At 33.5% G+C, this 72,089-nt stretch overlaps 1 long non-coding RNA gene across 3 annotated transcripts; it reads right to left on the bottom strand.

Moving 5' to 3' along the window:
- Positions 1 to 22,912: 22,912 nt before the first annotated feature.
- On the bottom strand, positions 22,913 to 50,442 carry LOC112650531 (uncharacterized). 3 transcript variants are annotated; one of them, XR_007401037.1, is made up of 5 exons: positions 50,324 to 50,442; positions 45,372 to 45,486; positions 38,224 to 38,279; positions 36,069 to 36,170; positions 22,913 to 23,032 (listed from the first exon to the last, which is right to left on the bottom strand). It is a non-coding gene; the product is annotated as an uncharacterized LOC112650531 (long non-coding RNA). The 3 variants fall into 3 exon arrangements; XR_007401036.1 differs by lacking the exon at positions 22,913 to 23,032 and having other exon boundaries at positions 35,713 to 36,170; XR_003130259.3 differs by lacking the exons at positions 22,913 to 23,032; positions 50,324 to 50,442 and adding an exon at positions 45,963 to 46,095 and having other exon boundaries at positions 35,713 to 36,170.
- Positions 50,443 to 72,089: the final 21,647 nt, after the last annotated feature.

Raw genomic sequence — 72,089 nt, forward strand, 5'->3', positions numbered from 1 at the left:
TCACTTGGCTTTTATCTATTTATAATTTACATTATCTCTTAATTTGACATTTACAAATTCTGCTTGCCCTGAATTTACATAACACTACTCTATAAACTTACAATGTTTTGTAATTCTTCATATTTGTTCATTACTAATCAATCTGAAATGCTCTTCCCTCATTCTTTACCCTTACTTTAAAGTGCTAGCTCAGAGTCACTGTGTCTGACTCCTCCAGTTAGAATTTCTCTGGCATTGATGTCCCAGCAATAGTTCTCTTCTAACTCTAACAATTGATTTATGGTAAATTACTCCTGTGCTTTTCCCTATTTTAATGTCATTGATATTTTAGACCTCTCTTGTAAGTCTTATTCTTACCACAGCACTAAGCACGCTTTCATGACTTACTGAAGTTAGGGACTGAGTTCAGTTTCCCCTAACATCTTGCCTGACACTAAATAAACATTTCCTAAATATTTATTGAATGAATGAATTTGTCATAATCACTAGAAACTAGCTCAGAACTTTGTGCAAAAGTTCTGTGTCTGTCAGCTTGAAATACAGAGCATTACGTAATATTATACCAAACCTAACATGTTTTGTATTTATATGGTGTGGGGCATGACTGGGACTGGAGCGATATTGAATTTTGCAGCAGATTTAAAAACATTTTGAAATAACTAAGATACCATCATAATTATTGTGAATGTTATTTTAAATTGTTACAATTTAGGGGTGTCTGGGTAGCTCAGCGGTTGAGCGTTTGCCTTTGGCCCAGGGCATGATCCTGGAGACCCAGAATCAAGTCTTACATTGGGCTCCCTGAATGGAGCCTGCTTCTCCCTCTGCCTATGTCTCTGCTTCTCTGTCTCTCTCTCTCTCTCTCTCTCTCTGTCTCTCATGAACAAATAAAATCTTAAAAAAATAAAATAAAATAAATAAATTGTTACAATTTATTGGGTGCTTATTAGATGTCAGGTACTATGTTAAATATGAAATACACACAATCTTATTTCACTATCATGGGAATTATAGAATATTAGTAGACATAATGCTTTGCTCATATTTTACTGATGAAATATATTTTACTGATGAAATATCTAAGTCACATAGTTAGCAAATGCTGTGGTACAGATTCAAATATTTCTGCTTCAAAATCTCAGGCTCTTAACCAGTGCATGCTCTGTCTTCCACTTTGCATATTGCACTCCAAATGTGTTTTTATTTTTCCTTACACAAAATAAATTGAAATGTTCTTTGTGAGTCATTCATTCAAGTACCATCAGTTGCCCTTTTCCTGATAATAACATGATTCAGAACTTTTAATAATGATTATAATTAAGCAGTGATATCATTGCCTCTCTGTTTTATGAGACAATAATCCAATTCCTAAATGGCTAAACTAGAAGGCCAAAGGCAGAGCAGTTTATCACAGCTAGAGAATCAGATTACTGCTGAGCAAAACAGAGCCTTGATATTATTATTATATAAAGCATGTTTGAGGGTTAATAGCCCTCTCTCAAACATGTTTTTTAAATGTTATATTGTTAAGTTTAAAAACAGAAAGAAAGGATGCTGGTTTTATTGGATATGTCTGCTAAAGACTCTCTGAATAATGAAGAAAATTAATTCTCTCAAATAGAGCACTTGATTTGGAGTCAAGATAACTTAAATCTTTTTTTACCTGATATATTTAAGTCATTTAACTTCACTGAAATTCAGTTTCTATGTTTTAAAGCACCAGACTTCTTGTTCTAATATCCAATGACTGGATATGTCAGGGAAAAAATCTTTGAAATCATATATAATGAGAAAAAGAAAATGCATATATTTATGGATCAGCCTTAATTTTCCCATACATATATGAACAGGTAACATAGTGTACTATATTAATATATCATACTTGTTAGGAAGAAATGATTTTCTACCTTAAAAAGGTAAAACATAAGGCTTCCCACTTTCTTACCTCCTACACAGTCATTTAAAAAGGGCTTCTCTACATAGGTTTCCTTCAAAGTATCTGTCACACCGAAGCTGATTGGCATGTCATAGCTTCCAAAAGATTAAAGATTCTCACATATTTTAATCACTGCTTTATGGATTTACGTTAAAAACATCCCCACTTCCACAGACATCTAAAACTTCCAGAGTTTACTATAGATATTTGAAACCTGTTATTAGCAAGAATATAAACATAAATGCACATATTTGAAAGCTGTTCTTAAAACAGAGTCCGATTTTGGATATGTATGCTCTAAATCAACAAGTAAAATATTTTGCTTAAAACACGTGTTAGCAATTATTTGCATTTAACTAATACATCATTTTAGAGGAAAGAACACTCATTTTTTTCAATATACAATGATTCTGGCTTTTTGAAGAGCTGACACAAGCCACAAAGAAGTCACTGTTATAAAATAAACTCTCCCTTTCTAGAAAGTACTACAAAATATTTAAGGATTGTTCTGATATTCCATTTCAGTTTGAAAATTCAATGAAGTCGTGTTAGATGATTTCTATAGAAATAAAAACCAATTGGTTTTGGATTAATAGCTAGTGTAACAGGTGTCACATTATTTTGATTGATTCTATCATTTAAGTGACTATATTGCAACTATATAGATAAAACTTAACAATTTAAACTTTATAACTAATATTTTTAAAATTAAGTATTCACTTATTAAAGAACAATAAGGCAGACTTTTTTCTAGGCAAGAAGGGCAATGATGTTTTGCAGTGGGGAAAGCGATTGGGTTCAATTCTGAATACAAGGAAAAGTAAGAATTTGTAGCCAAAGGGCAGGATGGGAATCAGTAACTAGAACATCTTTATGAGGAAATATCTAGTTAACAGTGGATTTTGGCTAAATTCACCTCACTGGATTCTTTCTGAAGACAGGCCAAGGTAATTAAACATTACCAGGAGTGGTAGAGAATAAAGAACCCATTAGATATAGAGAATGATAGATATTGAAGATGAGGAATTCTCGCTAAAGTGACTTTGTAGGATTCTTGCTAAAACTGCACAGTGCAAGATGAACACAGAAGTCCAACAAGCAAGGTCTACTTGAAGAAGTGCTTAGAAGAGTCCTATTAGAGTTGGTCAAGGAGAGAATCTTTGTCTCATGGGTTATGAAAGAAAATGCTTCCTTTCTTCTCTTACACTTAGTCAAGTGTGCCATCCAACACCCTTACCCAGACTTTGTGGATATCTTCTTGTATATACATCAAACATTTTATAATGGCATGTAAGTCCCTTTTATGAACTAGCCAGAGGTCATCAAACTATGCCAAATGGGCAAGATTTAGCCATTGCCTGCTTTTATGCCTTAAATTTTATTGGAATGCATCTATGCCCAGTTGGTTATATTTTAATCTATGGCTTCTTTTTTGCTAAAATGGTAATGTTCGGGAGTTGTGATAGAGATTGTATGACCTTTAAAATATAAAATATTTACTCTCTGGACATTAAAAAAAAAACAACTTGGCTAATTTCTATATTAGGTCAAAAATTCCATTTAAATTTAACTTTCCTTTTGTCTCCTTCATGTCTTAAAATCCTATCAAAATGGATAACTTTCTGGAATCTAAAAGTATGCCATTTCCTTTTTCTTTCCTGCAATTTTGCATATGCAAATAACCTTTACCTCGATGAACCTCTTATCTTTGTCAACATCAGAAACCACCATAATTTTAAGGCCTAACTTGAATTCCAGCCAAAGTCTTATATCCCTCCATTGAAATTGAGCTCTACTTTTCTAAACACCCATGACATTTACTTTTGCAAATTATAACACTTGCTACATTCTGCTATGTGTTAGAATTATTTGTGCATATGTTTCACATCCCTCATAAATCCATTAGCTCTATGAGAGTCATTGCTAGGAATTACTAATCTAGTTATCCTCATCAGACCCTAACACACAGCTCATATAAACTTTTAGTGATGATAATCAGAGGGATTTAAGATGCAAATAGATTACATGATGGATAAAACAATAGAAGGAAAAAAAAACAGAGAGTGATATGTGAGATACGGAAAACATCTGCCTATTTAATGTGTAATTTGAGTGTAATCAAAAGCACTGTCTGCTTCCATGTTACTAACATTGGGTTGTGACTTTCTGGGTAGCCAAAACATCTACCAAGCGAAATGTTCTTTTTAAATGTGTCAGATTATCTTATTATTAATTTAGACTGTTTTTACTGTCAGACTGAATGTAAAATGCTTTCCTCTGGGAGAAAAATCATTTAAGAATAAGATTATGTAATGCAGAAATAGTGTTTAATTCTACCCCAAAGCTTAGTTTTGACTAAAAAAAAAAAGTATAGCGGACATGAAACATGTTTTATTCTTTGTCAAGAACACATAACTGTACTGCTTAAGAAATGTACAATTCATTTAACAATAATCCTAGTTTTCTCTAAGATAAAATTAAAGGGTCAGTAAAACTGTATCCCTTTTTGGATCTAGGTGACTATTGACTTCCTTGAGGCCCTGTTTTCTCAATGATTAGCAGTGGATGGCCATTATCAGTTTCTAGAGGCCGTCTTCACTTCTTGGCTCATGAGATCTTCCCTTCATTTTCAAAGCCAGTACTGGTGGGTTGAGTCCTTCTTAAGGCTCATATGTCTGATCTATTCTTCTGTCTCCTTCCTCTTTAGCCACTAATTTTGTTAAATTAAGTGCACCCAGATATTCTGGAATAATTTCCCTATTTCCTATTCCAAGTCCCTTGATCTAAATCACTAAAGTACCTTTTCCCATTTAATGTAATATATTCATAGATTTTAAGGATCAGGGCATGAACATCTTTGGGGGTCCATTATTTTGTCCTCCACAATAAGTAATGAAGAGGACATAAGAATTAAATAGACTATTTAACTGAAGGTCAAGAGAAATAACCCACACAAAAATTTTGCAAATTAAAAAAGTAAATATTTTGGCTGGCACTACAGAGAATTATGCTAAACAAAATAAGTCAGTTGGAGAAAGACAAATACCATATGATTTCACTAATATGTAGAACTTAAGAAACAAAACAAATGAGCAAAAGAAAAAAGAGAGAGAGAGAGAGAGACAAAGAAAAAATATATTATTAACTATAAAGAACAAACTGATGGTTACAGAGGGACAGTGTGTGGTGGGGATAGGTTAACTAGGTGATGAGGATTAAGGAGTGCAATTTTGAGATGAGCACTGGGTGATGTATAGAAGTGTTGACTCTCTGGACCGTACACTCAAAATGAATATTACATTGTATGCTAACTAATTGGAATTAAACAAAAACAAAATAGTATGGTACTGGCACAAAGATAAACACATAGATCAATGGAAATAAAAAAACCCAGAAATAAACCCACCACTATATGGTCAACTAATGTTCAACAAAGCAGCAAAAAATATCCAGTGGGAAAAGGACAGTCTCTTCAGCAAATGATGTTGAGAAATCTAGACAGAAAAAAAAAAGAAAAAGAAAAAAGAAATCTAGACAGAAAAATCCAAAAGAAAGAAAATGGACCACTTTCTTATACACAAAAATAAATTCAAAATGGCTCAAAAATTAAAATATGAGACTAAAACCATAAAAATCTCGGAAGATAACACAGGTAAGAATCTTTTTGATATCAACTTTTTTCTAGATATGTTTCCTGAGGCAAGAGAAACAAGAGCAAAAATAAACTGTTGGGACTACAGCAAAATAAAAAGCTTTTGCACAGTGAAGAAAATAATCAATAAAACTAAATGGCAATCTATAGAATGGAAGAAGATATTTGAAAATGACATATCTGATAAAGGGTTAGTGCCTACACATCTCAACTCCCAAAAACAAATAATCCAATTAAAAGTGGGCAGAAGACATGAACAGACATTTCTCCAAAGAAGACATCCAGATTACCAACAGACACATGAACTTACTAGCAGGGAAATGCTAATCAAAACTCCAATGAGATATCTCCTCACCCCTGTCAAAATGGCTAAAATCAACAACACAAGAAACAACAGGTGTTGGTGAGGATGTGAAGAAAAAGGAACCCTCTTGCATTGGTGAGAATGAACAATGGTGCAGCCATAGTGGAAAACTGTATGGAGTTTCCTCAGAAAGTTAGAAATAGAGGTTCCCTATGAACCAGTAATCACAGTACTGAGTAGTTGTCCAAAGTATACAAAAATACTGATTTGAAGGGACACATGCACCCAGATGTTTATAGCAGCATTATTACAATATTCAAGCTATAGAAGCAGTCCTAGTGTCCAATAATTGATGAAGATGTGGCATAGAAAGGAATGAAATCTTGCCATTTCTGATGACATGGATTGAACTAGAGATTATAATACTAAGTGAAGTAAGTCAGTCAGACTTATTTCAGACTTTGTTTAAGAAACAAAACAAACGAGCAAAGGGAAAAAAGAGAAAGACAGAGACAAACTAAGAAATAGACTCTTAATTGTAGGTAGGAAACAAACTGATGGTTACCAGAGGGGAGAGAAGTGGAGGAATGGGTCAAATAAGTGATGGGGATTAGGGAGTGCCCTTGTTGTAATGAGTACCAGGTGATGTATGGAATTGTTGAATCACTATATTGTACACCTGAAACTTAATATAAGACTGCATATTAACTAAAATTAAAAGTTTAAAAAAAGATACAGAATTATTTAAAATATTTTATCACATTTTCATTCATTTTAAAATTCTATTCTTGTGTGTGTTTTGAAATATTTTTACATATTTGTGATTTACAAATAAATTATAAACATGGAAGAAAGTAAATAATGGGGCTTAATTGTGAACATTTAATACATGGTTTTCAAATTCAAAAGACATGATTTTCTCAATATAGTCACTCTTTCCAGTTTTTTAAAAAAATATTCATATATGATGCAACCATTCTTTTAAACATTTTGTGGAATATAAAATACAGTGCATATTTTAGGGCTTAAAAATTCTTTTTCTCCAAAGTTTTGAAAAATTGTTGCTTCATTGAAGTATTGGGAGAACCTATATCACGTGATTTTCTTTTCATATAAACACGTAGCACTATGGTGAATATTATTTAAAAAGCAAAAGATAAAAGGGGATAGGCACAATTTCTAGGATATTCAGGTTTCAGCAGATAAAGTGTTAAAATTTACTTTCATTCCTTTTTTAAAAAAAGCTATTTATTTATATATTTGAGAGATATAGCAAGAGAGAGCACAAGTGGGAGGGAGGAGCAGGCTCCCCACTAAGCCCAATGTGGGGCTAAATCCCAGGACCCTGGGATCATGACCTGAGCTGTAGAGAGACGCTTAACCAACTGAGCCACTCAGGTGCCCCTTTTATTCCTATAATACTTTGTTCTTATCATTGATTCAAGATTATATATGACATTTAAATGATTAGTGGCCTGATTCTTCTCCTAAACTATTATGTGCTGCAGGAAGACAAGTTTGTTTTCTTTCCTTATTTTTTTTCAATGACTTGTGTAGTGTTTGCCATATAGTAAGCACTCATTTTGCTTTTTTTTTTAGTTGAACTTAAGAGTTGCAGTAAAGCCAATATTTTTCTTTGCTTAGGTTTTAATTAGTTTCTACAGAAACTATTATATTAGCCCAGCTAAATACCTATTACTGTTTTATATAAAATGGAATAACCTCAAGGAGCCAGTTTCACTTTCATTTAACCAGCTGTATTATTTTGAGTATGGGATGGTAATGCTTTTAAGATACAAAAGAGCCTATTTAAGTGCGAGTTTTTGGATTGCCAAATATTTTAACAAACTAAAAGGATGTCTATAAACATGTGCAAAAGTATATATAATAAAATCGTCCTACACATTTAAGGTGGTAGTTAGCGAACTCTTACTTTTAATCTACTAATTCAGACATTGTTATTTCTGATAGAAACAGAAATGTGATAGCAAACATAAATGAACGTACAGTATCAAAATTTTACTTATATAGTCCTTTGATCAATTTCAATAAAAATCCCAATAGCAGAAAAATAGGGGAGAGAAGTGGAGGAATGATAAACAGTTTTATCAGTCTGACATAAATTACAATAAAGAGAAGTTGCAGTCCACTGCTTTCTTATTCCATTATGTTCCATTCTTAGAGGGGCCTGTTTTCAACAGCACTACTGAGTGTGCCTTTGGGTCTTCTTGAAAATTTTCTTGATGTTTTTTGACAGTGAGAATATGGAATATGCCTCCATAATGGGCTAAAGGTCTATTGCTAGATGTGCTGCTCCCACATTGGGACATCAGGTAAGCTGTCATCCCTGAACTGATTGGGAATTATTCAGTTGCATATAAAGCAAGATCTGACTAATTCATAAAACGAGAAACTTACTATGAGGGTAATGGCATGTCTTACAGAACAAAAAAGATAAAACAAAAGCTGGCCATCAGTAATAAATGGAACTACGGACCTCAGATCCAGATTCTAATGTCTTTGTTTGTGTCTGCTCCTTAATATGCTTAGTTACCTCTCCTTTTATTCCCCTTTCCTCCTCTTCCTTCCTTTTACCTTCCCTCCAATTTCTCCCCTCTTCTCACCTCCACTCCTTTCCTCCCTCCCTCTCAATCTCTTTCTCACCAGGCATACATTTTGCTCTTCTGTGGTGAACATAATACTTTATAGTTAGGATTAGTACCTCCAAACACCATCACCAACTAGAACACTGATCTCCTTTTTTCAAAGTACAGGAAACAAGTTGGTATTTAAAAAATATTTTTGCACATTGATAGATTAGGCCCTGGTCAACAAACATTTTCTATATAAAGCCAGATAGTAGGTGTTTTAATCATTTCAGGCTATTGTCACTATTGTGACTTCAATCCGATCATTATAGTAAAATAAATGAAAGAAAGAAAGAAAGAAAGAAAGAAAGAAAGAAAGAAGAAAAGAAAGAAAGAAAAGAAAGAAAGAAAAGAAAGAAAAGAAAAGAAAGAAAAGAAAGAAAAGAAAAGAAAAGAAAAGAAAAGAAAAGAAAAGAAAAGAAAGAAAAGAAAAGAAAGGAAAAGAAAGGAAAAAAGAAGAAAAGAAAAGAAAGAAAAGAAAAGAAAAGAAAGAAAAGAAAAAAAAAAGAAAAGGAAAGGAAATGAAGGAAGGAAGGAAGGGAGGAAGGAAGGAAGGAAGAAAGAAAAAAACAAAGAAATCATAGGTAATACATAAATGAATAAATGTGTCTGTGTTTAATAAAATCTATTAAAAAAAAGAAAGAAAAAGAAGGCCTAGGCTTAACCTATAAGCCATAGTTTGCCATTTTCTAAGTTTGGCTAAACCATCTACATTATCTTTCCTAGTGTTCTTTTTGCAGCAAGGACTCAGGTATTTGGGTTGTTTTTCAAGGTTACTCATGATGATTATTGTTAAGGATTAGTTTGAACTGCTCAGATACCCTTGTCCAACAAATTTACCTGATCATATACTACTATAAAAGTCACATAACAGAGAGTGACCTCAAAAGTGTCTCTCAACAGATAAACAACAAACTGAAGTCTTATTTAAAGTGGTATGGGTCTTTTAAAAAAAAAAGGCGGGGGGGGGCGGGGGGGGGAACCCTGGGCGGCTCAGCGGTTTAGCACCTGCCTTTGGCCCAGGGCGGGATCCTGGAGTCCCGGGATCGAGTCCCACATCGGGCTCCCGGCATGGAGCCTGCTTCTCCCTCCTCCTGTGTCTCTGCCTCTCTCTCTCTCTCTCTCTCTCCTCTCTCTCTCTCTATATCTATCATAAATAAATAAATAAATAAATCTTAAAATAAATAAATAAAATAAAATAAAATAAAATAAAATAAAATAAAATAAAATAAAAAGTGGTATGGGAGGTCCCTGGGTGGCGCAGCGGTTTAGCGCCTGCCTTTGGCCCAGGGCACGATCCTGGAGACCCGGAATCGAATCCCACATGGGGCTCTCTGCATGGAGCCTGCTTCTTCCTCTGCCTGTGTCTCTGCCTCTCTCTCTCTCTCTCTCTCTCTGTGACTATCATAAATAAATAAAATTAAAAAAAATAAAAATAAAGAGGTATGGATTTTTTTTATTGTGTGATAGTGCCAAAACCCTGTGATAGCTTAATTATTGCCTTAGCTGTTACAAGAATCTCATTTCCTCTTGACTTACCTAGAAAACAGTAAAGCAGCATTTGATCTGAATTAAATGCTTGACCTAGTATAAAAATTCATTTTTTCTGTTCAGATATTTTTACCTGCTTCTTGCAAATAAACTCTCTGTTTGCCCTCAGAAATTCCTAATCTTGGGATGCCTGGGTGGCTCAGTGGTTGAGCATCTGCCTTCAGCTCAGGGCATGATCCTGGAGTCCCAGGATCGAGTCTCACATCAGGCTCCCTGTGAAGAGCCTGCTTCTCCCGCTGCCTCTGCCTTCCCTCTGTGTCTCTCATAAGTAAATAAACTCTTTAAGAAAAAGAATTCCTAATATCCCCCTTTTCCCCAACATGGGGAAAAGTCCATAATTCCTTGTAGTTTTCTAGACTGCCACCTAAAAGCTGTATGTAACCTTTAGTTTACCAGATTGGTTGCTTTGTTGATTTGTTCACTGTTCTCATCTAAAACCTTCTATTTCTAGGCCATTTTTAATAGCTAATTTTGTGTGTTAATTTGACTGAATCATGGGATATGCAAAAATTGGGTTAAAATTTTGGGTGTATCTGTGAGAACATTTCAATAAGTATTGAGTTGTTAGACTGAACAAAGAGGATTGCCCTCTCCAGTGTGGATGGGCATCATCCAGTAGGTTGAGGGCCTGAATAGAAGGTGGAGGAATGGAAGGTTTATTCACTGTCTGCCTGACTATTTGAAGTGGAACATCAGTCTTCTGTCCTCAGCTCTCCTGGTTCTGAGGCCTATGAACTTGGACTGGAATCTTTGAATTACACAACTGGCTTTCTTATGACTCCATTTTGTTAAGGGCAGATATTGTGGGATTTCTTAGCCCCCATGATTGTATGGCCAATATCATATATAGCTATAACTATATCTATCATAGGGTCATTGTATTCCAAATATTATGTAGCTCTGATGTAATGTTATTTTTTTCAATATCTTTGTTCAATATCTTCCTACTTCCTTTGTTCAGTATCTTTGTTCAATATCTTCCTACTAATGTTTCTCTTTCTCCTCTCTCTCTCTCTCTCTCTCTCTATATATATATATATATGTAGCTGCAAGCATGATTATACTTATATATATATGTATATGTATGCATATATATATATATATATATGATTTTATGTACATGTATTGAAAGCAATCTTAGGCAGAAATTACTAACAACCAAGTAAGATCACAACATTTTTAGGGCTAGGTTAGCACAGGAGCTAATCAAGCCAAAATTTAAGTTTACCATGACAATCATCTTTAAATGAAAGCTCTTCCTAAAGAGGAAAAAGAGAGTAGCCAAGAGATCCTAAGAGTAGTAGCAGATCCTCCCTTGTGATTTGAATTAGTGATATGTCTAAAAGATCATTCACTTATCAGTAGAGACAGAGTAGAAGGATATTCAAAGAAAAATAGACACAGAAAGAGTTGTTAAATCACACAATGTAGTGCACTAAAGTGAAGACTTAAGAATTCCTGCTGTGATTAGGGGGTCTTCATAGAGCAATCATCCAAACTGCCTTTGATCCTGACCTCTCCTCTCTTCAAAGCCATTAACTATGCTCCCATTTGGGTGAAGCCTAGATCTCTGGCCATCTTTAGGTCGTTGACATTCTAAATTTTTTCTTATTGACATATACTGCCTAATAATAACCCCATCATTAGAGATGGTCTAAATTGAATCTCTGACTCATATATCCTAAAAAAGAATAACTAATTCATATCCACTAAACAGAAAGAAACAAACATAACAAAACTGGAGAAAACCATTTTGATTCATGTGTAAGCAAACAGAATGCAAAGAAAAAAAATCAGAATGAAAGAGAATTTAATACTGTTAAAACAAAAGGCTTGGTAATTCTTATTTTATTTTCTCCTTTGTACTGATGTTTGTACCATAAACAGGGAGATATTGAACATAATTAATAACATCACATTAGAGCTACATAATGTTTGGAACACACTGCCCTTATGAGACTAATCAAAAAGTGTTATTAGGTATGAACAGAACAGTGAGAGTAATTACTTGAGGATTACCTTTAATATATATTAATTTCATTTAGATCTGTTAAGTGTGGGTAATTGGGTGGGTCTGTGGATGATAACAACAGAAAACATGGATAAATTGCATATAAACAAAACATTTATTTTTCATGAAAAAAAAGAATGAATTTTAATGAAAATTAAGAGTCACTAATTCTGCAGAAGGCTGATGCAATCTTTTTAGCATATCTTGGCATTCTATATGTAAAATTCATAAATATATGTAAAAGCTTTGAATTAATGTTAATTGACACATGAGGGTTTTATATTTTTAAAAGGTGATATCTTTGTTGTATCGACATAAAAATAAATTTTTTTCTTGAGATATCAATATAAAGAATTGTTTTACCATTAGTTTATGTTTTGTTTTGAGATTTTATGCATAATAAATTTAATAATGTTGTACAGAAATTTTTGTTAACTTCCAAATAGTTATTTAAGAGTAGTCTGGATTTTTATAGTGATATGGGAGAGTATCCTCTGTAGCTACATTGACTTGATTTTTTCTAACAATATAGTCAATATTTCCCATCTGTTAGTCATTAACATTTTATTTGTTAATTTGATTTCAGCAATACAATTACATCACAATGGTGTTCTCAAATTTATTGGGTGCTCATATAGTCCTAGGCATGTTTCCTATTTTGCCAATAGCAATGGTAGCAAAAATAATAATAAATTATTCATATGTGTCAGGCAGTGTGTTGAGCACTCATATACATTATCCTTTTTTTAAAGATTTTAAAAAATATATTCATATAAGAGACACACAAAGAGAGAGAGAGACAGAGACATAGGCAGAGGGAGAAGCAGGCTCTGTGTGGTGAGCCTGATGCAGGACTCCATCCCAGGAACCTAGGTTCATGACCTGAGCCAAAGGCAGATGCTCAACCACTGAGCCACTAAGGCGTCCCTCACATACATTATCTAATATAATACCTATGACACTATTATTTACCAAGAAGTTACCAGTGTTTAAAAGAACTATTAAAGAAGACAATTGAGGTGATATAGAAAAACCTTATTTAAACTTCATGAAATGGACAGTGTCCTTGTGGAGAACTACAAAATAGTGTGGAAGGAAGAAGCTTTTATTGGATAGTATAAAAAAACAAAGAAGAGACAAATAGAAAATATATAATTGTCTGGGGCCATAGAGTCAACCTTGTTTGGGCTAAGAAGACCCAAAGTTGGCTTGACTTTTGGGAACTAGCTGACTGAATATACTGCTTTTCTAGTCAAAGAGAACATTTATAGGAACATAAAAGTTGTTGAAGTTTCAGTTTATTGGTGTGCACCCTGGCAAGAGTGGCTCCACCTTGGAGAAAGTTATTTGAACAGCTCCCTCATTTTGGTCATTATCTTTACAATTTAATAGTTTTGATATAAAAAATATCTGGCTTAGCATGACCCAGTTACCATTGCCTCTTTGGGTATCAGTGCAGTATTCATAAGAGATGATGTCATACTACTATCCTGGAAGTGGTTACATTCTTCTGTTCTCTTTTGTCATTCCAGTCAGAGAGAGACCATATGCTGGCTAATCAATGGCTGCCCACATGTATTTAAAATTTTGAGAGAGTGAAGCATGCTATTAGGGAGATGGTAATAACTATTAGCACCAAAGAATACCCTTGATTTGGAGAATATTCCTGACCCCAAGCAGCTAGCATCAAATAGGTTAAAAAAAAAAAAAAATTATCCCAATGTTGGAGAATGTTCTCTAAGTCAGTCAGCCTGTTTATGTAATTCATATACTGTGTCTCCATTTCCCCAGAAGTGTTTATCCAGTGAGCTTGTTCCAGAGAAACTGAAGTAGTAGAAATCTGGGTAAAGTTTACAACAGGCAGAAAGCATCCCAGTATACCCAATAGTAACTTCGGATTATTCTTTTTTGCATTGGTTATTTCTCTGATATACAACATTTTAAATAATGACTGGAATTATGGATGATAACTTTATATCAGGACATATCAAATTTCCAAATATTATAAAGAATTTCTACAACACATATTAATAACATTCATCCATACAACTATAACCTCAGAAATCATGGCATCATTTCTCATGTGATAATGCTTCCCATGTAATTTAAGATATCAAATAAACCTCATAAGTTCAACATCTTAATGGATAAGAGTAAAATCCTTTGAAACCTTCTGGGAAATCTCAACATTAGTCTGAAGTTAAAAGGCCTTACTTAAAATATGATTTTTGTAAAAAAAAAAATCCTTTAACCAAAATGATAATTAAAGACTCTTGAGGCAAATACAGAAAGTCACACAGTTGTAAAAACCTTATCATTTTAATACTGAGAAAATTGGGTTTTCTTAGTGTTAGTATTCAAAGACCTAATGAAGACAATATGAAAGATAGTAAATTATTTTGGTGAGACATAAAGTCTTTGCTTTCTACCTATTTTTAAGTAATAAGGAAGATTATTTAAAAGGTAAAGGAAAAACTTTGTTTGCAATTTCTTATTAAGACCAATAATCTAGGACGCCTTGGTGGCTCAGTGATTGAGCGTCTGCTTTTGGCTCAGGACGTGATCCTGGAATTCTGGGATCGAATCCCACATCGGGCTCCTGCATGGATCCTGCTTTTCCTCCCTCTGCCTCTCTGTGTCTCTCATGAGTAAATAAATAAAATCTTTAAAAAAGATCAATAATCTAAGAAAATGTCCTTTTAACAAAGAGAAAACTTAATTCTAACTTTGCGCCAATGTACTTTTGATATTAAAATTCACTTAACTTAGTCAATTCCAATCTTTGCCAACATTGCCATACGTAAAATTCCTTTCCCAAGATTTCTTTTCCACAAACCTTCCACAATGTTTATACCCATTCAGATATTATCCTAAGCACATTCATTCTCTATGCACACACGTCTTTCTCATTCTGGATTAGCTGTTTTACTTCAGAACAAAATTAATCTATTTTCCTGGACCAATAACACATCTCCATTCATTCCGTATGCCTTTTCTTACCAAAAACACATCCTACTTTTCTTGCATAGAGCTGTTTCCCTTATTATTTTTAGTGGTTTTGTGTGTGTGTGTGTGTGTGTGTGTGTGTGTATATACATATGTGTGTATATATATATATATATATATATGTGTGTGTGTATATATATATTAGATTCTTTCTATATATATATTGTGTGTATATATATACACACATATACATATATCTATGTATCTATATATCTATATAAGATTCTTTAAGATTTATTTATTATAGAGAGATAGAGCATGTGTGTGACGGGGGAGAGGGAGTGGGAGAGAGAAAGAGAGTCTCAAGTAGACTCGAGGCAGAGCATGGAGTCCAATGCTGGGCTTGAGCCTGAGATCACTAACCTAAGCCAAAACCAAGACTCAGAGGCTTAACTGACTGTGCCACCCAGGGGTCCCTAATTAGAATTCTTAAACCTTAATTCCTTATATACACGTATGTGTTGTATGTGTTCATTTGTATCATTCCCAGAAAAATTCTGAGGTCTCAGAAACTCTCTGTCTCTCTTTATATGTATAAAGAAGAGCTTGAATTTGTTTGAAATGAAGAGCTGCATGTAAGGAAGCAGAGCTCAAATCTAAGAGTGACTTATCCACAGTCATCAAGAAGAACAAGAGGAATAATGGACTCATAAGATTCAGTGGGGGCCTTGCCTGTGCATCTTGTTGTCTCATAGGCCATTAGTACCCATCTTTGGATTCCATCCTCATCACCAAAAAGTATTTCAAAAAATGATTACAGAAGACAGTTTAGGTTATATAAGAGGGTTTTATTTAATACTTTATGAGTGGACAGTCTCCTTTCAGAGACCTTAAAATTAAAGGAAAGCAAAAAGCTTTTATAAAATAAAGAGTCAAGAACAGGGAAGATATAAATAGAAAACATCTGATTGGCTGGGGTTTAGAAGGCTAAGAGTTGGTTTGGCCTTTGGGGGTTGGCTGACTATATAGACTGCGTTTCTGGTAGAGTAAAACATTTACAGAGGCATGAAAACTATTTAAGTTTTGGTTTGTTGATGTGGCACACCAGGCAAAAGTGCCTCATCTTGGGCCTAGAACATTGTTTCAACACTAGGCATTCAAATGGTAAAAGAATTGTGCAAGAAGCCCTTAAGGTGGAAAGTGTTAAAGCAGGAATTCAAACCGATGTCTACCTATAAACACTCCAAACATTTTGCAGTTTCATAAAGTCAACATTCAGAAACATGCTGGTCTTAACAAGCTTTAAGTTTTGAACAATTTTCATGTGAGTAAATGCATGGTTTTATAATTATGAGAGATTTGACTTTGGCAGTTCTACTTATACAACTCAGATGCATATACATTTGCAACAAAAGCCATAACAAATTATCAGTGCAATTGCTCTAGCAAGGTAAAGGGGAGATACAAAAACTAGAGGTTATTATTTGTCTGAGAAGCTTACACATGCCCAAAGAATTCAAGCCTTAGTTTTTTTGCTGTTAAAAAAGAAGAGAGCACATATCACCACATTTAGATGTACCACTTGCTGACATCATTTTGCATAATTAATTGCCACTACTCTTCTGTTCTGAGGCAATTGAAGACAAAAACTATTTCTTTAATTCTGGCATATGGACTACTTGTTAAATTAACATTTTCTCTATGCCTTGATCCTAAACGAAAAATTTAATTATCTTTGTTTTTTCCCTAAATTTATGTGTTCTTCTGCAGTAGGTGGTCTGTTGGAGTTAAGTTTGAATTGGAAAATGATAAATTGCTTTGGAAAGTCTTTCTAATTACAAGTTGTATTATGTAACTCAAGAGGGAAAAGAATGCATTTTCAAGATTGTGAAAATACTGTAGGACTCATATTTTAACATATAATTTCTTAATTTGCTAACTAAATAATTAGACATTCAGTAGCAGAACTAATTGATGAATCATTATTTCAAAACTGCTACTGAAGAAGACATCCCTTCGGTCAAACTATTAGTTTTGCTTTTCCCTTCAGAGGAAAATATCCCTGAAGAAAACATCTGGTAAATATTTTAGGAGGACAAATCAGGGGTCAACCAGTGAAATGATCAAAGGGCAGTTTAGATCTTTAGATTAAAGATCTAAAGTCTATAGATCTTTAATATTCTAGGAAGAAAAACATAATAAAATAGCAACAATCTTCTCCATAAAGTCATTTACTACCCTATGAAATTCTTAAATTTTAATCGACATTCTTCTACTTACTTGTTTTTATAAAGTAAAACACTATTTATTCAACATTTATTTACTAATATTGTATGATAATGGTGGCCTAGAGAGATTGAGCCCCCTGGGCTGCCCATCTTTTTTTTTTTTTTTTTTTTAAGATTGTATTTATTTATTCATGAGAGACAGAGAGAGGGAGAGAGGCAGAGACACAGGCAGAGGGAGAAGAAGGCTCCATGCAGGGAGTCCAATGTGGGATTCGATCCTGGGATCACCCTGAGCCAAAGGCAGACACTGAACCACTGAGCCACCCAGGCATTCCAGTCTTTTACGCTTCTGATATGTTTTATGATAAAATATCATTGTGTGAAAAAGCTGAAGAAGGGAAAGTATTCCAACAAAGGTAAAGCAGATAGGTCAAACATAAAATAGTTGTGTTGAAATGGCAGCTTATAGTAAATTAATATGTACTATTATCATCACTTACTTTAGTATTTCAAGGTATGATTTTCTTTTTCATTGTGTTGTTTTTAACACCTACTTACATTTAAATCTAGCTGTATGTTTCCTAAAAATTTCATAATAGCTAGATTATTTGTATTTGTAAAATTGGGAAAGAACAATTGAAAGAGTTCTTAAATAAATTAAGGATGTCTTTTTAGAGGCAATCTCTTGGATGGTTAAATTTACCTCTCTCTCTCTCTCTCTCTCACACACACACACACACACACATTTTCTCCAATTCTGGCTAGATTGGAACTGGAGGTTCTAGCAACAGCATTTTGAAAGTGATACATATACACAGTTTAGTGATTTTGATAGTCTACTTTTCAAAATTTTTTTTAATTTTTATTTATTTATGATAGTCACAGAGAGAGAGAGAGAGAGAGGCAGAGACACAGGCAGAGGGAGAAGCAGGCTCCATGCACCGGGAGCCTGACGTGGGATTCGATCCCGGGTCTCCAGGATTGCGCCCTGGGCCAAAGGCAGGCGCTAAACCACTGCGCCACCCAGGGATCCCTTATAGTCTACTTTTCAAAAATGAGATTTTTTTGGGGGGGTGTTATGTTCTTTTGACTGTAAAGTAAGTGCACTGACAAAGAGGGAGGCTAGAGAGTCTGAGGCTGCTGTTCTTGCATAGAAGTGTACTCTTGGTAGTCTCAAGTGCTGAAATCAGTTGCTCATTTTCCAAAGGGTATTAGCTATGTGGATCAGATAACATCTGGGCTCTGACATTTGCTCAGGTTGAAAATTGGTTCTAAGTGTTGATGTAAGTGTTGACTTTAATCTTCAAATATCACTATTCTTTCAGTCTTGGCTATATTAAATCACCCTCTTACATATAAACATTTTCTACATGCTGGTAGAAACATCATTGAAGAAATTATAGTGGGTGGAATACAATGTATAATGATCAAATGCTCATAGTCGAGGATTTATAATTTTAGTATTCTTCTCCAAAGTAGTGGTTCTGAAGCCCTTTGAAGATGTGATTATTTTGAGAATATTAAAGTTAAAAAACAGGAGTGTCTAATAGAAATATAATTTCTGTCACATAGTAATAGCATCCATATTAAAAATTTTAAAAAGAAACATAAAATTAAATTTAATACTATAATATATAAACTTTACACTTATCTAGGCATATATCAATACAGTATATATATATGTATTATATGTATTATATATATACATGTGTATTTTTATATATGTATATACATATATACAGTACTAACTCAAAATATAATCTAGCAATAATTTACAAGATATTTTAATGTCATCATACTTATTCTTCAAAATCTGGGCAGCCTGGGTGCTCAGCAGTTTAGCGCCACCTTCAGCCCAGCCTGGAGACCCCAGATCCAGTCCCACATCCTGCTGTCTGTGGGGAGCCTGGTTCTCCCTCTGCCTGTGTCTCTGCCTCTCTCTATCTCTCATGAATAAATAAATAAAATCTTTAAAAAATAATCTGATAAGTGTTTTACGGTAAAAGTACATCACAATTCAGACATTGCATGTTCATTGAATATATTTGATTTGTATTCACATTTCATAAAATTTACAGTTGAAAAAATATATTCACACACACAAGTTGTTGCAAAAGTACTTTGGTGTTTTCCTATAAATTAACTGAGCATAGAAATCATTTTCCTTTAATACTTACACCCACATTGACAAAAGATATTAACATTTTTTGGAAAAATTGATTTAACTTTGAAGCAATGCAACATCTGTCTAAATTAAGTAAATTCACTAACTCTTGCTTTATCACAGAATTCAAAGGATCACTGCATACATGAAAAGCATGTCTAAATTTTTATTTTATTTATTTATTTTTTTAAGATTTTATTTATTCATGAGAAACACAGAGAGAGAGGCAGAGACACAGGCAGATGGAGAAGTAGACCCCACACAGAGAGCCCGACATGGGACTCGATCCCGGGTCTCCAGGATCAGGCCCTGAGCTGAAGGTGGTGCTAAACCACTGAGCCACCTGGGCTGCCCGCAAGTTTAAATTTTTAAATATCAATATAGTTCATCAAATTTTTCTTGTATGTTTTGTAGCCAGCTTGTATATACAATCAGTTACAATTAAAGTTTCTGTAATGTTGATACAGGTAAAAAATATATATAAAATCAATATTATTTATTTATATGGTGAAGAGTTTCCATTCAACATGTTATTTTGCCTGCCTAACTAAGGCAAAAATAAACTTTCCTTTTTTTTAGAGATTCAATTTTATCTCACTCATAGCAGTGTGATATTGGTGAAAAAATATAAATTACAGGGGCTTTTTCTTTTCTTTTCTTTTTCTGCCTTGGATTATTGAATATTCTGCCTCACATCACTTTTGTTTCAAGAAAATCTAGAACTGGAGTTAATCTGACAGTAAATATTAGAAAAAACGTTTTTTGTAACTCAAAATAGTGATTACAAGAAAAGAACCATTCAAGGTCATTAAATTCATAGTCTTCTGTCTTGTTTAGCAGCTCCAGAAACTGACAATGTTTCATGCATCTGCATGCACATAGATAATGATGTCCATAACACTTAGCATAGAATGTGCTTAACAAAACTGTGAAAATTTTTCAGTATGTGCTCTACAGTAGAAAAAAGCAAAGGGGATTATCAGCCTTTTGTTTTAAAATTCCAATACAGCATTAATTGGAGCAGCATCTATCATGATAGAAATGAATTTTTCATAGTTAGCTGAATTCCCCATCAACCAATATAAAAGGTGGACAAATATCTGTATCACAAGTGTGATGTGTTGGACTACAAATTAACAATGTTTCTTTGTAAATTTGGAATCATTTTGAGATAAAATGCATCTAAAAAATAATTGATTTCTTTTATATGGCACTTCACATCCATTTAAGTAATATTATTTGCAATTTAAAAAACTTTAACTCAATTGATCTTTAAGATGATTAAAGAGGTCTGGAATTCTATGGGAATCTGCTTTATGACTTAATTAAGATTTGTCACACTTTACAAAATTACATTTTCAGAGGCTTTTTTTCTCATATTTCTTTAACAAAATTTCCATGCATGAAATAATTCATCTTTTTAACCAACTCTCCTTGTAATAATTGTTTCTTCTTTGGGCAATAATTTAAGCAACTTTGCAGCTTGCAAAATGCACCTCAGATATTTTTAAAAATAATTTAAAAAATTTTTGGACATTGAATTCTGATTTTAGGAAATTTCAAATTTTAATTTTTCTTTCTACTTGAGGAAAAAGTTGTCAGTGTACTATATAATTGTTGAAAATGTCTCTTCATATACCCCACCTTATTTTTAAAACAAAAGTCAGGATATTCTTTTGCTTAACTGCAGCATGTTGCATTTTTACTTATCATGAAATGTGTGCCTTCTTCCAGCATCTTTTCTATAGTGTTACAGTCATCATAGTAGTTTCTGCAGCTCCACTCAATGCCTTTGTTTCAATTTTTTTTAAATTTATTTTCTTCCAAAAAGTTACTTATTTTTAAGCTAAAAAATAATTTTATCATATAATTAAAATAATACATATTTCAATTTAATTACAAATTATAATTTACATAGGTTTCACTGTAACTCATTCAGAATTCAAGCATATTAATTAAGCACATTATAATATTACACCTGTGTGTGGGAAAAGTAATTTAACTGAAACAAGCCATTGGCACTATCTATGATGTATTTATATACAACTTTAGAAGGATGCATTTACCTAAACACACAACACTAAAGTATGATACAATGGACACAGTGAAATATAGTTCTATTAAAGCAAAGTTTTGTTCCATGGAAAAAATATTTCACACTGCCTCAATGGTTAATATGTTAATTCAATTAAAATCAAATTTAAAATTTTGTTTATCAGTACACTATTCATGTTTCAAGTGCTCAAAAGCCATATATGCTAAGGAGACTACTTTTATTATATGTAGCTACAGAGTCTTTTCACAGAATTATGTAATACATGTACATATGAAAATCTCTGGGATGGAGGGGTAATTAAAAGTGCAGGTAGAGATTGCAAAACTATCTTACTATTCAGGACCATCTTTCTGTAACTCATTATTTATGATCCCTTATACATTTTCCTCAATACTATTTATTTAATAATGCATTATTTTGAAATAGAAATTATCACAGAACTAAATAGGTGGAAAAAGAGGAATATTAAGGCCTCTAAACTTGCTTTTATATTGAAAATTTCATTTTAAAAAAATTAAGATTCTGGGCGCCTGGGTGGCTCAGTCAGTTAAGCATCTGCCTTTGGCTCAGGTCATGATCTCAGGGTCCTGGGACTGAACCTCATATTGGGCTTCTTGCTCAATGGGGAATGTGTTTCTTCCTCTCTCTGCCCTCTCAGCCACTTGTGCTCTCTTTTTTGCTCTCTCAAATAAATCAATAAAATCTTTTTAAAAATTAAAAAATATTTAAAATTTCAAGATTCAAGATATTTTTAAAAGATAAATTCCAGTGTCTTTATTAGGTAGAAATAGAATCTTTCTATACACAGTTTTTTTTTTAACTTTTTGCATGAAAGGATGTTAAATATTGTCAAATGTTTTTCCTGCAACTATTGAGATGATATGATTTTTATCCTTCATTCTTTTAATGTGATATATCACGATTATGTATCTGCATATGTTGAACAATCCCTGCATCTCAGGGTTAAATTCCTGAGAATTTTGTATGATTCTTTTAATGTGCTATTGAAGGTGGTTTGCTAGTTTTTCTTGAAATGTTATGCACCAACATTTTTCAGAGAGCTGCAATAAATAACCCTAATATTTCTATAGAACTGGGAAAGACTTCAAATAGTCAGAGGAAAGTTGAAGAAGAAAATCAAAACTTGTATCATCACATTTCTGGACTTTGTATATTACAAAGCTATAATCATCAAGACAGTATGGTAGTGTGGTACTGGCACAAAAACAGACACATAGATCGATGAAACAGAAGAGACAACCCAGAAATGGACACTTAACTCTATTGTCAACTAATCTTTGACAAAGCAGGAAAGAATATCCAATAGAAAAAAGACAATCTCTTCAATAAAGGGTGTTGAGAAAATTGGACAGCCACATGTAGAAGAATGAAACTGGATGATTTTCTTACACCATACACAAAAATAAACTGAAAATGGATTAAAAAATTAAATGTGAAACAGGAATCCATCAGAACTCACTCATAGGCAGCAACCTCCTTGACCTTGGCCATAGTAACTTCTTGACAGACACATTTCTGAAAGGAAGGGAAACAAAAGGAAAAATGAACTACTGGGACTTCATCAAGATGAAAAGCTTTTGCACACAAAAGAAAACAGTAAAAAAAAAAATCAAAAGACAATCTATGGAATGGGAGAAGATACTTGCAAATGACATATCAGATAAAGGGCTAATATCTAAGATCTAGGGATCCCTGGGTGGCGCAGCGGTTTAGTGCCTGCCTTTGGCCCAGGGCGCGATCCTGGAGACCCGGGATCGAATCCCACGTCGGGCTCCCGGTGCATGGAGCCTGCTTCTCCCTCTGCCTGTGTCTGTGCCTCTCTCTCTCCCTCTGTGACTATCATAAATAAATAAAAATTAAAAACAAAAATATCTAAGATCCATAAAGAACTTTTCAAATTCAACACTCAAAACACAAAACAAAACAAAAAAACAGTCAAGAAATGGTCGGAAAACATGAACAGACATTTCTCCAAAGAAGACCTATAGATGGGCAACAGACACATGAAAAAATGTTCCACATCACTTAGCACCAGGGAAAAACAGATCAAAACCATTTTACACCAGTCAGAATGGCTAAAATTAACAAGTCAGGAAACAATAAATGTTGGAGGATGCAGAGAAAGGGGAACCTTCTTACACTGCTGGTGGGAATGCAAGCTAGAAAACAGTGTGGAGGTTCCTCAAAAAGTTAAAATAGAGATACCCTATGACCCAGCAATTGTAATACTAGGTATCTACCCTAAAGATACAAATGTAATGATCTGAAGAGGCACCTGCACTCCAGTGTTCATAACAGAGATGTCCACAATAGCTAAACTATGGAAAGAGCCCAGATTTCCATTGACAGATGAAAGGATAAATACATTGTGTGTGTATTTATATATATAATATATATAAACATAATATATATGGAATATATATAATGGAATATTACTCAGCTGTCAAAAATGAAGTCTTGTCTTTTGCAATGATATGGATTCAACTAGAGGGTATTATACTAAGCAAAATAAGTCAGTCAGAGACTGACGTGGGAGTGCCAATATCTTTTTAAGATCCCAAAATCATATGATTTCACTCATATATGGAATTTAAGAAGCAAAACAGAGGATCATGACATTCAATGACATGGATGGAACTAGAGGCATTAAGCTAAATAAGTTAATCAAAGAAAGACATACTATTTCGCTCATATGTGGAATTTGAGAAACAGGAGTGTAGGGGAAGGGAGGGAAAAATAAAATAAGATGAAATCAGAGAGAGAGACAAACCATAAGAGACTCTTAACTATGGGGAAAAAAATGAGCATTGCTGGAGGAGAAGTGCATTGTGGATGGGGTAACCTAGTGATGAGTATTAAGGAGGGCACTTGATGTCGTGAGCAGTGGGTGTTATACGCAACTGATTAATCACTGAACTCTACCTTTGAAACTAATAATGCTCTATGTTAATTAATTGAATTTAAATAAAATAAAATTTTTAAGAAGACCTCCAAATCAGAAAAAAAAAGAAAGGCTAGTTAAAATGTTAACCAAAAATATCAAACCATTACATCAGACATCTGGAACTAATAAAATGTTATAGATCAGTCACCTGAGTGGTGCAATCACGTAAGTATCTGACTTTTTTTTTTTTTTTAGATTTTATTTATTCATTCACGAGAGACAGAGAGAGAGTGAGAGACAGAGACACAGGCAGAGGGAGAAGCAGGCCCCATGCAGGGAGACCGATGTGGGACTCGATCCTGGGATTCCAGGATCATGCCCTAGGCCGAAGGCAGGCGCTAAACCCCTGAGCCACCCAGGGATCCCCTGACTCTTGGTTTTGACTCAGATCAAATCTCAGGATTCTGGGATTGAGCCCTGCCTCAAGCTCCATGCTGGACATGGAATCTGCTTGGGATTCTCTCTCTCTCTCTCCTTCTGCCCCTCCCACTTGTGTCCTCTCTCTAAAATAAATAAATATTTTTAAAATGTTACATGCTAATTATACCTCAATAAAATATTTTAAAAAGAAAGGAATAAATAAACTTGTCTCTGCAGATATAGAAAACCTAAATCTGTTTGAACGAATGAATGATTTTAGTAAAGTTTCAACATACAAAAGAAACAAACAAGAAGCTTTCTACATAACAATGTTGTATTCCAAAAATGTGCATATAAATTCCATTATTTAGAACTGAGTAGCAATTTTCCTATATGTTATTTTTAATGGACTTATAACAGACACACAAGAAGCTGCAAATATTTAAAGTATTTTTGATGAGCTTTGACATACACACACACATATATATGAAACATTCATTACAATCAAGGTGATAAAATATATCATATCTATCATCTCTCCAAGTTTCCTCCTGATTCTTGCTCTATTTTGTTATACTCTTGTCAGAATATTTTTTTTTATTGTCAGAATATTTAAAGTGAGATCTACTCTCTTATATTTTTAATTGTACAATACAATATCGTTACTGATAGGTATAATATTTTACAGCAGATCTCTAAAAGTTATTCATGTTGCATAGCTAAACTTCATAATCATTGAAAGACAATTATACTCCCTCTCCTCTAAAAACTTCCATTCTACTCTCTGCTTCTATGAGTTTAACAATTTTAGATACCACATGTAAGTGGAATTGTGTGTTAGTTGTACTGTGACTGGCTTACTTCAGTTAGCATAATGTTACCCAGTTTCATCTATGTTATTGCATATGGTAATATTTCTTTATTTTTAAAAGGCTAAAATTATATTTCTTTGTAGGTATACATCATAGTTTCTTTATCCATTCATCTACTGATGGACATTTAGATTGATTCCATACAATGGCTATTATGAATAATGGTACAATAAACATGGGAATGCCAATATCTTTTTAAGATCCCAATTTCATTAGTTGCATCTTTATATACCAATAATGATCTATCAGAAAAGCAAGTTAAGAACACAATCTCTTTTACAATAATATCAAAAATAATAAAATGCTTTGGAATAAGCTTGAACAAAAAGGTAAAACACTTGTACACTAAAAACTACAAAACATTTATAAATAAAGATGACACAATTAAATGGAAAACCATCCACATTTATGGATTGGAAGACAATATTATTAAAATGTCCATACTGTCCAAACCAAGCAACAGATTCAAGGCAGTCCCTATCAAAATTCCAATGGTATTTTTCATAGAATTAGGAAAAACAATTCTAAAATTTATATAAACCACAAGACTCAACTAGTCAAAACAATCTTCAGAAAGAAAAATAAAGCAGAAGGCATTATACTTACTGATTTAAAAATATATTACAAAGCTATGGAAATTGAAACAATATAGTACTAACATAAAAACAGGCATGTAGACTATTGGAATACTTGGTGTAGATTATTTCTGACTCATTGAGGGAGAGTCTGCCTCACTGGGTCTCAACCCCCTCCATTCTAATCTCTAGTTAGTAGTACAGGGCATCAGGGCTGGCCCTCTAGTTTCTATTGCTGACAAAGTGGTGTGGCTCTCTGCCACCATCCCACTGGGTGATGTTAAAATAAATACAGGGAATAGAATAGAACAGGAATGCAATAGCTAGAAATAAATGTATAGGGTCAACTGATCTTCAATAACAGTGCCAAGAATGCACAATGGAGAAAGCACAGTTTTGTCAGCAAATGGTACAGGGAAAACTGTATATCCATACACAAGAGAACTGAATTGGACCCTTATCTCACACAATTCATAAAAATCAACTCAAAATAGACTTGAACATAGACCTGAAACTATAAAACTCCTAGGAGGAAACATGGGGAAAAGTTTCTTGTCATTGGTCTTGGCAATAATTTCTTGGATATGACACCAAAAGCACAAGCAACAAAAACAAATATAGACAAGGGGGACTACTTCAAACAAAAAAGCTTGTGCATAGCAAAGAAAATAAATGAAAAAAACAAACAAACAAACAAACAAAAAGAAATGAAAAACCTATGAATTAGGAGAAAATATTGGTAAGCCATATATATAAGGGGCAATATCCAAATATATAAATGACTTCTACAAGTCAATAGCTAAAAATGAAACAAATTAAACAAAGAAATAACCCCAATCTGATTTTTAAAATGGGTAAGAGACTTGAATAGACTCTTCCAAGAGTAGATTTCTTCCAAGAATACATATAGATTGCCAATAAGTATTTAAAAAGATGTTCAATATCTTTAATCACTAGGGAAATATGAATCAAGACCGCAATGAGATATTAACTCACAATTAAGAAGCGACAAGAGTTGGTAAGAAATGAGAATCCTTATATACCATTGGTGGGAATGTAAACTGGCACAGCTATTATAGAAAACAGTGTGGGGGATCCCTGGGTGGCGCAGCGGTTTGGCGCCTGCCTTTGGCCCAGGGCGCGATCCTGGAGACCCGGGATCGAATCCCACGTCGGGCTCCCGGTGCATGGAGCCTGCTTCTCCCTCTGCCTGTGTCTCTGCCTCTCTCTCTCTCTCTCTGTGACTATCATAAATAAATAAAAATTTTAAAAAAAAAAGAAAACAGTGTGGAAGTTCTTCAGAAAATTAAAAATAGTGGGGTGGCTGGGTAGTGTAGTTGGTTAAGCATCTGACTCTTGATGTTGATTCATATCATGATTTCAGGGTCATGAGTTTGAGTCTCACATAAGGCTCACCCTGGGCATGGAGCCTGATTAAGATTCCCTCTCTGCCCTGCCCTGCTTGCTCAGTCTCTCTCTCTCTCTCTCTCTCTCTCAAAAAAAAAAAAAAAAAAAAAAGAAAATTAAAAATAGAGTCACCATATGATCTAGCAGTGCCACTTCTGACTATATAACCAAAAGAATTGAAATTAGCACCTCAAAGAATTATCTGCAATTTTTCTTTAGAGGGGATATTATTAATAGGGATCAAGCTGTGCTCTTGAGAGAAGTCTTGCCAAGAATTCCAATTATGAATCTTTATGCTTATTTTTCCTCAAGAAATCATAAAATGATTTAAATATGAAGAACAAAAGAAAAGTTATTAGAAAGAACAAAATGTTTTCTGTACTAATCTTTTTCAAATTGAATGACACTATAATAATCAGAGATAAATACAGGGAATATTAAATATAAAAGAACAGGAATGGGATAGCCAGAAATAAATGTATGGGGTCAACTGATCTTCAATAACAGTGCTAAGAATACACAATGTGGAAAGGACAGTTTTAGCTTTAAGAAGATGGCAAGATCATTTTTGATATGTTTAGTTTTCTCTTTCACCCAATATTCTGTACTTGAATGCTATGGCAATGTAAATAGCAGTGCTATCCTGACCATATTTCAATGTACTTTGCAACATGAAATGAAAGCCATATAAATATATAAAATACATGTGCCAAGTCATTGCTTTTAAGTTCAAGTCTAATACACATAACAACAATAAAACAACAAAAAGTTCTGGAAAGCCAATTCTGTGTGTGTGTGTGTGTGTGTGTGTGTGTGTATGGGTTTATGCTTCTAGCAGCATAAGGGACATTTGGGAAACTTTTCAAAGAATAAATTTTGCCATGAACACTTTTAGCCTATAATTAACAAGATTTTGGCCTCATGTTGCCAAAAGCCAAAATAACCTGTATAGCCTTTTCTACGGGTAATACATATTTTGTAGAGACTTGAGGAAGAGAAATATCCAAAGTGTCTGCAAATATCTGAGTATAATTACTGAGAGAAATGGAAATAAAAAGTTGCTTTGTTAAATGAAGCTATGAAAACATTGAGACTTTACTGCAATTAGCACACCAACATAAATTAATTAATAAATATTTAGACTGATATAGACCAGTGTGGATCAATATGGAGCATAAAATTAGTTCATAGAAGTTATTTATTAAACAGACATTTTATAAGTGTCACTGTAGACTTAGTACTTCATTTAGTACTATGAATGTTCAGGCGATAAATAGTTCCTCTTCTCAAGGTGTTTTGCACAATTAGAAATGGTCCCTATCTTCTCTTCAACAAGAAGTGATGCTCATGCATGTCAGCACATGGCTGTGAGCACAGACAAATTGGCTACAATCTAACATAATTGGGTTGGGGATGTGTTATGGACTGAACTGAATTCCTTTAAAATGTATATGATGGGGCAGCCCGGGTGGCTCAGCAGTTTAGCGCTGCCTTCAGCCCAGGGCATGATCCTGGAGACCGGGGATCAAGTCCCACGTCAGGCTCCCTGCATGGAGCCTGCTTCTCCCTCTGCCTGTGTCTCTGCCTCTCCCCCCCACCCGCCTCCCATCCCCTGTCTCTAATAAATAAATAAAATCTTAAAAAAATAAAATAAAATAAAATAAAATGTATGTGATGAAGACCTAACCCTCAACTGACAGTAGTTGAAGATGAGGCCTTTCGCAAGGTAATTAAATGAGGTCACAAGAGTGAAGCCCTAATTTGATAGGATTGATATCCTTACAAAAGGAAAAAACATCAGAGCATGCTCTCTACCTCTACTTCTGAACAGAGGAAAGACCTTGTGAGGGCATAGTTTAAAAAAAAGTGGCCATCTTAAAGCCAAAGAGCAAGGTCTCACCTTAATCTAAGTAGAATGAAACAACTCTGATGGCACCATGATCATGTACTTCTGACCTCCAGAAATGTAAGAAAAATACACAGCTGTTGTTTAAGCCATCCATTCTGTGGTATCTTGCTATGGCAGCCCAGTAAACTAACTCAAGATGTTTGTATCACAGTATTTCAATGATTTACAACTTCTATGACTATGAATATTAAGTTACCAAAGGTTGCTCACTACCAGGTAAATGGTTAGTTGCATGTCATATACAATTTCATATACTAGCTATCACCTCACCCACCCCTCTCTTTTTTTCCCCACTCCTCTAACATTCAGATGAGCTTATCTGAAAAATGAGGTAATATTACTAAACAATATTTTCAATCTGCTGTTTTGTTGTAAAAATTAGCTAATAGAGAAATGCATTAGTATCTGTAACAAAAGAAACATTTCAAGATACCTCAGATTACATCAGTGATAAACCTTAATGATTGAAAATAAATAACCTTGTAGATAAAGAACGAGAACAACAACAACAAAAAATAATGAACACATAGAGAAATAAGTCAATAGATGGGCTAAGTTTGTCCAAACTTATATAATAAAAAAATTGGTACCAAGAAAGCAGTCATATTTTATTTATACCTCTGTATTGTTTTTGTTATACAATTTTAGGCAGAAGGTCTCTCCTTTGTTAATGATATACAGATAATTATATAATGTGAACTTCATTGTTTCCAAAATTAGTTGTTGTTGCTGCATAATCTAATTAAGTTCTCTTCACGGGAAATTATTATTTTTTATTTTATTTATTCATGAGAGACACAGGGAGAGAGAGAGAGGCAGAGACACAGTCAGAGGGAGAAGCAGGCTCTGTGCAGGGAGCCCAATGTGGGACTCGATCCTGGGTTTCCAGGATCACACCCTGGACTGAAGGCAGGTGGTAAACCACTGAGCCACCCAGGCTGCCCTCTTCAAGGGAAATTAAGGAGATAATATGAACTAAATATTCTGAGTGGAAAAAGGTAGTTGATATTTTGATCTTAAGAGAAATTTTGTATAATGATTTGAGTGTCAAATTTTGGTGACAGGTAAACAATCTCCAGTTTAAAAAAAAAAAAAAAAAATATATATATATATATATATATATATATATATATATATATATGTGCTTAAAGGTACAATCCTGTTTTAGTTGATATGTGACGTTTCAGCTGTGATAGTAGGCTAGGTTATAGAACGATTTTATTATCTTTTCTCATATTTGATCCCTACACAGGAAACAAAATTTATTTTTCAAACTGATACCTAACTCATTATCTTTTTTTAAATTTATTTTATTGAAATTCAATTTGCCAAGATATAGCATAACACCCAGTGCTCATCCCATCAAGTGTCTTCCTCAATGTCTGTCACCCAGTTACCCCATCCCCTACCCAACTCCCCTTCCACAACCCTTTTTTTTTTGTCTCCAAGAGTTAGGAGTCTCTCATGGTTTGTCTCTGTCTCTAATTTTTCCCACTCAGCTCCCCTTATAAGATTCCCTTATAATCCCTTTCACTATTTCTTATATTCCATGTATGAGTGAAACCATATGATGATTGTCCTTCTTGGATTGACTTATTTAACTCAGCATAATACCCTCCAGTTCCATTCACATCGAAGCAAATGGTGGGTATTCGTCCTTTTTGAAAGATGAGTAATATTCCATTGTGTATACATATACACCACTTCTTCTTTCTCCATTCATCTGTTGAAGGACATTGGGGCTCCTTCCACAGTTTGGCCACGATGGACATTGCTGCTGTGAACACTGGGGTGCAGATATCCTGCCGTTTCACTACATCAGTATATTTGGGGTAAACCCCCAGTAGTGCAATTACTGGGTCGTAGGGTAGCTCTATTTTTAACTTCTTGAGGAACCTCCACACTGTTTTCCAGAGTGCCTGCACCAGTTTGCATTCCCACCAACATTACAAGAGGATTTCCCTTTCTCCATATCCTCTCCAACATTTGTTGTTTCTTGTTATTTTTAACAATTCTTATTGGTGTGAGGTGGTATCTGATTGTGGTTTTGATTTCTATTTCCCTGATGCCAAGTGATGTGGAGCATTTTTTCATGTGCTTGTTGGCCATGTGTAGGTCTTCTTTGGTGAAATTTCTGTTCATGTCTTCTACCCATTTCATGACTGGAGTTTTTGTTTCTTGGGTGTTGAGTTGAATAAGGATCCTGGATACTAGCCCTTTATCTTATATGTCATTTGAAAATATCTTCTCCCATTCTGTAGGTTGTCTTTTAGTTTTGTTGACTGTTTCCTTTGCTGTGCAGAAGCTTTTTATCTTGATTAAGTCCCAATAGTTCTTTTTTTTCCCCCTTGCCTTCATTAATGTATCTTGCAAGAAGTTACCGTGGCCAAGTTAAAAAATGTGCTAGAGTTCTCCTCTAGGATTTTGATGGATTCTTACCTCACATTTAGATATTTCAACCATTTTGAATGTATCTTTGTGCCTGGTGTAATAAAATGGTCTAGTTTCATTCTTCTACATGTGGTTGTCTAATTTTCCCAACACCATATATTGAAGAGACTGTCCTTTTTCCAGGGGATATTCTTTCCTGTTTTGTCAAATATTACTTGATCATAATATTGAGAGTCCCTTTCTGGGTTCTCTAGTCTGTTCCGTTGATCTATGTGTCTGTTTTCATGCCATACCATGCAGTCTTCATGATCATGGCTTTGTAATACAGCTGAAATCCAGCATTGGTATTCTTTTTCAATATCACAGGCAACAAAATTTAATTGCATGTTGTCCCTTGATAAATCCTAACACTTTCTGCATGGGACAGCTATATTTTGAGTACTTATCTGTTTTACACTCATTTTTTTGGAGCTGAAAAAAAATACCCTTTTGGATATTCTTCTGACTCAATTGGCAATATTTCTTGCCTGCAGAGAAGCCAATTGTCAGTATTAGGAGGGCTCATGATATTAATAGAATAAGAGATATTGTAACAGCTACTCTGGAAAACAGTGTGGAGTTTCCTCAAGAAGTTAAAAATAGAGCTACCCTATGACCCAGCAATTGCACTACTGGAGATTTACCCCAAAGATACAGATGTAATGAAACAACGGGACACCTGCACCCCAATGTTCATAGCAGAAATGTCCACAATAGCCAAAGTGTGGAAGGAGCCATGATGTTCTCTGACATATGAGTGGATAAAGAAGATGTAGTATATATGTGTGTGTGTGTTGAGGAAGGGGAGGTGGGTGGGGGATGGGGTAACGGGGTCATGGGCACTGAGGAAGACACTTGATGGGATGAGAACTTGGTGCTATACTATATGTTGGCAAATTGAATTTAAATAAAAATAATAATAAAATTTAAAAAGAAAAATTGTAACATTGCATGCATTATTGTCATTGTATTAAAGAATTCTAAAAATCTTAATATGATAAATAGAAAGCCAATATGTACATATTTCTTCATAAAGAATTAAAGAAAATGTAATGATGTTTATTAATATGGAAGGACTTAAAATTAACTATAAGATACATGAAAAATATTTTCATTCTTTTAATAACTGTTCTTTTTTATTTATAGAAACATGCAGAAATTTGAAGATTTATTTATTTGAGTGAGACAGACAGAGAGTGTGTGTGTCCATGTTGCACATGTGTGCAAACAGGGAGGGATAAAAGGGGAGGGAGAGGGAGAGAATCTCAAGCAGACTCCACACTGAGAGCAAACCCTACTTGAGCCTTGATCTCAGGACCTGGAGATGATGACCCAAGTTGATATTAATAGTCAGTGGCTCCACTGACTGAGCCATCCTGATGCCCCTATATAACTGTCCTCTTTAAAATATATTTTCCCTCATGATTTATAAACTTACTGTGTTTTATCCCTAAAATCTTCTAAATCTCTTTATAGAGATTAGCTTTCAGGTAAGCAATAAAGTTCAACTGAAACAAGTTAAAATAATAATTGTGACCCAGCACAAACATTCCTTTCTCCAATGTCAAGCTTGTAATTACACTTACAGAAGGGAGTAATTCTTGAATTAAGCCAAGAAAGATAACCAAGCTAAATAAATAAAAGGAGGTAGAACCAAGGACCCAAAGACAGTCTTATAGGATGATGCAGTTTTAGGCCATACTTTCAGCTACACTTAGGACTAAACTGAATGCTAGCATTTAGGATCCAATTTGAGTTAGTATTGTGTGTAGAATGAACTGGCAGGGACACTCATAAAGATATGATGTCTTAAAAATACGTATTTTTAACAGAATATATTAATTGGGTAAGAAATTATTATATCATTAACATCAGTCATTCATATCTTAATATATGGTATGTTTGTTTTTAACTTATATGAAATCAAACAGAATTGTGAGAAAGTAATACTAGAAAGAATAGTCTACTGGTAAAATTGCTTTGAATTTCCAAGCAGAAAAAAAATTCAAGTAAGTCAAGAAGTTGCCAAAGGAATGCCTGGTGAAAGTTTTATAAACAATTCCAGTACTTTGGGCCTCCATTCTAATTCTACCTTGTTTAAATCTGGATGGTCTTGAAGAAATAGAAGCCCAACTCTGCATTGTAGGGAAGCCCAGTGTCCCTCTGGCAACTCAGAAACCTTACTGCAAAGTCCTATTTTATTTAGGAACACTAGCAAAGAAAGCATAAATAGCAGGGCAAAATGTAACCCATTCTCTCTCACTACAGATAATCAACAGGCACTTGGTTGACAAAGCACAGTTTCTCTGGCAGGTAGTGGTCCTGCTTCCATACAAGTGTTTGAAGCAAGTAAAATATATCTTTGGTATCCTGCCCTCTTTGCTATATTTCTTGGGCACTTTGATGTACTCTTCATAACTCCTAATCTGTGAACTTGCCATAAGTATTTCACAAGGTTGTTTGGAGAATTCAGCACCTAAGACAATTCTTAGCCTAGAGCATCATTCAAAACAATAATTTCCCTCTCTGTCCTATCACGAACTTTCTTTCTTGTAGAAGTCTCGAGACTGAATACTATATTTTTTCTCTCCACTTACATTCATATAAAACTCATTCATAGTACAGTGTAAATGACTAAATGACACCCTCAGTTCTCACAAAGTATGAGGAGGATTTTGCTTTAGAGAGACAAGACTCTTGTCTTGTAAAACCAAATTCGCAGCAGCTCAGTGGGGATTTCTAACAATAAAATGGTAGAAGAGATTGAGGAGATAAGAAACACGGAAGATCTCCTGGTCTCATTTTAACATAGATTAATTGTGCTACTGTAATAGAGGATTTAATTGCTCTCATCCAAAACTGTGTCAGATTTATATTGTATATAAAGAGCACGGTCGTTGAAGCTAGATGGTTGGCAGTATTCTCAGAGTATCATCTGGTAAAACTGATGAAGTCAAAGCAAAACTATACTACACAACTTTGTAAACTAAATGGGAATATTACAGGAGGGGCCATATTAGCAAAAGTGTCTGACATTTGATAAACACACAAAAAAGTCTTATTGTTATCAAGTTTGAATTATTTTATTAAAGGAAATGGATACTATTCTTAATTAGGCACAGCTGTCTGTACACCAAGGTCTGGGCTTATTTTGGACTACAATCTCTGACTCTCCTTATTCAGGTTTGTGCCAAATGGCTTATCAGTGCCCAATTCTGCACTACATACCTGCCTTTCCACCAATTTCATTTTCTCTTACATCTTGGGTTTTCTGGCCTCTCTGATGTCTATTTATTTGTATTCACTGAATTTATATGTAAATGTTAGCAGATAATAAGTAAAATAACACATGGTTATTACAGAACTATCAAATACAATTCATCATATTCATAGCTTTCTTTTATTCCCACTCTCTAGTAACACACACAGGTGCATGGCTATGTGCATGCATACACTTGCGCACACACATGCACACACTTGCACAAAAATCCTATTTTTAATTTGAAGCTTTGCCATCTGGCTCATATGAAATAAAGTAGATAAACCCATTATCCCATCTTATTAGATGCTTAGGAATAGCTTCAGTTTAGGGGGTTTTTTGGTGTTTTTGTTTTGTTTGGGGGAGTTATGGAACAAAGTAACAAAACAAAGACTTTCACTGGAGATTAGATTTATTTATTTATTTATTTTAGCTTTCTTGTGGAAAAATAATGCCATTTAAGTTTCTAGCCTGCCACCAAAAATTCATGGAATTTCAAAATTGCATTTATTTTTACTATACAAATTATTCTACAGTGGTAAAACATTTGGGTATAGGCACAAACCAGTGCTATTTCGTTAAATTGCAGTGGTTAAAAACATGAAGCCATAAAAATAGTTGTCTTAACTGTGGATTTACTCTCAGAGTGGAATTAACCTTAGGCAAAATGATGAAGTCTATCTTCAGAGATGCTCTCCACACTCCAGGGCTTCTCATCTACTCTGTTATATGATCCCCAAAAGCAATTTCCTGGCAAAGACTCTCAGCAGGAACATCATGATGATGCTTAGTTACCTTTTTCTTGACATTTCCTCAGCTCTTCTCCATAATCAGAAGTTTTCTGTCCAGGGTCCAGTCATCCGTCTGTTTTTCCAAGGTAAAAGGAGGAGGGGGAACCTATGTTAAAAAATTAGTGTCAGCCTCTCTTTCATAATATCATACATTCATTTTAACATAGTATTTACAAAAATAAATGTGACAATAGTAAATATTTGAAAAAAAACTTTTTGTGTTCTCATTTATTTATCTACTGTTCACCAACTACATTACATAAGAGGTTTCCTACTCACCCTATGATATGGATAGATATTTAATCTCATTGGCTCAGTATGAATGAATCATTCATTCCCTCAATATGGGAATGAATCATGTTAATATGAGTTGAAAAAAGAAAAGGGCTCCAGAATGGGGCATTCTGGTGTGGTGATAAAACACATGGATTTTAAAATAAGTTGGATTACAACCTGCCAGATAGGGAAAATGTATGTAATGTTGGAGAATTTTTTTAATTTATTTTTATTTATTTATTTTTTTTTAATTTTTTTTATTGGAGTTTGATTTCCCAACATATAGCATAACACCCAGTACTCATCCTGCAAGTGCCCCCCTCAGTGTCCATCACCCAGTCACCCCAACCCCCCACCCACCTCCCTTTCCACTGACCCTTGTTTGTTTCCCAGAGTTAGGGGTCTCTCATGTTTTGTCACCCTCACTGATATTTTCACTCATTTTCTCTCCTTTCCCTTTATTCCCTTTCACTAATTTTTATATTCCCCAAATGAATGAGACCATATACTATTTGTCCTTTTCCGATTGACTTATTTCACTCAGCATAATACCCTCTAGTTCCATCCATGTCGAAGCAAATGGTGGATATTTGTTGTTTTTAATGGCTGAGTAATATTCCATTGTATACATAGACCACATCTTCTTTATCCATTCATCTTTCGATGGACACCGAGGCACCTTCCACAGTTTGTGGACATTGCTGCTATAAACATTGGGGTACAGGTGCCCCGGCATTTCACTGCATTTGTATCTTTGGGGTAAATCCCCAGCAGTGCAACTGCTGGGTCATAGAGCAGATCTATTTTTAATTCTTTGAGGAACCTCCACACAGTTTTCCAGAGTGGCTGTACCAGTTCACATTACCACCAACAGTGCAAGAGGGTAATGTTGGAGAATTTAAACCTTCATAAGATTCAGAAAAATGGGGAAAATTAAAATATCCATGAAAAGGGTGGCTTTGAGTATTAAGGGAGATGATGCATTAGAAATTCTTCAATACAAAAAAAAAAAAACATTCTTCAATACATATTAACAAAATAATTATCATTTTAATTATAATCATTTTTAAAATAAGAATATGGGGCAAAAAATGGAAATTTCTAGAGTACACACTCTATGTCAGACATTCTATTGAGTAATTTTGTAAATACAGTTTTTTTATATCACAATTATTAGGCCTTTTGTTTTTATGCATTTCTTTTCTATGTGATCTATTATTGTTAAAGTACCCCTTAGTTAAATAAAACCATACAGAAAGACTCAAAGAAATAGCTAAATACTTGTCAGGAAAAATAAATGAATCCATTTTCCTTAGCAGTAGTTTTTTTTTTAAACTATTTTAGACTAGGACAGGGGAAAGCAAGAAAGGTAAATGCACCCAGAGAGCATGGTATGGAGGGAGCCAAATTTCTGATATGGGAACAGGAAGAAGGGACATCTGTGGTGAGTTTTATGTACTACAGAGAAAGCCAGCACCAAATTAATTTTGAGTATCTACCTCTCACTGAAGCACCATCTGTTAATAACCCACCATTTATCTGTCCTTTACCTTTGGAAGTCCAAAGTTTTTATTCACCCTCTGTAGACATCAAGGCTAAGGGATAAACTTCAAACTCCAATCAAAATAGAATTAAATATATCAAGAGAAAAAATCCTGTTAGCTAGGGAACTGGTGTATAACCACCACTCATGTACATATTATCTAATTTTAACTCCAGTGCAATACTGAGTAATAGATATTATTAACCTAATTGCACAAGTGAGTAACTGAGGCTTAATTTTCTCCATTTTTAGTATTGTCATATATGTAACATAGTTAGACTAGAGATATGTGTCTAAATAATTCCTTGATGTGCTCTGGATTAATTCTGATCTCACTTACATGTGGAATCTGAAACAAATTCAAGCAGATAATAGAATGGTGATTTCCAGGCACACCTGGGGGTATAGAAAGAGCAGAGGGAGATGTTGGTCAGAAGGTACAAAGTTTCAGCTATGCCAGATAAATAAGTTCTGGAGAGCTAATGTACAGCATGATGACTATAATTAACAATATTATATGGTACACATGAAATTTGCTAAGAGAATGTATCTTTAAAAAAAAAAAAAAAGAGAATGTATCTTTAAAAATTGAAAGAAAATATTAAATATCTGAGATTATAGATATGATAATTAGCTTGATTTTGGTGATCACTATACAATGTACATATATATCAAAACATCAAGTTGTACATCTTAAATTCAAGTTTTGTCAATTATACCTCAATAAACATAAAAAACACTATGCTCCAAATACATGGATATTTTAATACTATATTTAAGTATTTCTGAAGGCATGAAAAGATAAAGGAAAAAAGAATGGGAGAGGACACTATAGGAAAAGAAAAAAAAACTAAAAATGCAAAACCTAGAAAGTAGATCTTAAAAACTTAAATCCTCAAATAGCTTTTGATAGCAAGAAATTATCCAATTTGTACTGCAGAACCCCCCCACCCCATTAAGTAATCAGTAAATGGTGACATAAGTATGTCCTAATTGATGCAGAAATAAAGATAACAATGGAGCCAGAAGGATTTTGGTAGATAAATTTACGAAAAAATGCACTCCCTAGTTAATGATCTCTTTTCCTACTTTGCAGAGACAACTAACTCTCTATTGAAGTCATTTTGGGCTTTTATTTTCAAAACTACCATACTGGGTGACTTCTAAATAGCAAAAAATTATTTCTCACAGTTCTGGAGGCTGGGAAGTTCAAAACAAGACATTGTCAGATTTGGTGTCTTGTGAAAGCCTGCTTGTTACCTGCTTCACAGATGGCCAACTTTTTGCTTTGTCCTCACATGGTGAAAAGGGACAGAGTTACTCTCTGGGGTCTCCTTTACAAGGGAGTTAATTCCATTCATGAGGGCTCCACCCTTATAACCTAATAGCGTACAAAGGATGCACTTCCTAATACCATGCACTGAAGATTAGATATGAACTTGTGAATTTTAGAGGGGCACAAACCTTCAATATATAGTATTCTCTCTCTTTGTTTCTGGTATAAAATTAGGGAAATTGTAAAATGGAAACTATTTTAATTAAGTAAATAAGGTTAATTGAAAGTGGAGAATTAAATAATAGTTTATGTATTAAATAAAAAATCATATCCTCCAAGACAAAAGAGAACCAAAATCTTAAGAAATATGAACTATCCTAAATATATATATACAGAAAAGTATCTTAATTCTACTATACTGACAGAGAGGTCATCAAAAGCTAGAAATATTGTGATCATAACAAATATATCATCTGGAAAAGGCAAACTTATAGATTCATTAAAAAATAACAATAAAAACATCCAGAGCACATTGAATCAACCTTCCCTCCACAATATTGTTGTGCCCAAGATTGCGAATCCAAGAAACCACCAAGGAGCCGACACCGATGCAAACACATGAGCGTTTATTTACAAGCTCAAGGTTGGGTCCAAGTATACCGGGCACAGCGGAGCAGGGACTTGGACCTCGAAGTGGGTTACAGCTGGGTTTTTTATAGGCTGGTCTAGGGGATTTTCAGAAGGGGTGGAAGAATTTCTCCAAGTTCTGTTTACATTCTGATGTGGGGCTTTCAAGGGCATTGAGCTCTGTTCTCACTCTAATATGGGACTTTCTACCAGGGCGTGGGCTCTGTTGTCTTTCTGATATGGGATTCTCTGCCGAGGACATTGAGGACATGCTGCAGTTTTTCCCATAAAGTTCAGCTCTTATTCACAGGGGCCTAAGATGGCTGTACTTGTGCTAATGCTAAACTTTAGGTGGGATTGCCTTAATTTTTCTCGGCCTCCACATAATATAACAATTAAGCAAAAGAAAACTGTAAAATAATACTCTAAATTAAATATATCTAACCAAGTATTCTGAGATATAAAAAAATTCTGTATCATTCAATACTAATGAAAATAAATGTTTAATATTCGACAATGGGAAAATATGAATCCAATTGAAATCAAGAAAAAAAATAGAAGAATAAAATGAAAAATATAAAAAATAAACTAAAAGCTCTGGAAAGGCAGTAGATTCAAATTATATTTAGTAAGAAGCATTGACACAAAGCATTAAAACAATCTGGAGAATTAAAATTAGGGAAAGAAGTAAAAACAGAGAGAACATGGTGGAAATAAAAGGCAAGGAAATAGGGGAAAAGCATTCATGCTATTTTATTTCCTGAAGAAAAAAACTAATATAATGCAAAGCAAAATTAAACTAAACTAAGCAACTTAATGATAATCTGACATAACTTTTCTGGAAATAATAGAGACCTAAATCTACATATCAAAAGGAAATACAAGGTACTTGAAAAATTTACATCAGAAAAAGCAACATGAAAACATAAACAAATAATCTATTTGATTTCAAATAAAAGGGGAAAAATTCCTTAAAGTCCCTTATCCAGATTTATTGTGTTCTCTCTGGCCCAACACCCTCAAGATCCGCTATCAAAAATGTTCTCCCATTTCCTTATTGGTTCATATTAGTGATGTCCTGCAACTCTTTTTCACCAAAGTAACATAAGCATTGTTGAGATTTGGTCTTATTAATTGGCTTAGAAGCCATAGAAAAGGTAATCAATACGTTCAGGTATTGGTAGTAAAAATGTTACCCATAAACTAATTTAAAAGATAACATCAAAATATTACCATCTAAAATAATATCAAAATATCTGATATCCATATTTACCTAGAAGATAGACACAATTTTTAAAAGATTTGGTACTATCAAATTTTGGTGAGAAAGTACCAAAACACGTATTTACACCCACTGATGGCAGGAACATAGAACGTATTTTAGAAAGCTTATTTGTTTGAGTCTTTTAAAATTAAAAGTCTCCAAACCTAGAGTATGTCTGTAAGGATACACAGAAACTTTGACAGTGCTCCACTTAGGGAGGAGGAGATAAGTGGCTGGAAAACAATAGAGAAAGATAAATTTGTTATCATTATATACACTTTTGTAACTTTTAAAATGTGCACTAATTATATGAATAGTGTACTTTCAAAGAAGAAAATATTAAAATGAAACCATGTGTTTATTCCTCTGTTATGTTAGTTCATGGTTGAAATTTTAACTAACATTAAATAAGCTTTTACAATGTTATCAGGAAGTGGTTAAGTTAAAATGTTTATTTAATGTTACTTTCAAAAAGTAATATGAAAATAAGAATATAGGCACTATGCATACGCAGCAAAAATTATGAAGTTGGTATGCAAATGATTGCAGATTTGAGTAGGCATGCTCTATAATAGCCTAATCTGCAATGCTTACCTTCCCTGGAGCAGTGACTTTGTTTTAAAGGGTGAAACATGTAGTCTTGTCTTTGGATGAATTCTCTAAATCTTTAGGAAAGTCCATTTCTATTTTTGTTTTTCCCATAAGGGCCCTTCCTCAATCAACTCTTTTTTTTTTTTTTTAAGATTTATTTATTTATGATAGACACACACAGAGAGAGAGAGAGAGAGAGAGGCAGAGACATAGGCAGAGGGAGAAGCAGAGGGAGAAGCAGGCTCCATGCCGGGAGCCTGAAGCGGGACCGATCCCGGGGCTCCAGGATCACGCCAAAGGCAGGGGCCAAACCACTGAGCCACCCAGGGATCCCCTCAATCAACTCCTTAAATCAAGTGCATCATAGCATTTCTATTTGTTTGGAAAACGCTTTATATAGTGATTTTTATACATGATTTTATAAATATTTCTTTTTAAATAAGATTTATTTATTTATTCTCGGGGTTAGGGAGAGAAGAAGAGGGAGAGAATCTCTAGCAGACTCCCTGAGCACAGACTCTGGCATGGGGCTCAACCTAAGTTGAAAAAGAGTCAGACATGGGCAGCCCTGGTGGCTCAGGGGTTTAGCGCAGGCTTCAGCTCAGGGTGTGATCCTGGAAACCCAGGATCAAGTCCCACGTCGGGCTCTCTGCCTCTCTCTCTCTATGTGTCTCTCCTGAATTAACAAATAAAATTAAAAAAAAAAAAAAGAGAGAGAGAGACATTTAACAGGTGCCACATATACAAGGTTTTATGTATGCTTTTTAACAATCTTGAGCGGCAAACAGAGGCTCATTTTATAGCTAGTAGTTGATTTTCAGAGAGGGCAATTAATTGTTCAAGGCCAAGATTAAGCAGTAGATTGGAATTTTAACCCAGGTCTTCTGATTTAGTCATCTTTCCACCTCATGATCTTACCTCAGATCGTGTATTGTGGAGTCATCCTGTTAAATTTGTTCTACTGTACCACCTAAAAGATCTTAGACTATTTAATGCCTTTATTCAGTCATATTACCTGTAGATAATTAATTATGAGGATATTACTTATGTGGATAACAGTATAATTCCAAAGTCTTATTTTGAAGATTGTTTTAAAAAATAAAGAATTTTGGACTATGTATAAAGCATAGTAAGCACAATTTAAATGTTAATTTATGAATACATCTGATATCTTGCTATTTTTCAACATCGCTCACATTTTCCTTCCATTACTGTTTTGTTCTGTTTTAGATTGTAATGTCCTAAGAAAAAGAATTGACCTACTAAACACATAATATGTTTAATACTAATATTTAATATTAATATTGCTAATCTTCCAATTTTGATTGAGAAATTAATAAGAAATCAACCAGTGAAGGTCATATTTCCCTTTCTTCAAGCTAAATCAGGTGGGCTTAAATGGAATGTACACTTTTCCTAACTTTTAGTTAGTTTTTGAATTTGTAACAATTGTAAGGATAAAATTCAGTACCATTTCTAATTCAATTATGAGATTAAAAAAAACATCTTTCTGAATTCATTCTATATTTTATGGTAGTCAGTTAACTGAATCTGAGATGAAATATAATAGATATTTCATGAAGTAAAGATGTCTAAATAATTTTCTTGACAGAACTTGCTTAAATCATTTCAAATCTCTAGACTAATATCTTCATCTACAAAGAAATAGGGAGTAAGTTAAGTGCTACCTTATACAATTTTAGATTTAAAATTTTAAAGTTCTGGGGATCCCTGGGAGGCTCAGTGGTTTAGTCCATGCCTGCCTCTCCCAGGGCGTGATCCTGGAGTCCTGGGATCAAGCCCCACATCAGGCTCTTTGATGGAGCCTGCTTCTCTCTCTGCCTGTGTCTCTGCCTTTTTCTTGGTGTCTCTCATGAATAAATATATAAATAATCTTTAAAATAAAATAAAACAAAATTTTAAAGTTCTTTCTAAAGCAATAAATTAAGTATAGTTGAAAGCACATCTAGGCACACACAGTTTGTATACACTTTGAACATAAAGAAAAGATTTCCTGTGTACCAAATATTTTTTGTCTCAAACATATACATTGGTATGAACTTAAAACAAACAAAATACAGGTGCTACAAATTCCTAAATGAAATTTTAAATTATTAAGTTTAGATCTGTTCTCCAAATTTTCAATATACATTCTATATTATGTTTCCTTCAGAACATTGTTTTTGCTCTCTCCACCAATTTTGATAGGTTGTATTATCATTTTCATTTAGTTCTAAATATTTTAAAATTTCTCTTGATAATTCTTCATTTATCCACATAGGGTTTAGAAATGTGTTGTTTAGTCTGCAAGTATTTTTTTTTACTTTCAAACTATCTTTCTGTTACTGAATTCTAGTTTAATTCCATTGTGGTCAAAGAGTATCCTTTGCATGACATCTATTCTTTTAAATACATTAAGGTATGTTTTATAGGTCAGAAAGTGTTCCATGTCGGTGAATGTTCCATGTGAGCTTAAGAAGAAGGTATATTCTACTGTTGTTGGATAAAGTATTTTATAAATGTCAATAAGATCCAAATTGTGGATAATTCTGTTCAGTTTCACTATATCCTTACTGATTTTCTGCTGCTGGATCTGTCAGTTATTGATAGAAAGGTGTAAAAGTTTCCAATTCTAATGGTGGATTTGTCTCTTTATAGTTTATCACTTTTTGTTGCACATATTTAGATGCTGGTTGTTAAATACACACATGTTAAGGATTATTGTTTTCTTGGAGAATTGATCCCTCTGTCATTATGTAATTCTAGAAATGAGGAGCCATCCCAGGTTTCCTCAATATATTGAAAATTCCAGAATTAAAGTTCTTCCAAGATTCTCTTGTGTATTTTAGTTAGCTTTGATAGCTCAGAGATTTTACAAAGGAATTGAGTCACTGTTTCAGATAAATTCTTTGTCACATAATCATGTTATATAAGAGGAAGGAGAAATCAAGGGCACATAACAATTTGCAATGAATAAGTGAATTCCTCAGTGAGTACAATTATAATGTAGATTAAAATGATAATTAAGACTATTGATAATATAATTAAACAATAACTTTGAAAGGAGATATAAACAATCTGAAAAAAGTCCTCATCTGTTATGTATTCACATAGTTTTGAATAAACATTTAACAAAAAACATTCTAGCATTTGCTAGTGACATAAAATAAGTCATGGCTTACACTCTTAAGCATATTATATATTACTAAAATTCAAATATACAACAAAGAATATCAACAAAGTATGAGGAATGCAATAATGAAAATATAAGTCTCTGATTTCACCATAAAGAGAGAGATTAGGGACCTCTTACTGTAGCAATTATGCCAGAATTCACAAGTGGTGATAAATAAGCTTTATCATAAATGTCAAGATGAGGACGGACATTGTAAGCAGGAAAAAAAAACCAGTTTTTAAAATATACCTCATTAATAGAAACTCTCTAATGAATTGATTGGCTGTGAGAACTTATAACTTCTTTCAAATCAATCTTATCCTTGGTTTTTGTGTTACCAAAATTCCGGATAGGCATCCTTCATAGTTCTTAAGTTTATATAAACATTACACTGATATACAATATTGCTCATTTTAGAGCTTTTATGTCATAGGTGCTGTACATGCCATGGATTGGTTGTTTACTAATACTTTAAAATTCACTTATAGTGACCAACAATACACTTGTTACTACAGCTCAGATCTATGGCATATGTTTGAAAATACATATACATACTATTGAGTGAATATTTCCTGTTTGTAATTGCCAGGTTCCAGTAAGATGGCTGATGTGGGATTATTTTTGGATGAAAAAATTTATTCCTTTGGTGATCTTCACAAATAATTTTTTTCTGTAAAACAAATGGAAAGTATTTTTAACAACATTAAAGAGAGCCTGATGTTCTCTCTCTTAAACCATATGGCATTTTTATCTAACACAAGCTTACTAGCAAAATTCTATGATTTTGACATGCTTTTATTCTAGGGGTCAGTAAGCTTTTCCTTAAATATTTGAGGCCTTCAGGGTATACAGACTATAGAAAGCACTGAATTATGCTGCTGCAGTATGTGTGCATGTGCACACACACACGCACACACACACACACAAAACCATAGACAATATCCAAATGAGTGAACTGGCTGAGTCCCAGTGAAACATTATTTACTAAAAATGGTGGCTGACAATGGAAAGTGATATGATCATAGTGATGTGGGAGCAGAGCTAGCTGAGGACAAAGCACAACTGATATCCCACAAACAACCCCCAACCAGGGTGAGATATTTGTGATATTCTTCAGGAAGCTTCTAGTTGTTTTAATGTTAATACCTTGCTAGAGGGAAAAGCAATCTTTAACTTGACAATGGCAAGGCTTCCAGTATCTTGTAGGTCCTCCTTAGCATGTCATCAGCTCTGGACTTTACCTATACTCCAAAACATCATCAATAGCAGTGGAATAAGACTGTAAAAGGGAAAAACTGAAAATTGAATATGTGCAACCACATATTGGGTTAGTGTAAACCAACCCAAAATACAAACACGGGGGGATTTAGATGCAATTAAACAGGCGGATACTTAAAAACAACAACAACAACAACAACAACCAAAAATTCCAACCTTGTAGCTTGGGTCTGAGTTAGTTTATATAAAAATTAAAAGCTGTATAAGGTTTCTTCATTAAATTCTGTAGGACTATCGGATACCTAGCATATACTTACAAAGTCTGCCCCATCCCTTTTTCCCAATCCCAGGGCGCAAGCCCCAACCAGAGCTGGCTCACAGGAGCCAATCTCCCCCTCCCTGTAGCCTAGACCTTTTGCTCTTGGAAAAGGAATATCCAATGGCTTTGGGAGTAGCATCCCAGTCTGATTTAATGACAACAGTTTATGCGGGGATGGGGGGATGTTATTCTCTTAAACATTTGCAGCTTGAAACAGTTGAAGAAGCAGCTTAAAAAACATCTCCCTACCCCCATCAATCCAGAAACCTCCAAATTCAAAACAAAACAAAACAAAGCAAAACACAAAACCTAAAATCACAACAGCGACCTTGCTCCCCCTCTGGTAGGCCCGCCCATCTGCTCCTTAATCGGCAGAAACATTACAGGCCAAGAATATACATTTTCTCAACCATACATGGAACATTTTTGAAAATAGATTATATGTTAGGTCATGAAACAAGTCAACATATGTAAAAAGACTGACATCACACAAAGTATATTTTCCATTTAAAAGGTATGAAACTAGAAATCAATAATAGGAGGAAAACTGCAAAATTCACAAATACATGGAAATTAAACAGCACACTCCTAAACAACCAATGGATCAAAGAAGAACCAAAAGAGAATTCAAAAACATCTTGAAATAAGTGAAAAGAGACAAACATACTAAAGCTTATGGGATGCATCAAATGCAGTTCTAAGAAAATTGTTAGCACTAAGTTCCTATAAAATGAAAAAGAAAGATCTCAGACAAGCAAACTAAATTTATAACTAGAAAAAAGAAGACAAACTAAATCTAAAAAGTTTGCAGAAAGAAGGAAATAATAAAGATCAAAGCTCACGTAAATATAACAAGGACAAGATAGATTAAAGAAATTAAGATCTGGGCTTTTTCAAAAGACAAACAAAATTGACAAACCTTAGCTATACAAAGAAAGGAGGACTTAATAAATAAAATCAGAAAGGACACTGGGGCACCTCAGTGGCTCAGTTGGTTAAGTGTCTGACTCTGATTTTGGTTCAGTGTCCTGGGATCAAGTCCTGTGACCATCTCTGTGCTCAGTGGAGAGTCTGCTTGAGATTTTCTCCCTCTGCCACTTCTCTCTTTTTCTTTCTCTCTCTCTCTGTCTCTCCTCTCCCCATAAGTAAATAAGTAAATAAATAAATAAATAAATAAATAAATAAATAAATAAATCTTTAAAAAATGAAAAGGACACTTACATCTGATACAATAAGAATGTAAAGGGCCATAAGAGTTTGTTATGAAAAATTATGTACCAACAAATTGGATAACCTTAAATAAATGGATAAATTCCTAGAAATATACAACTAGCAAGACTGAATCATGACAAAATAGAAAATTTGAACAAAACAATAACAAGTAAGGACATTGAATCATTAATCAAAAAATTTGCAACAAAGAAAAGCCCAGACCAGATAGTTTCCCTGAATTATTCAAATATTTTTTTAAAAAAGTAAAACCAATTCTTGTGAAACTTCTTCAAAAAATTGAAGAGGAACGAACACTCCCAATTTATTTTAAAAGGCCAGCATTCTCTGATACTAAAATCAGACGAGGACACACAGACACACACAGAGTTACAGGCCAATATTCTCAATGAATATAGACAGAAATATCCCCAATAAAATACTAGCCAACCAAATTCAAAAGAACATGAAAAGGATCATACACCATGATCAAGTGAGATTTATCCCTGACACGCTATGATATTTCAATATATGCATGTCAATAACTATGTCAATTAACCACGTTAATAGAAGGAAGGATAAAAATATAAAGTCACTTCAATACAGGCAGGAAAAGCTAAAGCTTTTGGCAATATTCAACATCCTTTTGCTATCCATACTCAATAAATTGCTTATAGAATGAGCATATCTCAAAAGAATAAAAACTATATAGATCAAGTCACATACTTTGGTGAAAGCTTTAAATTTTTCCTGTAAGATCACAATCAATATTGCTATCTCAATGAGATATCTGCACTCTCGAATTCATTGCAATTTTAGTCACAGCAGCTAAACCATGTAAACAACCCAAGTGTCTGCCAGTAAATCCATCTATATATCTATATCTAATATATAATATATATATAAATGTAATCAAATTTTCATTATTCATATATAGACATATACATGGAATATAATTGGTATAATAATAATGGCAAATAATATAATATATAATAATGATAAATAATATAAGGTAGTAATATATATTATGGAATATTATCCAGCCATAAAAACAACAGAAATCCTGCCATATATGATGATATGGATGGACTATGACAGCATTATAATAAGTGAAATAAATGTTTACATAACATCAATTATATGTGGAATATAAAAAAGACAAACCCATAGAAACAGAAACTAAAATGATACTTGCCAGGTGCTGGTGGCAAGGGGATGAAGTTGGGGTAATGGGAAGATGTTGTCAAAGTGACAAACTTCCAATTATAAGATTAATAAGTTCTGGGGTTCTCATGTACAGCATGGTGACAACAGTTAAAAATTCTATATTATATACTTAATGGTTGTTAAGAATATGAATCTTAAATGTTCTCATCACTAATTTATAAAAATTATATGAGATGATGGAAGTGTAAACTAACCATATGTGGTAATCATCTTGGAATATATACAAATTCTCACTTTGCATGCCTTAAACTTTCACAATAAGTCAACCAAATTTCAATAACACTGAACAAAAATAAGTGGCTGGTTTGACCAGAAGGCTATAGTTTACCAATCCTTGCTTTAATCTATGAAATTGTTTTTCCCTGATGTGACAAATGGTGATGACCAATGTGGAAAAAATATCAGCAAGTCCTTTAAGCAAGGGAAATTATTATAAAATTGTTTAAATATTTGAAAAAGACAATGATATGCTTGAAATCTGCCCTAAGAATGATGTATTTTTAGATTCTAACGACTATAAAAGCTGAGACTGTGTCTTTTGTAATTTTAATATTACATAGAAATATAGTATATGCTCAATATAGGATTTACATTATGTCATTGAAAGAATACAAAATTTGAAAGCAATACCTATTGAAACTAGATATTATTTAATGTAATTTAATTAAGCCCACCAAAAGTTCATAACTTTCCCTTTTAACTTATTTTATCTGAACTTGAGATCTCTACTTTGCATATGGACTATATATATAAGAACTATGTGAATAGTGAAAGGAAAGAAAAAAAGAAGAAATCATGTTGACTTGAATAACAGTAGCTCACATCAATTCTAAGAAATTATAACATCAACCTTTCTGGCAAGACTACATTGGTGGTGTTTATTTTTCATTAAGCTCTGATTTTTGACATAACAGCTTACCAATGGTAAAAATAAAAAATAATAAAATGAAATATAAAAAAAAAATAAAATAAAAAAAATAAAATAAAATGAAATATAGAAAAAATATACTTGAGACACTAGGTAAAACTATTTGTCAGAAAGATTAAAAATATGCTTTTAAATTTTTCTAGTACTGAATAGTTATTATCTAAAAATAATTTTGAATACCATATACAATGTGTAAATTTTGGAGTGAAACTTTTTACACTGAGAACACTGTCAGATTAATTTGAACTTAATGAAATTTGAACCAAGATGAGAGTAATAAAGATAAAATATTTAAAAACTAAAACAAAAGGAAAGTAAACATTAATATAATATTCATTAATATTAATAGTTGAATATGATACAGGATAAGTTGATTGTGCACATTTTCCTTCAACTGTATATCTGTCTAATGGATGTTAGTTAAAACAGATGGTGTGGTGACTTAAAACTGCTAATGTAAAATATATCATATGGAGTGTAGAAGTTAAAAGAATCAATCTGGACCAGATCAAGATGCCACAGTAATAGTGCACTATCCAGGAATAAGTGTCATTTTTTTTTCTTTTCCAAAATAAAGCAATAAATAAATAAATAAATAAGACTTACACACACTCCTTTTGTGGTGAGCACTCTCCCCCAATAAACATTTGATATGTCAGTTTCATTTTAGGCCATTTGCATTGTGCTCAATGTCTATAATCTCTGGGAGGTTTTCTTATGTTCTGAAAAGGAGAGGAAGAAAAAAAATCAAGGAGGAAAAGGAGAAATGAGAAAGTAAAAGAAAGAAAATAAATAGAATAAAAACTAGAGATAGAAAGAAAACATTGCTCTGCCTCATCCATTTTATTTTCCTCGGAAACTTAAGTACTAGATACAGAAATTTGTCAAAATAGTTAGAAATATCTTTGCTGACTTTGGTTAGTTATTATATTTTCAAGATTTTATTGGCTACATTCAGATGCTATGTGAAGAGGCATAGCAATGACAACAATTAAGAATTTATAGTTTTCCAAACCTCACATCAAAGAACAAGACATGAGAACAGTTTCATGTTTGCCTGAGATATGTTAATATCCATGTAGAATAATCTTCAAGATATTATAAAAGTAATGATTTGATGTCATTCAAGAAATTATTTTCCATGAGATGAGGATGTCTGTACTTTTCATAGTTTAGACTCTGAAATCTTTTTGTCCTCACACAGACTAAGAAGAGAAAACATGACATTGTATTGGCACTGGGGAATCTTTTGTTCCATGATGGATGTGTTCCTTCTAGGAAGAGGAGGACACTATTGGGTCTCATTCATTAAGTTGATGTAATGGTGGCATGAACTATCATCCACAGAGATTTTCAATTGAATGTTATCCCACCAATCACTTTCTCACAGCCTAATAGAGTGTCCCTGACATCAAAGTCTGATAAATTGTGCAGTGCCAATTAAAAAAGAGACTTTCCCTGTCAGTCATTTAGTTGCAATATTCTCTTTTACTAGATTAGGTTCCATAAAAATGACAGGAATGATGAAAGTTTATTTGTAAAATTATTCACTTTAATTTTTGAAGCTATGTAGGCTTCTGGGTTTCCACACTAGAACCAATGTCAGGAAGGGCACTTATTGATGTTGTTAGAAAGCCATTCTAAGTAGATATTATTTTAACAGAAATGCCAAAAAACTCAAATTTTTAGAGTAAAAATTAAATAACTGTGAAGAAAAATACACTCAGTATTTATAATTTGTAAACAGCAAGCTGTTGTTTTCTTAATACATTAGTAGGCAGCATAAACTCTAAAGCTGACTTCTGCTCTGTAATTTCCATCTCTTCCAATTCATCCCAAGTTTTGGGGTTTTATAAAACTACTTTCTTGCCTATGGAAACATTTTCTACTTTATTAAGCAGAATTAACTCATAATACAAGGTCTCTGAATGTACATCAACCTCTGCTTTTTGAAAAGTTTTTGTTGCCAAGCTATAGGACAACAGATTTAATGCTCTATCACCATCAAAAATTTTAAAATATATTTTAGCATTCAGTAGCAAAAAAAAAAAAGTAGTATTTTAGTGAACTTTTATCATGGAATTCTTTAATTAATATAACTTGCACTTTTGTTTGAGAAGTATCAAACCACACTGGTTAAGACCCTAGTGTCAGACTATTAGACACTAAGAGTTTGAATCTTGCCTCCATTATTCACTAGCTACGTGAAGTTGGGCAAGCGACTTAACTTCTCCATGCTTATTTATATACCCTTCTAATAAGATTATTATAAGGTATAAATATAAATTAAATATAAATATTTAGAAAAATGACAAGCTCATTAGTAGCATTCACTGTTAGCCATTATTATAAATTCACATCAAATAAAAAATTAATATCCCTTGAAACAAAGTAAATCTGAATGCAGTCTTCATTCATTTAAAAAGTATTTGGTATAGTAGGCCATACTAGGTATTGGGGATATTTAGACAAATAAATAACAAAATGCAAATTCTCTTCAAGATTTTATGGACAGCTAGAGAAATAGATGTATAAATGCAACAAAGTAGGTCAATCGTAAAAGTATTTATAGGTGCTATGTTGTAGAGTGACAATCCATAATTGTATTGTTTACTCCTTTAGAGTTCACTTTCTTTTTTTAAGATTTAGTTATTTATTTGAGAGAAAGAGAGGGAGAATGGGGGAGGGGTAGAGGGAGAGAATCTTTAAGCAGGCTCCGCGCTAAGTGTGGATGGAGCCAGTAGCACAGCTCGATTTTGCAACCCTAAGATCATGACATGAGCAGAAACCAAGAGTCTAATGCCTAACCAAGTGAACCACCAAGGCACTCCCCTCCTTTCTTTTTCTTTTTTTTTTTTTTAAGATTTTGCTTACTTTCTTTTCTTTTTTTTTTGTTTTTAATATTTTATTTATTTATTCATGAGACACAGAGAGATAGAGAGAGAGGCAGAGACACAGGAGGAGGGAGAAGCAGGCTCCATGCAGGGAGCCCTTAGGGGGACTCCATCTCGGGTCTCCAAGATCACACCCTGGGTCGAAGGAAGGCACTAAACCGCTGAGCCACCACGGATCCCCCATACTTTCTTTTCAAAATTATAGATAAAAATACAGCTCTCCATAATTTACCTCTTTCTGTTGATCCTGTTATCTAAGTTAGTGATACTTTGGTTTGAGTTAATATAATTAATGGAAACATTTGGAGGAACCATTAAAGGAACCAAGAATGGAGGAACCATTCTTTAACTTTCTGAAAAGATAAGTTTCAGTCTAACAGCTCTCTTCTTCAGCTATTTGACATAGAACAAATAGCTGAAACCCTACTTGGACCTTCGTTTCACTTTCACTTCGGGAATTCATATTGTTTTTCATTTTCCATTTTTCTCTCCTACAAAAATATCAAATTAGCACTACTTCAGAAGTTTGAGTGGCTTGTGATAAATGCCCATCACAGACAATTATAAAACTACATTAATATATACAAAACATATGTTTAGACATTAAAGAGCTAGCTTTAAGCTGTGATCCTAGAGATAAGAGAAATGTGAAGAGGTCCATATTAACCTTGTTTTTTGGTTGTTTGTTTTTGCATTTTTAGGAATTTATAGATTGCTATGATCCCACTAGACAGAGGAGGCCAAGATGATAGTTTGGGACTGCTGAGGTGGCAGTAAAATGTGGCATAAGGTAAAAAGAGAGGAGAACAGTGTATAAAGGCACTTTAGAAATTTACATAAGAATCCTCTTTAGCCTTTTACCACAAATGTACGCATGCTGAGAAGCAGATGCCCTGAGAACTAGAAAAAAAAAAAAAAAAAAAACAGCCTCTGGAAGGAGAGAGGAGTGGGAGCTAACAAAAGATCTTTAACTCTAACGGTATTGGGAGAAACAGAAGTTCTGAACCAAGTAGTCAAGGTCAACAGACTTTGGTGAGTATATCAGGTATTTAGACAAGACTAAATTATACTTTACGAGTGGGACTACTCTAGATCTATCATAACCAAACCTAAAATAAGTCTTGACAGAATAAAGCTGATCCTTCAGAAAATTAAATGCCACAAGATAAATTAACATTCCTAAATGAAAAAAAAAAAAACATCAAAATCAAGACACTCAAAAAAATAGCATTTATAAGGTCCAGTACACAATGAAAAGTTACTAACAATGAGGATAAGCAGGAAAACTTGCCTGATAACAAAGATAATAAGCAATTAACACACAGATCCAGAGATGACAGAAATGTCAAACTTAGAGGATAAAGAATTCAAAGTAGCAGTGAAAGAACAATAAAAAATTAAAAAAAAAATAGGTGAAGAACTGTGGAATGCAAAGGGAAATCAAATACAGATCAAGTGCAAATGGAAAGTATGAGAATGAAGTAAGTAGAAAGTCAAACTGTGGAAAACATAAAATTATAAATGATAAATGAGGAGATAGGAATAATAGTAATTGAATAATAGTAATTTAAGGATTAAGGAAGAAGAGATCTATGAATTTGAATAAAAAGACAATAAAAATAACTGAAAAGAAAATATATGAAAAACAGAAAACAATGAAAGCTGACTTAGTGACCTGTGGGATGATATTTGGAGGGCTAACATAAGAGCTCATCTTTGAACTGTTATGTTCATGTTAGCTTACGGTAATGCACTTAAAATAACCTATCAGTTTCCACAGGGTGTTCAGCTCTAAATCTGAAAATCTAACATAAAACTTGCCTAGGTCTCAAGTAATTTGGGAAGTGGTTTAAAGAGGTCTGCCTGGTTTAGAGACAATAGGAAGAATTCACTATAGCCAGAGACTGAACAATCACTTAGGAAAATGAATCACACAATGTTAGGATTTTCAAATATGGAATATGTCATCAGATAAAAATGTTACTCTTATGTATCTCAATCTACAAAATTCTTAATTTTGTTTTACAACAGTGAGTGATTTTACTTTACTGATGAGTATAGTCTACTAGATGGATATGTATATATTTCTTTTAAAAAATCAAAAGCAACAGGACTTAACTACTTACTATTGCCTTTTCAAACCTCATCAAATACGTGGATAACTCTAAAGATCCAGTGCATTTTAGAATCATCTCTGCTTTCTCACATTTTTAAAGAAAAAAATTTTGACCTATTTTTATCAACTGTCTAAATATTATTGTTTTAAATTCCATAAACTTTTTAAACTTTTTGTTATCAGAGTGGCATTATGTCTTACGTATAGTTTTTCCAAATATACTGTCATTGTTTGATATTTGACGACTAGATTGAGAATTTGTGATTAGTATAATGCTGCAATTTTGAACATCATTAGAAAAGAAATTCAACTAGCATTTATGAAGGTTTACCCTGTTCACACTGTACCCCTTGACCTGACCTTGGAGGGTCATGTTATTATTACCATCTTACATGAGATAAATTTCAGGCCACAAATTTGAACAGAGTCAGGCAGCCAATAAATGACAAAATAAGAATATAAATTCCAAGGATCATACTCTTACTCCTGGAACACTTTCTTAGTAGAAAAATGGGAAGCCATGGGTGACTTTGCTACCAGGTTTTACAATTAAGTTACTAAATCATACTCTATTTGTTATATCCAATAAAACCCTTTTATGGGATTCTTCTTGTCCATATACCTGGGGGATTAGTGGTACTATCTTTTTTTTCCCCTCAAACTAATTTTTAGATAAATATAAACACTTTACTGGATTTTTTTTTTTGATATTCATCTTCTCCATGATGGCTTTTAAAATCTTTAGTTCAAAGTCATACAGGGAACAGAACCATATAACACCAAATAGTTGAAAACTTAGGTTTAGCTCAAGATGATCAAGTTACTGTTAATTTAGAATGACTACGTAGGTCCAGAAATTTTAGGTTATTTTTCCAAAGGCACAAAGAATATTTTGGGTTACAGCTAAGGAAAACTACTCAGAAAATTTTCTTACACATTTCCATTTTTTCTTGCTTTTTTTTTTATACTATCTCACAAATCAAAAGAAATGTCCAATGGTGAATTTCTTAATAAATATTTCCCATTTGTGGTGATATTTAAAGGTGTTATGTGAAAAAATATGTTCAAAGGTCATATAAATTTGGTATATGCTATCTCTAACAAAATCAAATGAATTCATTTAGGGAAGAGCAGAAAGAGAAAGAGAAACACTCATGTGTGTTGTGGTCCTTTAAACCCTATATGAAAAGTGGGTTTTCTATATTTATTTGATAAATTACTCCTGTGGTGGTTGGTCTTTTAAACTATTGTTTCAGGCAACAAGCTTTGTATTTTCTGAATGATCTATTTAACCTATAGGTTAAAATCAACTTTCTTTTAGAAAAGAATTTGAAACAAGCCAAGTGCTTCTATATGTCACTCATAGTAAGAATTATTTTATATACATTATTTTCATTTAATTTGCTAACACTTAGTCATCTGTTATGCCTCCATTTTACAGACTTGATATCTCAGTAACAGGCTTATTTGCTGTTAGCATATGATGTGGCAAAAGGTATTTTTGCCTCATTACTCCCCACTTAATAAAATGGACATGTTATAAAACAAAACTAAATAAAAAGGTATTTGATCAAAGAAACAAAGCCTGAGCTGGTTGGTACAAAACATTAGCAGCTAATACCTGTGTGATATCAGCATATGGTTGAAAAAATGTAAGGCCAAACAATGCAGTTTTTACTGCCAGTAAGAATGAAAGAAGCCTGTCAGCAGTGTGAGAGCAGCTATAGCAGCCAATTAGTCCTGATCACTGGTTGATTCCTGTCTTCAGTCACTTTATAGAAAAACTTATGACAGCTTTGGTACTGTACATTTTCATCTTCACTGGCTCAACTTCCACCACAAAAAGCAGCATAGGGACCTTGGCTGACTTTCTGTTTCAGTGAATGTGTGTGTTTGCTGTCTTAACCTGTTGTAACCTCTCCTTTCCCTAAATATTCATCTTACATCTAAATTTTTTCCTTGCTGGAAAGAAAAAAGTTACTCCAATTTTATAGGATCTGGAGATAAAGCTGCCTTGAGGTGCATGGAAAGATAAACCATCTGATTTTTCCTGCATTGTGAGGGTGAAGTGGGAGTTGCTTCAGATAACAATACACCTCATCTTCTCTGTGACTATGTTCTGGATTGCTACTCTAAGTGTTTGAGGACTATGTTAACAGAACAAGAAGGAGCTATGGAGTGTTTTGAACTTTTACATTTAACATAATTATTGATTGATATTATTGGGCTTAAACCTAACAAATTCTTGTTTGTTTAGTGTTTGATGCTTTCTCTGTTTCTCTATTTTTAATTAGAATCTTTCTGATTCCTTTTTATGATTGAAATCTTATTTTATGGGATGCCTAGTGGCTCAGTGGTTGAGCGTCTGCCTGTGGCTCAGGTTATGGTCCCGGAGTCTGGGGATTGAGCCCCACAATGGGCTTCCTTCATGGAGCCTGCTTCTCCCTCAGCCTGTGTCTCTGCCTCTCTCTCTCTCTCTCTCTCTCTCTCTCCCTCTGTGTGTGTGTGTGTGTCTCATGAGTAAATAAATAAAATATTTTTTTAAAGAAAGCTTTAAAAAAGATCTTATTGTACATATTAGATTTTAACTATAATACTTTTTTGTGATTGCTTTACAGTTCATAGTATAATATGTAACTTTTCAGTGTGTTTTCTTGCTACAATTTACCACTTCATATATAGAACCACATAGTATGGTTTCACTTTCTCCTTCTTTCCCTTGCCTTATGGTTATCATACATTTTACTTCCAGATGTAATAAAATCATAACATTTTCTTCTTCCTTTTTGTTCAATATTTTATTTATTTTTTTGAAAGCATGAGAGTGAGCAAGGGGGGAGCAGATGGGGAGGGAGAGAAGGAGGGAGAGGGAGGAGAAAAGAATGTCAAGCAGATTCTGGAGCCCTTTATGTAGGGCTCAATCTCATGACCCAATATCACAACCTGAGCTGAAACCAAGAGTGTAATGCCCAAATGACTGAGCCACTCAGATGTCCCAGCATTTTCCTTAAACAGTCAATTACTTTGTAAGACATTTAATGAAAAAAATTCTTTATGCTTACCCACATGTGTACTACTATCTCTGCCTTTCATTTCATTGTACAGATTCAGGTTTCCATCAAGCATTACTCTCCTACTGCCTGAACGAAGGATTTCTTTTAAGATTTCTTCTAGTGTAGTTGCATTGCTAATGTTTTTTGTTTTGTTTTATTTTTGTATGTGTGAAAAGTATTTTGAGTTGAAAAGCATTTTAAGGGGCAGCTGGGTGGCTCAGTTGGTAAAGGGTCGAATTCTTGATTTCCGCTGAGGTCATGATCTCAGGGTGGTGAGATCAAGCCCTATGTGTGTGAGATCAAGCCCTGCCTCACTTGGTGTAAAGTCTGCCAAAGTTGCTCTATGCATTTTGATGAGAGAAGATTAAGAGATACGGAAACTGTTTTTCTAATATCCTTCTTCCCAGAATTTATACTTATATCACCATTCAAAATGACTAGCTTTTGTATATCTGTATAATCTATACTTTGCACACCATAAACCATTGCAAAGCTAAAGTCTGATTTACTTTTCCCTTTTTCAAAGTAACCTATAGGATATTTAGACATTTACATGTTCTCTCATGAATTCCTCCCAGGTTTTGTCCTTACTTTCACTGTACATCTAGTTTATAAGGTTATTCCTGCTAGATAATTTGTAATCTCAAACTGTGTGTTTCAGCAAAATGCTATTTATTCAGAGATTACCAAGATCTTGGTATTATTTTCTATACTTTCCACACTGAAACATACTCTGGGTGAATTTTCTTTGTTCATTTTTTTTCCCTTTTTGGTGTTATTGCCTTGATAATAATCCCTAATTATCCATTTCTCTTTCATTTTTGCTTTGAATTAAGAATGCTACATAGGTTGTTTTGTCATTTTAAAAAGTAAAGTAAATTTAGCTTTTTATTTTCTACCCATCGGGGAAATATCTTTTGAAAAGTAACATCACGGGGTGCTGGGTGGCTTAGTTGGTTAAACATCTGCCTTCTGCTTGGGTCATGATCTCAGAGTCCTGGGATCAAGCCCTGCATTGGGTTCCCTGCTCAGCAGGGAGTCTGCTTCTCCTTCTCCATCTGCCTGCTGCTGTTCCCCCAGCTTATGCTCTCTCTCTCCCTGTCAAATAAATAAAATAAAAAATCTTTTAAAAAGCAAAGCAAAGCAAATCAGTTTTGAAGGAATAAGTTTAAAAAAATAAACAAGGAAATAATGGTTATGACTAGTATAAATTTCCTAAAATAGTGTACTTTTTCCAGTGCACTGTTAGTTCCACAGCTATCTCAACTTACAAATTTACAATTAGATCTTTTAAATCAGATTAATAAAGTCTGTCAGAACTCAAATTGCTAAATAAATCAAATATTTTCAGTAGTGTCTTTGCTTTTCATCTCTGGTGACAAAAATAAGCATCATTTCATAAAGTAACAAGATTATTAAGCCAGTAATATGTCTTAGAGCATTTGGATAGCTAAAATAAACTAAACATGGAAGTGATTTCCTATTCTTTCTACTATATAAAATTATTTTTAATGTAAACAAACTAACATAATAATCTATATGCAGGGTGTACACAGCAAAAACAATTTCAATTATGTGTTCAATAACATTTAACAAAAGCTGCTTATATATTGTAAAAATGCTCAATTTCCTATTAGGGAACACAATATCTTATTTTAGTAAATCATTTTAAGTTATGTAAACAAATATACAACATCAATATCATAATGTAAGAACTAATGAAGAACAGGACTCTTAAATTAATTCAAAATATATCAGAAAGTTTTCTGTTAAATCTGAAAATATTTTCCAAATTTGGTCTGTATGCCATACACAAATGTTTGTACACACACACTCCTTGAATAGGAAGCAGGAACTATAAGTTTAAGTGGTTAGAAAGGAATATGTAAACAGCAGAGTAATGATCTTTAATAATTACAGAGAATGGGAACCATTAAAAGCTACCTGCAGGGCAGTAACTGCATTAAATCACAGTCTTGGGGAATGTTTACCAATTTAGAATTTACTCAATCACCTCTCTCTAAGGTGTATATTAATTTAATTTCCCTCGATCTATAATAATCCTCCAACATAGAAAAAATATTGGAGGAAACCACTAAGACCTAAATAATAATTTCACATCAAAGGACCAAAGGATTGATATCCATTCTTCATGTAATATATTTTTTTTAATTTATTTATTTATGATAGTCACAGAGAGAGAGAGAGAGGCAGAGACACAGGCAGAGGGAGGAGAAGGCTCCATGCACCGGGAGCCCGACATGGGATTCGATCCCGGGTCTCCAGGATCGCGCCCTGGGCCAAAGGCAGGCGCTAAACCACTGCGCCACCCAGGGATCCCCTCTTCATGTAATATTGAAGCAAATATATATAATACTTATTCTTTTGGTCATTCAATATGTGGTAGACACACCCTAAGCCCTTGTAATAGCCCAATTATTGAGTAAATAATTTTTTGCTTTCCTAGGCAGTGCAGTGTAGGAGGGAAGACAATGAATAAACAAGTAAATTACAAATGGTGTTTTCAGATTTAAGAAATGCTAAAACTATATGAGAGACTAATGATAGTTCCAAACTAGAATTGCTTACTAAATATGTGAATTACACAAATATCTATGTACTTGTGGTTCTCTGGTTGTACTCTGATTGAGCACCTCTTGACAAATTCTTGTTAATTCAAGAAATTTCAGTATAAGCTATTAAAATGCTACTACTTCAATCAAATTAAATTCAAAATAAATGTATATATCCTGTTTCTCCACAATACAGTTGAATACAAAAGAAAAATAAATTATGTCAGGATAGTTCAGCATTTTTCAATTTCTTTCTAAAAATCTAGAAAGCATTGTTAGCTAATATGTGTTATCTTTCACATGGAAAAGGGTCTCCTTTGTGAAATTACTTGAAATTCTTCACAGTAGTAATAATGATATAAGGAAGTATATGTGAAAGTCACTGAATCAATTATTTCATGTTCAATATGTGAGTGAGCATTAAGCTCTCCGTTTTATAAAATAATTCACACATTTGGTTATAGACCTAAGAATAGGGACTAGGTTTACCATGGGAAGGCCTTTTTTTTTTTTTTTTTTTTCATTCCAGTCTCTGTTCTGAATTACTTTACTGAATCACTTAATTTTTTTGTTTGTTTGTTTAGAATGTGGTATTAATGAGGTGAAGTCATGGGATCAATATTTTTTATTCAGTTAGGTTTGCTTAAAGAAAAAAACAAAAAACTAGCCACAGGGTATATCCTTACCCAGAGAATGTCCTAAGGATGCTAGTGTTGATCAATATCAAGGGGGGACTGTAACACTGAACAGACTACTATAAAAGTATATCCTTCCGCTGTGAGCACAGTATCAATTTCCTACAAGAGTGATAATATATTTCCCAGAACTTGTGAAAAGAACACTTTTAATTTTGCCAGTTCAGGAAGAACAAATTTCCTTTGAAGCATCAGTTACAAGTTAATATTGTATTCAGTAATTTTCTTTTCTCTTTAGATAGACAAAAATTCCTGCTACCTAGAAAAATGTGACACTCGGTCATTTTTTCATTAGATCAGTAGCAAACTACTGATAGTTAATTTTCCAAGCTCGGAGTCAACATTCCTACTGTCTATTGATATTGCCTGCATATAACTAGCTTATAATCTTTAGTCCTTTACATTTTTAATATTTTTCTCCTCACCTACCAAGCCCGTATTTAAACAGATTTTCAATTACACATAAATATATAGATTTTATCTTTATATACACATTTGTTTTGTGATCTGTATTATAGAGTATCCCTGTGTGTCTTTTATACTATATAATTTGTTTTTTGTCTTTTTCATCCAGGTTTTATTACTAATCAAATTAATTTAAGGATCTCTGTTATACTATTGTCTCAAAAGTGCATGTTAGTTTTTAATTTTTTTAAAAAACAGACCTTATTTTTTAAAACTTTATTTTTTTAATTTTAGGTTCAAAGCAAAATTGAGTAGAAGATACAGAGATTTCCCATATAACCCCTGCTCCTGCACATGTAGGACCTCCTATGATCAGCATCTCCCTCCAGTCGGTATGCTGTTATAGTTAATGAACCTGCATTGATACATCATTATCACCCAGAGTCCATGATTTACTTTAGGGTTCACTTTTGGTGTTGTACATCCTAGGGGATTGGACTAATGTATAGTTACATGTGCCCATCATCATGTAGAATACTGTCATTACCCTAAAAATCCCCTGTGCTCCACCTATTCATCTCTCCCTTCTCACTAACCCCTGGCAACCATTAACCGTTTTATTAGCTCTGAAGTTTTGCCTCATCCAGAATGTCATATAGTTGAAATTATATGAAATATAGCTTTTTTCAGATTGGTTTATTTCACTTAGTATGAAGCATTAAATTCTTCTCCATGACTTTAATGGCTTGATAGTTATTTTTTTGTTGTTCTGGATGTGTTTCATCATTGCATGTACCCCAGTTAATGTATCCACTTACCTACTGAAGGACATCTTTTTTGCTTCCAAGTTTTGGCAATTATGAATAAAGTTGCTATAAACATTTGTGTCCAGGTATTTTGGGAACATAAGTCTTCAGGTCATTTGAGTAAATACTAAGGAGAACAATGGCTGGTACATATATTAAGACAATGTTTAGATTTGTAAGGAATCACTAAACTGTCCTCCAAATTGGGCGTATTATTTGTATTCCTATCAGTAATAAATAAGAATTCCTATCATTCTATATCCTTGTCAGCATTGAGTATTATCTTTTTTCAGGATTTTAATCATTCTGATATGTGCAGAATGACATGCCATTGTTGTTTTAATTTTCATTTTCTGATGACATATAATGTGGAATATATTTTCATATGCTTATTTTCTACCTATATATCTTCTTTAGTGAGGCATGTAATAAGGTCTATGATCCATTTTTTTTAACCTGCTTGTTCATTTTCTTATTTGCAAATCTCAAAAGCTCTTTGTATATTTTGGATACTTTAACGTCCCCAAACGAAATCTATTAAATGAGACAATGTAGGTGAAATGAGTTTATAATTTGCAAAATATTGTATGAATATAAGTAAATGTACAGGAATCTAAGTTAACACAAAATACAATTCAGAAATGATTATGTTCTTCACAAAAAAAGTTATTGAGTATTGTGAAATATGATTTGGTATAGGATTCCAGCAAAAGATGATCACTTAGATTGTTTTGGGAGAATGATCATATTTCTAGAATTGGATTTTCTCTCTTTTAAAGAGAATTCCCATTATATAAACTAATGCAGAAACATCTTTTACATGAAATGATGCAAGAACCTATCTTTATTCTCAGATGATGATTTTTCCTCATACCATCTGAACAGATACCTAGCGGGTTTTGCTATATATTTTAAAGCTTTGGATATGAAAACACTTTTATGATCAATGAATTTGAATTTTCTGAATAACTAAGGCAATTGATTCATTCTAGAGATGCTAGCGTACATATTATAAATGGTGGCTTTGTGTCTAGGCCATCTATTTAATTAAGTCACACTTTTAATGTAAAGAAAATTGGGTTTTCTTCCTGATATTTTAATGATCCACCCTTACATAATGGGCCAGACTGAATTTCCAGGTGATCTAGTTCTGTCATTAACTGCTAAAATCACTGACTCAGCCATTCTTCATTCCAGTGCTTTTGGTCACATATTCAGTTTTAAAGTGCTTAAACTTTTCCAACTCTTAAGTTGTAGGGAAGGACTATTACTGTCTGTAGTCATAACCTAATTCCTCCTGTTCATGACAGGGTCTGTTACCTATTTTAGACCTTGTCTTTTCATCTGGGCTTGTAGATGTTTCTTATTTGGGTGCTATTCCTGACACTTCTTTTTCCTTCAGGGTATGATTTTAAATGAAAGTGATGATTTTTCAAACCTGCCTATAAGTGGTGTCTGTCATGTATATGCTTAGGGCCATCCTCTTTGTGGTTCATGACATTTTTTGGGGAAAATAAAAATTATGACTTGTGCAATTCTTAACTTAGCATTTCTCCCAATGTTTTTTCCTCATGGCACAGTATGTCTGTTAGAAATTGAAATACCATGGGAAGGGGAATTAATATTTCTTGTGAATCTAATATATTAGGTGTTACATAAATCATTTGTATACATTATAAGATTTAAATCCTAAGCTTGAACTCTTAGATAAATATTATTTTCTCATTTTATAGGGGAGGAAACAAAGGCTTTTAAACTTTCTCATGGCAATATGGCTAGTAAATGATAGAGCTTGTATTAATCCCAAGTTTATCTGACTCCCTTATAAACTCTGTTGTTTATCTTCATCCACAGAATATCTTATGATTGTCTAATACTTTTAATTCTAATTGACATATAATTATATATATATTAAATAGATTGAATATATTTAACGTGCACAATTTGATAAGATTTTTAATATGAAGAAATCTTTGGAACCAGCAATAGGTAAAAAAAATGAACATATCCATCCTGCTCCCAAAGTTTTCTCCATACCCCTTTGTAATCCTTCCCTTCATCCCAACCCCTCAAGTTCCAGATAACTTGTTTCTTATCACTATATATCATTTTGCATTTCTAACAATTTCATTTAAATGAAAACAGATAATGTATATCCTTTTAAAAAAAATCTGATTTTCTTTACACAACATTATTCAAGATTCATCCATATTGATGTAGGTACCAATAGCTCATTTCTTTTTATTTCAGAGTAGTAGTCTATTAAAAGGATATACCACAAATGTTTATTGATTCACCTGCATATTGATTTATAGATGTTTGTTAATTCACATATTTTTTGGACATATGGGTTGTTTCTATTACTGTGACTGTTACTTACAGAACTGCTTTGAACATGCATGTACAAGTCTGTGTAAGCATCTATGTTTTCATTGATGGGCAGAAATATCTAGAAATAAAATTACTAAATCATATGACAGATAATTGTTAATCATCTTAAGAAAGTACAAAACTACTTTTCTTTTTTTAAGATTTTATTTTTTATACATAAGAGACACAGAGAGAGGCAGAGACATAGGCAGAGAGAGAAGCAGGATCCATGCAGGGAGCCCCATGCGGGACTCGAACTCGGGACTCCAGGATCACTCCCTGGGCTGAAGGCAGGCATTCAAATCTTTGCCAAAACTCAGTATGGGTAATCTTCTTAATTTAGCCAATTCAATATGTGTGTATTGTGTGTAAGTTATTGTGCTATTAGTTTGCATTTCCCTAATTACCATTGATATTGAAAATCTTTTCATGTGCTTTCAATCCCTGTATCTTCTTTGGTAGATTTTATGTTCAAATATTTTGCTCATTTATTTACTGAGTTGTTTTATTATTATTGAATTTAAAGATTGTTTATGAGCTTTGTATATAAATCCTTTATAATATATTTGATTTATACATATTTTCTCCTACTTGGTGACTTAATTTTTCATTTTCTTACCAGTGTTTTTTGAAAAGCAAAAATTTTTAATTTGTATAACATTCAGTTTATTGTTTAATCTATTACTCTATCTTCATAACAACATCAATTTGTCTTGATTATTAGTTTTACAATAAAACCAGGAATGAAACTAGGTAGTGATAGTCTTTGACCTTTGTTTTTCTTTTTCAAATTTGTTTTGAAACATGAAGTAATGATCAGAGTAAGCATCAAGATCTAGTCGTCTAAATGAGTCACTTTGAGGAACCTTGTGGAAATTAGACTTTTTTGATCCATTTATGGAAATTGTTTAAATGCTCAAATCCAACTGAATTATCCTATAATTTCAAATCTTGGAGAAATAAAATTCCATAAAATTCATTCATTCAGAGGAGGGCACCCACATCAAAAACTTCCCTTGGCTTCTCCAACATGGCTTGATCTCATTTAAATTCTTAGTCAGTAGGGCACCTGGGTGGCTTAGTGGTTGCGCAACTGCCTTTGGCTCAGATTGTGATCCTGGAGTCCTGGAATCAAGTCCTGCATCAGGCTCTCCACAAGGAGCCTGCTTCTCCCTCTGCGTATGTCTCTGGCTCTCTCTGTGTGTCTCTCATGAATAAGTAAGTAAAATCTTAAAAAAAAAAAAAAAAAAAAAAAAAACAATTCTCAGGTCAAGAAAACCAAATGATTCAGGTTTATATTCAGGTTAAGTGATCTCACAGCTACACCAGGCCAGCCACCCATGCAAGGCTGACATTTTAAACAAATTAACAAGTGTCAGAAGTATTCAATGGCAGACAGATTACCTTTAAGCCAAGAGATATTTATGCAGTTTACACTGACTATGGTTACTAGTCTCCTGACAGACTGTTCAGTAGTCTGCCACATAAAATTAAGTGCATCTTGGTGAAGTGTCTTTAAAGAAATAATATGAATTTCAAAGGGCCTCAAATGAAGTACAGGAGAATTTAATTATTAGATATTGTGGAGAATTACCAGATGCATAATTATTAAATAGCCATAATGTCTACTCCAAATGATTAAAAACAATAGAGTAATGACCAAGTTCAATAATTTGGTTTTATGAATATAGTCAAACCCTTGGGTACCCATTTTCTTTGTGTTATCTATGACTACAGCCATGTGATTACACTTAAGAATAAAATGAATCATATGGTGAAAACTCTTCATTTCACATCAAAATAGCCCCCTTAATATTACTTTAATGATGATCATATGATGAGTAAGTTATTTTAGTGCAGCTGAGTAGCTATTATCATTACCTGCTTTTAGTAATTAGCCATAAGGGTAAACGTTCTCTAATAGAATATTCCATATACAAAAGTCTTTGCCATCTTATTCTAGAATGATAAAATCTAAAATAATTTTTGCTCAGAAGCAGGATTTCAGAAGAGATAATTTAAATAAAATTGTATTGAATCTATCAGGGTGGGTCCTCATTGTTAGTTAATTTTGATTTATTTTTATCTCCAACAATATATTCAGATTATGAACTATTGTTTTTCTTTAAAAAAAATATATGCTCAATGTTTTCTTTAGATAATGTATGGGGATCCCTGCATGGCTCAGTGGTTTAGCGCTTGCCTTTGGCCCAGGGTGTGGTCCTGGAGACCCAGGATCGAGTCCCACATCAGGCTCCCTGCATGGGGCCTGCTTCTCCCTCTGCCTGGGTCTCTGTCTCTGTCTCTCTCTCTCTCTGTGTCTCTCATGAATAAATAAATAAAATCTTAAAAAAAAAAAGAAAATGTATATTTGGGAAGCCCATATGTATATTTTCCATTTATTACATCTAATCTACATGTCAATTATACTATTATTTAAATAGTGAACAAGAATGATGAAAAAACTATAGGGTCTTGATTCAGTCTCAGATGTTCAGATTAACTGCTTTGGAGGTAAATCAAACTTTGCTAAATTGCCTGAAAAAAAAAAAATGCAGGCCAAGTAGTGGGCATTGCTTCTGACCTCTTTCTCTTCCCATGGACAAAAAGAATTTATTGGTAGGAAAAAAGACTTTGTAATATGACACCATTACTTACCTTAATATTCTTTGAAATTATAGGAACTTCTTCTGAACTTTATATGAGGATTCTTATAACTCTGAAATAAAATCTGCTAATACACAGAAAGAAGCTGTGACTGCCAGCCGTTGATATTGTTTACAATTTTATACAAATCTGGTGACTATAGTAATATCTTGGCAAGATCACAGATATGGCAGAGGGCCTATAACTACTGAATATAATTATCTATCCATTGACTTTCAGTTGGAAAGGCTGGTGACTCTAGGTTGACTTTAAAAGAAAAAGATCCTAGATAGAAATTTATAGTACCCATTTTGATGAAGCAATGGGACGATCACACCATAACCATATTTATTATTACCAATTTGATTATTTACAACTATAAATGCATAATAGTTAATGGTGAAATACCAGGTACTACATACCATACATATTTAAGCATATGTGTTTTATAATGTATTGCCAGGAAAGGAAATGGGTAAGTATATTCCCACAAATATGCCACACATTATTTTTATATAAATCCAAGCCCTCCCACCTAACATCATTCAGATTTTGCAATTTGGAGGGGAAAAAATACCTTGAGCAAATTATAGACTTCTCAATTTGCTACAATGTAAACAGTTTTTCAAAAAACATTAAGGATTTCACATATGAATTTGAGAGAACTGATATGTTCTTATTAGCCCTAAACAGTATGACAAACATAAGTCTCACCTTTCTCTAATAAAACATTTTGTTGATTTGCTATAGTTGGTGACAATAGTCATGAATCAATCATAGTAGTAACGAAAACAAATTTAGCTGATTGAATTAAGCTCACTAAAGATAAAGAATATATTAAAAGATAATTATTTAGATTAAATGAGATGTAATTGAAAAAGATTCTACTGCTATATTTTAGGAGAAAATGATCATTTGATATAATCTGACCCATTTCACGTTGAATTATCAAGAATATAGTACGACTCACTACTAAAAACAATAAAGCCCACTTGTTACTTTTTTGTGTCCCTCTATAAATTAAGTTGCTTTTTCCAAGACATTCTAATTATAAAGTCCAAGTTTCAGTTATTCAAGTCAACTGTGAATAAATGGACCCACTTTAAGTCTGATTTCACCAGCTATATTAATTTCAGACGGAGTGTCTCCTTTCTTTGGTTTCCTCTATTGATTCTGGAAAAAGAGAATGGTATTTGATTAGAATGAAAGTGTATACTCTGGCCAATTTTGATATTTCATTTGCAAATGACTTCATGTAACGTCCTTCTCCTTTGATCTCATAATGAAAATGTGTCAGTATATTCTCATTACAGCAGCAGGTAAAGCAGCCCAAGCCTCCTGGGGCCAAACGGACTACACTTTGTGAATTTAATGGGAAAGCTATACTCCCAGTGCTTGGCAGGAGTGTGCTGGCAGACCTATTTTCTCCTTTCAGAAATTGCGCCAACTGAGAATTTTTAAGAAGATGCCATACATGTGTTATAATACTGAGGGGAGAGGGAAGAATGAAAATATAAGAACATATTAATGGTTTCCTTGAAATTTTCTACTCACTGTGGAATTATTTTAGCTAAAAATATTTAAGCAAAAAACAAAATCATTGGTTGACTACACCTCTCAGCTTACAGTCGTTGTCGTTCTTGAAATAAAAATCAGAGGTGTTTTTGAATTTAAGGCTATTCTGAATAGCAAAAATTGATATGGATTTGAACAAATATTGTATATAATGCTCAAAACATTTCTAAGTTCACATAAAAATAAATTTGAATACTATTCACTTCCAAAAAACTGACAAGACTTGAATATATTTGGATAGCACCAAATTCAGTATAGTGGGTAACTGGGTTTGATAATTAGATACATCTAACAAAAAATGCATATGCTAAATTTATTTCAATTCTAAAATTCCAGTTTAATTTAGAATTCATGCATATATCATATATAAATGCAGAGGTAGTTAATATCTTTCAAGTTGGAGGAATATCTAAACTCTTTGAAAAAAGCCTAGATATGCTTTACATGCTATTTTGTTTTAGCTTTGCCTAAAAGGAAAATCTTGAAAAAATATGCATAAAATGTACAATTAACATAGTTACATGTGTATGTTTAATAAGCTACATGTCTTTCTTAGGAATATTAAAGATAGTTAATATTCAATGATTTTAGTGGTTTGAATAGCATCCCTTGAAAAGATATGTCCAAGTCCTAAACCCAGATATCTCTGGATGTGAACTTAATTGTATGCTGGGATAAAGTCATCCTGAATATAGGGTGGGCCCTAAGACCAATAATGAATGCCCTTATCAGAGAAAAGAGGTTGATGACACAGAAATATGAGAACAGCCATGTGAAGACATAGGTTGAGATTAAGGTCATACATCTAAAAGCCAGGGAATATTAAAGACTGCCAGCACCTCAAGAAACTAGGAGTGAGGCATGGAACAGATTTTTCCTCAAATCCTCCAAGGGAAGTAACCCTCTGACAGCTTAATTTTCAGATTTCTGGCATCCAGGCTATGAAAGAATAAATTTCTGTTGTTCATACCATCAAGTTTATGGTAACTTATCACCACAGCTCTAGGAAACTAGTACAGTGATCTAGCACTAAATTAAAGACATCAGATTATGATTTTTTTAAGATTATGATTTTAAGTAGCAATCTGTAATGTCAAACATCAAGGATAATTATATATAGCAATTCAAATAATCCAAAAAGAAACATCGCCTAAAGTGTGCATACTTTGACTGCAGAGATGAAAACAAAGAATGTATCCTGAGAAAATTGAAAGATAGTATTTCATGTTTTTCAGAAAAAGCACACATCAGGTAAGCAGAGGAAGGATAAAACAATCCTATAGGCATTTAATGTTCAGAAAGTTACCTGATAATTTAACAGGAAGTATTATAAATCTGCTTTTGATCCTTTAGGAAGAAAGAACTCAATTCAAAGAAGAAATTCTTAGTGCTTTCAAATAATTTGGAATCTGTTCTTTTGACCAGATTTGTACTTTTTATTCACTCACATTTCTCAAACTGAGCCTAAAAACCCTTGCTTAAAACATAAATTCCTGGGTTCTTCCCCCAGAGATCCTCATTCAGTAGAGATGGGAAGATGTGAGATTGCTGCATTTTTTGCAACCATTGGGTAATTGTTTACAGAGGAAGTACTGGACAATATTTTGAGGTGTCTGCTTAGAAAAATGTATTCCTTCAAAATAAAACTTTTGATTAAACTTGTGAAAGGAAGAAGAAAAAATGTGTTCCATCCTCACTCAATCATAAAATATTCCACAACAAATCTTTTTAAAAATACAAATTCTCCAAGTCCCACTGATTTAGAATCTGCTACTTGTAAGACCTGATGTTATTATTATGACTAGGCAATTTCACAAGACACTGGCTTAAAACCAAAGATCTGACCTTGATTGACTTTAATTCATGCATTGACACAAATATATAGTAAAAGAAACAGAGTTAAAAAGAATGCACCCCACTAAATACTATATATCACAGGATATAAGTTTTGGAAAATACAGCAACCTTACGTTCTGGTAACTGAAAATTCAAGTTTTGTTCATAAGTATCTTTGAGGTCAATGTTCATCCTGGAGTCTTTCTCAGCATCTGCAGATTCCCTCAGCCTGCTGCTTGAACAGTTGCTAATGAATGAAGATCACCCCAGCCTGCCCCCCTGCTGTTGCTCATTTGCCCATTAGCATCTGCTTAAGCAGCAGGCTGGGGGAAGCTCTGGTGCCCAATCAATGTAGCTGATGAGGGCTAGGGTAGGGAGGCCTCTGTTGCCAACAGAGCCAGAGCATAAATCAACTCCAATCTTGGCAAAGGTTATTAATCTTAGAAAGGGTGACTTATATATCACAGTGTAGGGATGGAGAAAAGCTATCCTTGACATTTATGGGAAAGAGGATAAAGCTAAAATATTATTTGTATGCTAACTTTAGCAAATATTTTGAACACCAGTAAGTCTCAGGTTCCTTACCTAAAAAGTGATTTATGATAAGGCACTTTCTTGTTCAAACATTATCTGATGCTAGGTATATACCCAGAGATACAAAAACACACACGTAACTGAAGTTAAACATTCATAAGAGAAGTTGGCTAGAAATTGAAAAGTAAAAATATACTCCACTCTGAAGATAGTCACTAGTTTTTCATTCACACAGGATGATCTCCTTTAAATACTCCAAACAGAGGCCTGTCCACGAGAGGATTATATGTTAACACTATAGTGGGAAAAGCAGGGCTAGCATTGATTAGAGTGAGGTTATGATAGACTACTGCCAATAAAAATAAGCAGAGTATAAATTACACAGAAAATATTAAGGAATAGGAAACAATGCTACAATGTTTGAAAGTCTTTTGCACGTTTGAAAATGCTACGTACCAAAAGATAGGACTGTGAATGAGACGTTAGTACTATCTCCTTGAGAGGTTCCTAAATGGTACAAGTAGCATTCAAAGACCCACTGAGGACTGAGATAAAAGTACTTCATAGAAAAATCACTCTACATTTTCTGCATCCATTGTAGACCAAATGCAGTGCTTGGAATTTACTCTTGGGTATATTAGAGAAATAATGAACAAGATCCCTCTCGCAAGAAGTTTACAGGCTATTAGGAAGATGGCATCCGTACAAGAAAAATAAAATAACTATATAATAATATAGAAAAAGTGGACAAATTAAAGAAACAACAAAGAACAATAATTTGTCTTTTTTTAAAAAAGATTTTATTTATTTATTCAGAGAGAGAGAGAGAGGAGGCAGAGACACAGACAGAGGGAGAAGCAGGCTCCCTG

This window comes from Canis lupus, chromosome 11 (genome assembly GCF_003254725.2).
Source record: "Canis lupus dingo isolate Sandy chromosome 11, ASM325472v2, whole genome shotgun sequence".
Taxonomy (NCBI): domain Eukaryota; kingdom Metazoa; phylum Chordata; class Mammalia; order Carnivora; family Canidae; genus Canis; species Canis lupus.